Source organism: Mus pahari, chromosome 9, assembly GCF_900095145.1.
Source record: "Mus pahari chromosome 9, PAHARI_EIJ_v1.1, whole genome shotgun sequence".
In the NCBI taxonomy this organism is placed as follows: domain Eukaryota; kingdom Metazoa; phylum Chordata; class Mammalia; order Rodentia; family Muridae; genus Mus; species Mus pahari.
Window position 1 is genome coordinate 27957241 of NC_034598.1, and position 57386 is coordinate 28014626.

The 57386-nt window shown below is 44.6% G+C and overlaps 2 protein-coding genes across 2 annotated transcripts; both read right to left on the minus strand.

The window, feature by feature from the left end:
* Window positions 1-1084: 1084 nt before the first annotated feature.
* Kif1bp (KIF1 binding protein) lies at window positions 1085-23065 on the minus strand. The gene is made up of 7 exons (XM_021204796.1): window positions 22577-23065; window positions 19656-19754; window positions 13294-13373; window positions 12394-12577; window positions 8738-8822; window positions 6207-6322; window positions 1085-2499 (listed from the first exon to the last, which is right to left on the minus strand). Exons 1-7 carry the CDS (start codon window positions 22988-22990, stop codon window positions 1624-1626), a joined length of 1854 nt encoding a protein of 617 aa, XP_021060455.1. The 5' UTR covers window positions 22991-23065; the 3' UTR covers window positions 1085-1623.
* Window positions 23066-24923: 1858 nt separating this feature from the next.
* Window positions 24924-45228, minus strand: Ddx21 (DExD-box helicase 21). The gene is made up of 15 exons (XM_021204665.2): window positions 45062-45228; window positions 42192-42629; window positions 39226-39301; window positions 38254-38432; window positions 37118-37235; window positions 35997-36182; window positions 34719-34864; window positions 33885-34034; window positions 32723-32884; window positions 32108-32227; window positions 31557-31630; window positions 30269-30428; window positions 29181-29315; window positions 27652-27696; window positions 24924-27224 (listed from the first exon to the last, which is right to left on the minus strand). The coding sequence occupies exons 1-15, from the start codon at window positions 45146-45148 to the stop codon at window positions 26967-26969; spliced, it is 2334 nt and encodes a 777-aa protein (XP_021060324.1). The 5' UTR covers window positions 45149-45228; the 3' UTR covers window positions 24924-26966.
* Window positions 45229-57386: the final 12158 nt, after the last annotated feature.

The following is a 57386-nucleotide window of genomic DNA, read 5'->3' on the forward strand; positions in this document are numbered from 1 at the left end:
TATATATATATATATATATATATATATATATATATATATATATATATATATATTGATTGATTGATTGTATATGTACGGGGAGAGGTGTGTGTGGAGGTCACATGGCAACTTGCAGGGTTTGGTCCCAGGACTGAACTCAAGTCCCCAGGTTTTACCCACTGAGCCATCGACAGTCTAACACATTGTTTTTTGTTTTGTTTTAACCAAGAAGTAAAGAGTGAGAGGCTTTGGAAACACCTTGAAAAAAAAAAGATTTATTTATTTTTATGTTATGTGAGTTGGTGTTTTGTCCTTAATGCATATCTGTGTGAGGGTGTCAGATCCCCTGGAACTGGAGTCACAGACAACTGTGAGCTGCCATGTGGGTGCTGGGAATTGAACCCCGGTCCTCTGGAAGAGCAGCCAATGAGGCTCTTAACTGTCGAGCCACCTCTCCAGCCCCAGGAATTATCCTTTTTTTTTTTTTTTTTTTTTTTTTTTTTTTTTTTTACAATCTGGGACTCTGAGATCTCTTCAATGAGCAAAATTTAGGCTACTTTCTGACAAGTCACTTCCACTCATGTGTCAGTGGGAAGAAGTTAGATTTTTATGAGCACCATGTTAAGAAGGAAATGAATGACTGATGTGTAGGAATGGAAGTCTGCGCCTCTTGAGTTACCATAAAGGACAGCAGGTGGCGTCCAGGGACACTGCAGGCACATGATCCACAGGCATACACTTGGTGCACACACACACACAAACACACGTACACAAATAAAATCTGTAATGGGATCTGATCCCCTCTTCTGGTGTCTGAAGACAGCTACAATGTACTTTCATATAATAAATAAATCTTTTTTTTAAAAAAAAGAACCGGGATGGTGAGATGGCTCAGTGGGTAAGAGCACCCGACTGCTCTTCCGAAGGTCCAGAGTTCAAATCCCAGCAACCACATGGTGGTTCACAACCACCTGTAACAAGGCCTGACGTCCTCTTCTGGAGTGTCTGAAGACAGCTACATTGTACTTACATATAATAAATAAATAAATCTTTAAAAAAAAGAAAAAGAACCATTCTTACAAGAGAAAAAGGGGTAATAAAAGCATTTACTAGTTGAAACAAGTAAATTTATTATGTGCAAGTTCTTCAGTCCTATAATTAAGATAAGCCATTTTACAACATTATTAAGTTTTTAGTATTTTCAAAAGGGAAAGATTCATTTTGGAGTTTAAGAAAGTAAGTATTTTACAAAGCATGACATCTGAAGTGGCTTTCTCACAATCAGCACAGTAACAGGCTCTTCTACCGGGTACACTCTCCAGTGTTGCTCCTAGCGTGAAATCTAACAAGGACCGTCAGCAAGGACTTAACATTTAGAACTCAAGGCAGGAGATATTTAAACAGGAAAACTAGCGATCGAAAATGCAAAACACCTGTCGCTTTAGCAAGGCAACTTACATAATTAGGTATAAATTATTAATTTATGATGCTTAAGGTCCTAGCATGGACTCGGGTACCTGCCTGCTTCTGGAGCCCAGAGTGCATCCCTCTGGCCCTGGGGAGGTGACTGTGGAGCTGGGCCTCAATTTGCTATGGGGAGGGGAGTGGCTTCAAGCTGCACGTTTCTCTCCTTTGGACCCAGGCTTAAGTCAGGGCCATCTTGGCTCTGAACCTCTCCATTTTTGTGGGAAGAAGACTGACCATCTCCTTACTAAGTTCTAACTCAACCTCGATTTCCTGGGCAGCCTCGGGGTGAGTCTCACAGTAATCAACAATAAATTTGTAATGTTCCAAAGATGTTGCCAAATTCTCTAGCTCTTTCTTGGGATCTGCAGTGATGATTTTGCCATACAGACGAGCTACCCGGAATTTAGCTAACATGGCCGGGCGGAGGACGTCTTCCCCAATGTGCTCAGGAAAGACTTTGTTTGGGTCTCTCAGGGAGTCTAGGAAGAGCTGGTAGTACTTGAGTGCCGACTTATTCAGGCTATTTATTTTTTTGACAATGTGTGAGTCGGGGTCCCTGAGCTTGTCGGCAATGGCGACCTTCAAGTCCATCATGTCATAGTACGCGTGTGCAATTTCAAACTGAATCTGCCTGCTGACCAACAGGTAGTACTGTGGGTTCAAGTCCACAGTCAGGGGCTCTAGCATGGCTATTCTGCGCTTGTGCATCTTGCACCGTCTCTCCATGTCAGCCTCAAAGAACGAGAGCACCTTGAACAGAGCGCTGTGGTCCTGGACAACTTCAATGTGGTCAGTGACATACCCATCGATCTGGAAGAACTCTTTTGCCTCATACACATAGTGCTGACCCAGCAGGAAAAGTTCCCTGGCTTCTTCAAAATCTAAGGGCCTCAAGTATCTCACTTTCTCCTCCACTGCAGAGATGGCATCGCACAGCTCCCCGGTCCCAAACTGCACAGCCCTTTTCCTGACGTTCTCCTCCTCATCCAGCTCCTTCTTCCTTAGAGCTCTGAGCTCCGACTGCTTGTCCAGGTCAAGCTCTCCTATGTTGTCCTAGATGAAGAGGAGAAACCACAGTGAGGCAGGGCACCAACTCTGGAACACACCTGTAATCCCAGCAGTTAGGAGGCAGAGGCAGGAGGACTGCAGAATGGACTAGCCTGAGCTAAACAGCAGGTTTCAAAGCTGGTTGCAGATACAGAGCAAGGCCCAGTCTCAAAGAACAAAGAGCTGGGGCTTGAGAGATGGCTCTATTGCAGAAGACCCAGGTTCGGTTCCCAGCACCGAGGCTCCCAACTACCTCTAACTTCCAGAGGATCCGATGCCCTCTTTTCACTTGCTTGGACACCAGGCACACATATAGAACACAGACATGCTCATATACTCCTCATATACATAAAATAAAGGAAATCTTAAAATACAACAACAAAAACGCAGGAGGCAGAGGCAGGCAGACCTCTGTGAGTTCAAAGCCAGCCTGGTCTACACTGGAAGTTCCAGACAAATTGTCAACCTACGGATAAGATCTGACAGAAGGTGGCTGGCTCACATCTGTCACTTCAGTTCTCATAGCTAAGCTGTCCCAGGAGGGCTGCAAGGCTGAGGCCTGGGTTACACAGTGAGTTCCAGGCCAGCATATACTACACGGTGGTATCTGCCACCGATCCTGACAACCTGAGATTGTTCCCCAGGACCCTCATGGTAGAAGAAATGAACAGTGTCCTTCAAGTTGTCCTTTGACCTCCCACACATGCACATGCATGTACATGTATGCACACACTAAAGAAATAAATCAACTAAATTAAATATATATACAAATCAAAAAATAATGACAGTGCATCATGGCTGAAGTAGGTTATGATCTTTTCTGAACATGTTAGGTGAGTGTTCCTCTAAGGAGCCACACCACGGGCCCACTGAGATCTGAAAACCTTTTTTCTTCCCAAAGATTTATTTATTTTTACTTGTGTGTGTGTGTGCATGTGTGGTCCAGGGAGCCCCAGGCTGGCTCTAACTCATGGCCTGAGGGCCGGGATCTTACCCACATGCCACCCACCCCGCACCAGACATCTCCTTACTGCACCCACAGCCTCTCAAGTCTCTGGAGGTAAGGGTTCCTGTAGGCTAATCTGGCCTGGAACTTGTTACAAAGCCAAGGATGGCTCTGAATTTCTGATATTTCTGCCTCCCTTTGAGAGCTGGGATTACAGGCCCACACCACCACACCATATGCAGTACTGGGGATTGTACCCACGGCTCTGTCATGCTAAGTCGGTACACTATTATCTGAGCCACATCTTCAGCCCACAGAATGTCCTATCTTAATGTTCTTTTCCCAAAATGATCTTTTCTCAAACTTAAGCTTCTGGGTTTATTATTTTTACAGCTTTATAAGTTCTATATTATTTACAAGTAAAACTATTTTATTTCCATGCACAGAGAAAAAAGAAAAGCACAAAAATAGAAAACTTAAGCCAGGCATGGTGGTACACGCCTTTAATCTTAGCACTCAGGAGGCAGAGGCAGGCCGATTTCTGAGTTCGAGGCCAGTCTGGTCTACAAAGTGAGGTCCAGGACAGCCAGAGTTATACAGAGAAACCCTGCCTAGAAAAAGAAAAAGAAAAAGAAAAAAAAGAAAAAGAAAAAGAAAAAGAAAAAGAAAACTTTATTTTCTATTTTTAAATAGGTAATTTATTTCATTTTGTAATTTATTTTCCTTCTTGGTGGCTAGAAATTAGGGTCCCACGTAGATTAGTAAGAATGATGAAGGAATAGCTAACATTTAATAAGGCCTCAGTGTATTTCAGATGAGTTTATCTGCGTGTGTGTGTGTGCGCGTGTGTGCTTGTGCACCATGGCACACGTGAGGACAGCTTGCAGGAGCTGGCTCTCTCCTTCTACTGTAACGTGGGTCCTGAAGATCAAACTCTGGACCTCAAGACTTGGTAGCTTTATCTGCTAAGCCTTCTCACTAGTCCTGCTTAGGTACTTTCTGAGGCCTTTATATGTTAACTCTCATAACAACAGGGTTAAGCAGGCATTATCATCTGATTTGTTTTTAAGAAAACTTTAGTAAAGAGATACTAAGAAAAGGACCAGAAACAGAGCTTCAAAGATGCTGAGCTGTGCTCCCACCAGAGCTGCGCTCCCACCAGAGCTGCGCTCGCACCAGAGCTGCGCTCCCACCAGAGCTGCGCTCCCACCAGAGCTGCGCTCCCACCAGAGCTGCGCTCCCACCAGAGCTCTGGAGCTATGCTTCACTTAACTGCTGCTGCACTTAACAGCCATGCTTAAGATTTTGAACTTTTAAGATTTTGTCAGTCCAAAAGGCACCACTTCAAAGACATAAAACTGAGTGAGAACTACTCCCTGCCTTCGAGGCCCTGCAGTCTAACACTAATTAGGCCGTGTGTGGTGGTCGTCTCTGTGATCCTAGCACTAGGAGAGCTGAGGTTGGAGGTGGGCTACAGGTCTGAGGCCAGGCTGGACCACCATAGCAGCAGGGCTAAACAGAGAGCCTGTCACCAAGCAGGCTCACAGCACAAGCTCAGGAAAGACTAAAAGACAGGAGCACCACGAGGAGGGTCTCGTGTATTCTCTTAGTCACTTGTTTAGGTCTCATTAAAGGCCTGTGCCACCACACCAAACCCCATCTTCTCTTTCTTCCTTTCTTTTTAAAATTATTTTTTATTGTATGTGCATAGATCTGTGTGCTGGGCTGGTGCCTGGTAACTGTAAAGACCAGAAGACGACGTCAGCTCCCATGGAATGAGATACATTTGGTTGTCTGGCAGGGTAGCAGATGCTTTCAACCCCTAGCATCTCTGAGGCCCTTACTCAGTTTTGTTTGGCTGGCTGGCTTTTGTTTTGCTTTGTCTTTTAGAGACAGGGTTTCTCTGTGTAGCCCTGGCTGTCCTGGAACTCACTCTGTAGATCAGGCTGGCCTCGAACTCACAGAGATCTTCCTGCTTCTGCCTCCTGAGTGCTGGCATGTGCTACTATGCCTGGCTTACAAAATAGAATTTAAGTGATTTAAGACTATGAAGTTCAAGAAACAAGACAGTATCTGTGGAGGATAAAACCCTGCTCATGCAACAATTAAGTTTTAAAAATAACCACTACTTCCTGGGACAGTTATGTAACAACTGGGATTTGATGCTGACCCCGTCCTCCACAGTCCTGACAGCCTAGCTGAAGAAAGTGTTCCAGAACGAGGGGTGTTTTGTATGGTCCTTACCAGCTGTGGTGCACCACCATTATCCCAGCATCTGGAGACTGAAGGAGGAGGATGGAGAGGCTGAGGAAAGGCTGAGGAAGGACTGGCTTAGACTACAGAGAGACTGTTACAATGAAAAACTGTGAGTAGGGCTGGAGAGGGACTTCCGTCAGGAGAGTGCCAGCCATAAGCACAAGGACCCCAGTTGGATCCCCAGGACCTACACAAACATGCTGAGCACGGTTTTATAACCCAGGTGCTGGGAAGCAGGACAAATGCATTGTGGGCTTGCTGGGCTACCCTGCCAGACCTAACCACCTAGCCCCAGGTCCAGGGAGAGACTCTGTCCACAGGCAGACATACACATGCCCCCAAACTGACATATACACACAGGCACCTAAACACTCAAGTGTTCTACACACACACGCACACGCACACGCACACGCACACACACACACACAAAGTAAAACTCAAAACAACAAAACACACAGTTGGCCTGATGAGCCAGCCCCACTGAAGCTGCAGGCCACTTCCACATGCATACCTGCATGGAGAGCTGTGCGTTCTGCATCAGAGTCAGGCAGTACTTGATCCAGCATCTTGCTATTTCCCCTTTCCTTTGATGGTAAAGCTCTGGAACGTCTCCTTCAACTTCAGGAGCTAAAACCACACAGGTAGGTCATGGTCATGTCGTCTGCACTGTGCACTGTCCTCTGCTCTCAGCTTTTCCTGAATACACAGCAGTGGACCCTCGCTAAGCAGTGGCGTACCTAAGCCCTGGCCGTGAGGCACTCATTGTTGGGTTGCAGATGCTCCCTGTTTTCTTATGTCTCATCTGCAGTAAAAACTATGTCATGGGCTGGAGAGATGGCTCAGTGGTCCTGAGTTCAAATCCCAGCAACTAATGGTGGCTCACAACCATCCGTAATGAGATCTTACTCCCTCTTCTGGTGTGTCTAAAGACAGCTACAGTGTACTTATATACAATAAATAAATCTTTGGGCTGGAGTGAGCAGGGCCAGGGAGAGAGAAGAAAAAAAAAAAAAGTTAAACAAAAAAAACAACAAACAACAAAAAACTAGCTGGGCAATGTGGTGGTACACGCCTTTAATCCCAGCACTTAGGAGGCAGGGGCAGGCAGATTTCTGAGTTTGAGGCCAGCCTGGTCTACAAAGTGAGTTCCAGGACAGCCAGGGCTACACTGAGAAACCCTGTCTTGAAAAAAAAAAAAACCAATAACAAAAAACTACCGTCACAATGTATAGTTGAGGCACATAAGATTCATATGTATTCTTCATCAGCTCTTAAGCTGTATTTTTAATACATCACTACACACAATCAAACAGGTGCTCCCTGTCTCAGTCCTTCTTCCCACAGAGGGGTATGCTATCTCCAATCCTTCCTATTATGAACAGTTCTAGGCTACAGATCTCTATATACATCTGTCCAGAATCTGGACCGAGCTCTAGAAATGAAATTTACTAGGTCAAACAGTTTATACGATTTAAAATATTTAAATAAAAGCTGCCTAATTATTTTGACAGATGCCATACCCACAGTACTCTGTGGGACAGAGCATGAGGGGAACCCTGGCCACCGTCATTTCTCCCCTTTGCCCCACACCTCCTGGCCTCTGTGCTGGGATTGGCTTGCCTGCACACACAAGGCCTCACTTCAATCCTTAGCATCACATGCACACAAAGAAGCAACCAAACAAAACCTCTCTAAGAAAGACGGTGTGAGAAGACACCTTATGTAAGCAGTACATAGACCAAAATGTCAATCGTGGCAAAAAGAAACATCACAGAAACCCCAAGTGATAGAGGACGGCTGATGAGACAGAAATGTGCACTGCAGGAAGGACGGCTTGCCATTACATGTCTTGAATCCACGAGAGCGAGAGAGCGAGAGAGCGAGAGAGAGAGAGAGAGAGAGAGAGAGAGAGAGAGAGAGAGAGAGAGAGACCTACTCTATTGTTTAGATTGACCTGATACTTGAAACATAGCCCAGGCCGGCTGACTGGCCTAAGGTTTGTGGCACTCCTCCTGTCTCAGCCTCTGGGGTGCTGAAATTCCAGACATGAGCCATTATGGCTAGCTGAAGATATTCTCATTCTTAGGAAAACATGCATTGAAGTATTACAGTTGTAAAAAGGCCTAATGTTAAAACCTCCACACAACTAGGTCAGAAAGAAAAATAAGTACAGATTCACAAACGTCACCAACAGTGGAATGGGGCAGTAGTGGTGCAAGCCTTTAGTCCCAGCACTTAGAAGGCAGAGGCAGGTGAGTTCGAGGCCAGCCTGGTCTAAAGAATGAGTTCCAGGACAGCCAGGGCTACACAGAGAAACTTTATCTTTAAAAAAACCAAACCAAACCAAGACAAAACAACAGAAAACCCAAACAAAGGAACAAATGAAAAGCAGCAGTGGATTTAGGGGAAGGTGTATGGTAATTGTCTTCTTACAGCTTTCCTAAAGCTTCCATCAGTTTCAGAGTTGAGAGCTGGAGAGACAGCTCGGTGGTGAAGAGCGCTTGCTGCTTTCGTAGAGGACCCTGGTTCTGTCCGCAGCACCCACACCGTGGCTCACAACCATCTTTTTTTTGGGGGGGGGGGCTTTTCAAGACAGGGTTTCTCTGTGTAGCCCTGGCTGTCCTGGAACTCACTCTGTAGACAAGGCTGGCCTCGAACTCAGAAATCTGCCTGCCTCTGCCTCACGAGTACTGGGATTAAAGGCATGCGCCACCATGCCTGGCTCTCACAACCATCTTTAACTCAGTACTGCAGAATGAGAACCCTCTTCTGACCTCTGCAGGCACCATGCACACATATGGCACACACACACATGCAGACAGAACACTCATACACATAAAATAAAAGAAACCAATCTAAAAAAAGTTAAAGTTTCAGAATTCTGGGCAGACCTGTTTTTAACTATGCAGTGACCTGGGTGTGGCGCACACCTGTAACTGGAGCCCTTAGGAAGCTAAGGCAGGAAGATCATGAACTCAAGGCCAACATAGGCAAGATCATCTGAGTGAGAGACCCTCTAATGAAACGTGCATGCAAACTTACTGTCTTCTGTAGCTGGTATTTTTCCAGTTTGACCAAAAATAACATTAGCAGCTGACAGACAATGTCTGGCTTCCATAAAACAGAGCTGTTGGGAAAATAAGCAAGAACAAATGTAACTATGACAAAGCCTTGTTGATAACTAGCGGTATCTATTAATATGAGGAAAGCTATACTATCAGGAAAAGTTCCCACTAAAGGGGTCTTGTAGTGTTGATGGAGAACAGTATTATCTGTTAAAAGAAAACTACCCCGGAGAATAAACTAACAATGTCCCACACTCCAATGGGAAGATAACTGAAGACTGACAGTCCACCCAGTCACAGTACCCTGCACTGCGATAAGCACACAGGGCGTCCTGTGCGGCATCAGCTCACCATGCCGCCCTCAGGTGCAGCCTCAAGAGCCAAAGTCCCACACACAGTCCATCCTTAGACCATTTACACTCTGTTAGAGGACTGCGGGCTTGTGTGAGGGTTAGGGATCCTTTTTCTATTTCTTTTTTCTTTCTTTTTTTTTTTTTTGATTTATTTATTTTATATATATGAGTACACTGCCACTGTCTTCAGACACCCCAGAAGAGGGCATCAGATCTCATTACAGATGGTTGTGAGCCACCATGTGGTTGCTGGGAAGTGAACTCAGGACCTCTGGAAGAGTAGTCAGTGCTCTTAACCACTGAGCTATCTCTCCAGTCTGCCCCCGCCCCCACCCCCCACCCCAAATTCCCCTTTTCTAGGAAGAAAGTCCTATCTTCTTCACTAGTCTATCTTCTTTTTTTTTTCCCCCCTGAGACAGGGTTTCTCTGTGTAGCCCTGGCTGTCCTGGAACTCACTTTATAGACCAGGCCTGCCTCTGCCTCCCAAATGCTGGGATTAAAGGCGTGCAGCACCACACCCGGCATTAGCCTATCTTCTAAAACCTTTGGAGGAGACAAGAGAATGAGGCTACCCACTACATTTTCAAGTTAACAGATTTCTACAGATAAACTTTCTGGAACTACTTTGCCAATGCTTGTAAAGAACTCATGATTCAAATCTGGGCCCAGAAAATGTTTTGGACACTTTAAGAACATCTCTGTGTCAGCCGCGAACACTTGCCATCTGTCATGAACATGCATGATCACCCAGCAGAATGAAGCCTACCTACAGATGGAAGGCGCCCTCGTTAGAGAACGCCTGCTTCCTGGCAGTGAGCTAGGAAGACTCGTTTGGTAGAGCTTGAATAGTGATCGTGTTCCTTCACTATCACACTGAGTTCAGAGCTATCACTGAGACCAGCCGGGTGCCATGAGCTCCAACAGGATGAGCAGCCGCAGGTCGCCTGAAGTAACTTACTTGGTTCTGTAGAGGCGCCTAACCATGGTACCAGATAGCCTTTCTATGAGTAGCCACTGCTAAAGACAGAGGGCCTTGTGCCCCCTGGGTAGTTGGCTAATATGGGACTCGCCAAGCAGCACAACTGAAATAGATGCAGATGGTAACAATATCAACATCACTTTCAAACATGGGTCCAAGCTCTCTTTTTGTAACAGAACTTAGCTAGTTGTGATGTAGAAAAACCCAAAAGGTATGGGGTCCAGGGAAGTTCATGAAAATTACCACATGCTCCACAAAAGAAATGTTTAGCAACTTCAAAGGCACATGGTATCCAGTGCCAGTATCCATACATTTCTGTACTATGAATATCCATGGAGTTTTAGGTGTTAATTAAAGTTGTACTGAACAGGGGCTGGCGAGATGGCTCAGCAGGTAAGAGCACCGACTGTTCTACTGAAGGTCCTGAGTTCAAATCCCAGCAACCACATGGTGGCTCACAACCACCTGTAATGAAATCTGACGCCCTCTTCTGGTGTGTCTGAAGTCAGCTACAGTGTACTTATATAAATAAAATAATAAAAAAAATCTTAAAGAAAAATTATTTAAAAAAAAAAAAAGTTGTACTGAACAAAGACATTTAAAATTGATAAAAGGGGCTGGAGAGGTGGCTCAGCGGTTAAGAGTACTAACTGCTCTTCTGAAGGTCCTGAGTTCAAAACCCAGCAACCACTCACAGCTATCCATAATGAGATCTGACGCCCTCTCCTGGTGCATCTGAAGACAGCTTAGATGTAGTAATAAATCAATCTTTAGGCCGGAGTGAGCAATCTTCATTTCCAGCAACCCCATGATGGCTCACAACTGTCAGTACAGCTACAGTGTACTCATATACATAAAAATTAATAAATACATCTTTTTAAAAATTGATAAAACAAACAAGGGGGCCCCAAAAGCTGGAGGGAGGGGGATAGCAGAGGGGCCTCTCAATGATGACCACGATGAAATGGAGCTATAGGGGCTCGGTGTGACTGAATGCAGAAAGCCTGACTTACAAGCTTGATCTGAGACCAAACTCCTAGAAGCGATTCCGCAGTCACCGCTGCCCTTTCTCTCCTGCTAAAAGTTTTTCTGAGTGACACTCTGCAGGACATAACTTAGGGGCTCATTTGCAGAACCAACTAACAAAGGCTCAGTGGGAAAAGGTTGAGGGGCAGGCGCAGGCCACCAAGAGGTGAGAGAGGGATGCGATGCTGGTGGGCTGAGATTTACCCAGGGTCAGAGCTTTAGGAATCAGAGCTGCACCAATGGGCATGGCGGTGCGTGGTGCTACAGTCACAGCTCTGGGAGGCAGAGGCACACAGACCTCTTGGAGTTCAAAGTCACTCTGGTCTACAGATAACCAGTTTGGCCAGCCAAGGCTACACTGTGACACCCTGCCTCCTCCACTACATACACAAATTTAAAAAAAAAAAAAAATGAAGGATTTTAGTATTAGAGACTAAAGGACTGGCCAGGCAGTGGTGGCACACGCCTTTAATCCCAGCACTCGGGAGGCAGAGGCAGGCGGATTTCTGAGTTCGAGGCCAGCCTGGTCTACAGAGTGAGTTCCAGGACAGCCAGGGCTACACAGAGAAATCCTGTCTCAGACAACCAAAAAAAAAAAAAAAAAAAAAAAAGGATTGGAAAACATGTACTCAAAATACACCATGCTAAGTGATTTGGATAAGCAGCTCTAATGCTCTAATTTGTCTCTGAGGAACAGTTCAGAAATCTGTCATAAAACCTGGAACTCTACAACTCAGCACATATTTTTAACATCAAAACTGATTATTGGAGAGCAGCTAATTCTGAAAAGTAACTGAAACTCATCACATGCTTTTATCAAAGCCCACATTTAACTGTCAACTTCCTCAGACAAATTCTCATAGTTGTAAGATTAGCATTACATGAAGATAAAAAGTTTTATCTGCAGCAAGATAAAAATCTGCAATTGAAGGTAAGACATCCCAGAAGTAAAATGTCTGCGCTGACACAGAACCCGACTGCTGTTAGGTAGCCTGCCCTGAGGAGACAGCGATATGCAGGGCATGACAAAAATCAGCACTCAGAGATTCAAATGGAGGGGGAGGGGAGGCCGTGAGCAGGACACTGCATGAACTGCTCAATGATAAATAAAACCGTTATCTGTTTTAAAGATTCCGAGCATCCACGCGTCCAAGCGTCCCAGTGCTGCTTTGCCGAAGCAACTGGCTGCATTCTCCACCCGGCTTTAAGCCCTGCCCTGCTGGCCCCCGGCCTGACCACTGTCAAGGCTGCTGGGGAGCCGCTGTGGACACGGACCTTATTGATGTAGAACTGTGACAGAGTAGCAGCGTTGATGGCCCACTCCATGGGGTGGTAGGCATTATGTTCAAGCTGGCGTTTTAGTGTGCTGTGGCAATAATGAGCGGCCTTCTCGAACATTTCCATGTGCTGGTAGACTTGAGCCAGGTAATACAGGTTGTGAGTATAAACCTTCTCAAATCTGTGAAGGAAAAAAATTGACATTTGCATAATGGCTTACAATTTATAAGAAAATCTCATACATAATTGTGTTGCGCATGGCCCTTAGATCTGACAAACAAGGAAACTGGGTCTCAGAGTTGAGCAAAGTCATGGAACTTGTGAGCCGCAAATGGAGGTTTTATCCACACTGCCCCCTGGAGGAGCACTGCGAAGCAGCGGACACCAGGTATGCAGTCTTTAAAGTTTATCTTTAAAGTGTTAAATAATTATTTTTATCATCCTGTGTGTTTATATGTGTGACTGCCACATGTTTATAGATGCCAGCAGAAGCCAGTGAGAGTATAATCCCCGGAGACAGAGTTACAGATGGTTGTGAGCCACCATGTGGGTTCTGGGATTGAACCTGTGTCCTCTGCAAGAGCCGCCAGTGCGTTTAACCTCTGAGCCATCTCTCCAGCCCCAAGTGTGTATTCTTTTTTTTTTTTTTAAATATTTATTTATTTATTATATGTAAGTACACTGTAGCTGTCTTCAGACACTCCAGAAGAGGGAGTCAGATTTCGTTATGGATGGTTGTGAGCCACCATGTGGTTGCTGGGATTTGAACTCAGGACCTTTGGAAGAGCAGTCAGCACTCTTGCCGCTGAGCCTTCTCTCCAGCCCCCAAGTGTGTATCCTTGAGCAAGCACTAGTGAGAGACTTTGAGGTATTCCTGTGGTCTCTATGAAGACTAACCTTTTTGATCTCTCTTGTTCAGTAAGTTTCTCTTCTTCAGGAAGAAAATGCTCAGTCGGGTCAAGAGGCGGGCTCCCAATCTGTGGTTAAAGAACATGGCTCTTTATAACTTTAAACACAAACAGCAAGCGCTCTCTCCTGGAGGGACTGCAGAAATGACCTTTGTCTTTGTCTGAGACAGCTTCACCATGTGACTCTGAGACACAGGCTGGCCTCAAATTCATGGTCCTCTTTCCTAGAACTATGGGCAGGCAGATGACTCAGGGGTTAAGAGCACTGCTGTTCTTCCAAAGGATCCAGGTTCAATTCTTAACACTCACAGGGCAGCTCACAACTATCTCTAACTCCAGTTCCAAAGGACCTGGCACCCTCACACAAATGCAGGCAAAACACCCATGCACATAAAAATGAATGAATAAACAAATAAACAAATAAATCAATCTTTAAAACGACAGGGTCTCACTCTCTAGCTTAAGCTAGCCTAGAACTACTCACTATGTAGTCCAGGGTAGCCTCAAATCCCCATCAATACTGCCGTCCCAGTACTCTGAGTGCCAGAATTATGGGTGTGAGCCGTCATGCCTGGCTTTAGTTCAATAATTAAGTATTTTGTATATTACTTTGTCTACTAAAAAGGCTCTACTAAAAACCTATATAAACAGCCAATGGTGGCGCATGATTTTAATCCCAGCACTTGGGAGGCAGATCTCTATGAGTTAGAGACCAGCCTGGTCTATAGCAAGACTACACGCGCGCGCGCACGCGCGCACACACACACACACACACACACACACACACACACCAAACCCTATCTTAAAAACAAATAAACAGGGGTTGGAGAGATGGTTAAGCAGTAAAGAGCACTGACTGCTCTTCTGAAGGTCCTGAGTTCAATTCCCAGCAACCACATGATGGCTTACAACCATCTGTACAGCTACAGTGTACTCATAAACATAAAATAAATAAATAAATCTTAAAAACAAACAAACAAACAAACACACACAAAAAATAAGAAAAAAAACAAAACAAAAAACCCGACATAATTCTGGAAGAAGAAAGGATGTAATTCTAATCTCAAAACAAAACCAAACCAAACCCAGCTAAAATAGGCTCCCAAACACCACCTTATTGCAAGGGCTGACCACCTGGGTTTAATCCCTAGAAAAAGGATGGAAAAAGAACCAACCATGCATGGATATATAATGTGGTGTACACACAAGTAAATGAAATAAAACAGAAAATCTACAAAAGCATAAAAATAGTGATTTATATCTTCTTGGGTAATGGTGCTTGACCTGTCAATACTAATGAAAATCAATTCAGGGAAGCAAGGGTAGTGTTTTGTTTTGTTTTGTTTTTCGAAATGGAGTTTCTCTGTGTAGCCTGGGTGTCCTGGAACTTACTCTGTAGACCAGGCTGGCCTCAAACCCAAGATACATTAAGTTTTAACACTACTTTTTCAATAACTAAGTAAGAACCAGGGGTCACAATGATTACTGTCTCAGGAGCCAACCTCTTATGCTGTTTCCTAATCTATGAAAATGTGTCAATCATAGCACATCCTTCATACAGCTTCACAAATCCATTACAACATGAAGGCTTCTGTGTGGGCACAAATGTTGACCCTTTGTGAGGACAGTCCCAACAAGTCTGTCCTTGCTATAGCTTCTGTGGTGCTTGGGAATGAACCCAAAGGCTAGCGCATGCTATTACAAATAGTCTGTTTCTTGAGCTTCACCACAGCCCCATCCTTGCTTTAACTGAATTCATCAAGTTCCCAAGGACAGTCACACTTTCTATACAGAATCCGATCTTACACTCTGCACTATCAGAATGTAAGGTGTTATTTGTGGGTCTATTTTGGTTGGTTTTGTTTTGTTTTTGAGATTATAATTATATAATTTCTCCCTTCTCTTTCTTCTCTCCAAAGTTACGTAGGCTTTTTTTTTTAATTTTTTTAAAAGATTTATTTATTAATTATACGTTAAGTACACTGCAGCTGTCTTCAGACAGTACAGAAGAGGGCGTCAGATCTCGTTACAGATGGCTGTGAGCCACCATGTGGTTGCTGGGATTTGAACTCAGGACCTTCGGAAGAGCAGTCGGTGCTCTTACCCGCTGAGCCATCTCACCAGCCCTACGTGGGCTTTTTGTTTGTTTGTTTTTGTTTTTTGAGATAGGATTTTAAACATAAGATTTGAATTCTGGCTGTCAGCTGACACAGCATAGTCATTTGAGAGAAGAACTGGATGGATCAGATTGGTCTGTGGGTGACTAGTTGATTACTAATGGATAATAGAGAGTCCAATTTACTGTGGGATAAACCGTTAGTCAATGGCCCTGAACTACGTAAGAACGCCAGCAGAACAAGCTAGCAACAGCACTTTCCCATGGCGCCCAGCTCCTACCTCAATTCCTGCCCTGACTTCCCTCAGTGATGGACCCACGAGTGTTAAGGCCAACAGACCTTTCAAGTTTCTCTTGGCCAGAGTGTTTCATCGAAGCAACTTGACGCAAACACCAACTGAATTGCAATGTAAGAGAGTAAAAACTCGGACTCTGCAGCCATCTGGAAGGTGATTTAATGGCTTCCCTTTTCTAGCTAACAGGAATTAAGTGATCTATCATTTCATGTATATCACTCAGTTAGTCTGCTTTTTTTTTTTTTTTTTAAAAATCATTTTATATACATTGATGTCTACACGCCTCCTTTGAGGCTGGTGCCTAAGGAGACCAGAAGAAGGCGTCAGATCCCATAGAACTTAAAAGCAGATTTAAGAGGGCTGGAAAGATGGCTCAGTGGTTAAGAACACTGACAGCTCTTCCAGAGGTCCTGAGTTCAAATAATAAATGGTGGCTCACAACCATCTGTAATGATATCTGATGCCCTCTTCTGGGGAGTCCGAAAGGAGCTATGATGTACTCACATATAATAAATAAATAGGTGGGATGGGGTGGGGCTGGAAGTACTTCTAACTGCTGAGCCATCTCTGCAGCTCCCTGTTCTGTTTTGTTTTTTGGGTTTTTTGTTTGTTTGTTTGTTGAGTCAGGAACAGGTTCTCATGTAACCCAGGTTGATCCTAATCCTTCTACATGGCTAAGAATGAGGATGACCCAAGCCTGCTGCCTCACAGGTAGGCACTACCATGCAGACTTCACTGCTGAGGGATGCCACACCTCTGTGGTCCTAACTGAAATGGAGACATAACTAAGCACAAAGAGCTGTGCTGTGTGTAATGCTGCCACAGACATAACAGCTCTGAGGAATGATCACAGACTTCTCCCAGTACTTCCTCAGGGGTAACATGCTAAGGCACACAGAGACAGAGGCAGGATCTCTCCGAACTCAAGGCCAGCCTGGTCTATACTGTATATAGACCACGGTATTGGCTAGCAAGAGCTACAGTGAGCCTCTGTCTCATATAAATAAAGTATCTAACTTAGAAATATTTCCAAGAAAAAATGTTCTTAGTGGTGTACGTGTGATAAAGGCCTATAAAACACATCCCACCCAGGAGTTCTGAAAGTCCAGGCTGATGTGATTCTGTCTGTTCCCATCTTTATCCTCAAGGGGAGGGAGCCTAGTGATGGTCCTTTTCACAGCCCACTCCACATGCTGCCCAGGGTGGTGCAGTCTAAACCATATCTAGCAAATAACACTGGCCAAGCAAACAGCAGTGTACAGGGTACGTGTCACACTTAGAACTCATTCTTTTTTCTTTGATACCATCATTTTGGTATAGGAACACACTTTTTGTATTCCAGTCTAAGCATGCCTACTAATGAAGCAATAGAGTATGTCACTTAAAATGTGGGTTCTGGTAGGGGAGCATGGACCAGTCCTGTAAGAGCAGCACTTGGGGTGCTGAGGCAGGAAGCTCAGGAGTTTGAGGTCATTCTCCTTCTTAGTTACAGTGAGTTCAAGACCAGCCTGGGTTACATCAGAACCTGTCTCAAACCCACCACAACAATAACTGAGTATGTCATAGGTTGAATCCCCATACTCTACTCTTTATTCTGGGTGAGTCATTTAATTTCGGGGGATGCTCTATAAATTAGGACAGTAACAATGGTTAAAGGAGTTATTACCTATAAACCACTGATAAAGAGTGTCTGTAGGTACTCTAAATACTGTTTATGAAAGAAAGCACTGTTGACATCTAAGACTGTGTCTCTTAGGCAGAAGTGGCACCTCACTCACTGTTCCTGAGCTGGAGACAGAAGGATCATGAGTTTGAGACCAATTCTGGCTACACAGTGAATCCTGTCTCAAAAAAACAAAAAACAATTAGCATATTATAAATGGGTTTTAAAGCCAGTAACAGCAACAGTGATAATTCATAGAAAAATACTGTACATGATAATTTCTTTCCTAGAGAAGGAGAGGAGAGGCAGATGGTAACTGGCTGGTTTGCCGTCTTGAGGACTGTGACTCCTGAATTGAGAATTTCCATCTAAGTTCTGCAGAGCCTCTGAAACTGGTCAGCCCTTTTTGAACTGCACTCCGTGGGGAGATTGGAAGCTGCAGTGGGTCTAGCCCAGCCCACTATGGGCTTCTTATACAGAGATGCATATGCTGCATTTCAGACATGGGTGAACATCATCAGGAAAAACAGGGCCCCGAATAGGCTCCCTCATACAGGGCTCTCAGAGCACAGTAATCAGCAGCATAAACATGACCTTGTAAAAAAGCAAACTCTCAGGCCCAGCCCAGAACTGCTGCAGAAAACCCTGAAGCCAGGTCTGCTATGATTTTGGGCTTGGTTTACGACAGTCTTGGTGATGGCATAGCTGGTCTTGAACTCAAGCTCCTCCCCCAAGTTGCTGGCATTACAGGAGCCTCCATGGCCTATTGAGGCTTAACAAATCTTTTGAGTGCTTCTGATATCACACCACAGCCACAAAGATTTCATATGTGTTGCGCAGGTAGTTTGTTTCCCTCAAAGCACTGCTGTCTTTAGTGAAAACAAAATCAATTCTGTAGTCTAAATACAAAGATGAGCTGGAGACGGCTCAGTGGTTACGAGTACTGGCCACTCTTGCAGAGGATCTGGCTGGGTTTAGTTCCCAGCACCCAAACAGTGGATTCAAAACTATCTGTAGGGCTGGTGAGATGGCTCAGTGGGTAAGAGCACCCGACTGCTCTTTCAAAGGTCCTGAGTTCAAATCCCAGCAATCACATGGTGGCTCACAACCATCCTTAACAAGATCTGACTCCCTCTTCTGGAGTGTCTGAAGACAGCTACAGTGTACTTACTTATAATAAATAAATAAATCTTTAAAAAAAAAAAACTATCTGTAACCAGTTCCAAGAAATCTGATGCCCTCTTCTGACCTACAAGGGCACCAGGCATGCATGTAGTGAACAGATATACACACAGCAAACACTCATACACATAAAATGAATACATTTAAAATAAATTAATACTTAAAGTATTCAAATGGCATATTTGGGTAATATTAGAATATTCCCTTTATGATTATATTAAGACTATCTTTGCAATTATACTGTACAGGAGGATTAGTTTTTTTTTTTTGTTTTTTTTTTTTAAGGGAATGTATTTTTTTAAATTTTGTTTTGATTATTTATTTATTTATGATATGTAAGTACACTGTAGCTGTCTTCAGACACTCCAGAAGAGAGCATCAGATCTCGTTACGGATGGTTGTGAGCCACCATGTGGTTGCTGGGATTTGAACTCAGGACCTTCAGAAGAGCAGTCAGGTACTCTTACCCGCTGAGCCATCTCACCAGCCCGAGGATTAGTTTTAAGAAGCTATCTTCAAGCCAGGCGTGGTGGCACACGCCTTTAATCCCAGCACTCAGGAGGCAGAGGCAGGCGGATTTCTGAGTTTGAGGTCAGCGTCAGCCTGGTCTACAAAGTGAGTTCCAGGACAGCCAGGGCTACACAGAGAAACCCTGTCTCGAAAAAACAAAAAAAAGAAGAAGCAGTCTTCAATATGCAGTACTAAATTCAGACACCTCTAAAGAGAAATTTCTGGATATATTGATAAATCCCATTAATACCATAAAAAGGAAATTCCTGTGTGTGCACGCATGTGTGCTTGTGCTTGTGTTCCTCAGGAACCAACACCTTGTTTTATGTGCCAGGGTCTCTCACTGGCTCGGGACTTGCTGAGTTGCCTAGGCTGGCGGGCCCCGAGCTCCACTGTCACCTGTCTCTGAACGCAGCACCGGCATTCCAAGCACCTCATCCAGCTCCTTGCTATGGCTCCTGGGGGTCAAATTCAGGTCTTTATGCTCTCAAGGCAAGCATGTCATAAAGGGAGCCACCTCCACAGCCCACCAATTCTTGACTAGTTTTAACCCAAATTTACATTTTTATCTGCATGTAACACACCTCTTTCATGTACTGATTGTACAGTGCTTCCGATGACTCCAGGTAGGTCCGGGCGGTTTCAATCTCTTCCCTTTCAGACCACAAGATGCCCAGGTTATTCTGGAAATCAAAGAAAGGAAACACGGTAGCCGGATGCATCCAGTGAGGGTGAGTCATAGTGTCAGTCAGCGTTTCCTGATGAAATGGCAGTGGGCTTTTGTTAACGTGGCCCTCTGTTTTCACCATGTCGCTTCCTGCCCGTGAGCTGTCCCGCTGTCATGTTACTACAGCCACAGTCCATGTGGCCAAGGCAACCTGGACTAAACCTGAAACAGACCATTCCTCCCTTTCAGTACTTTCAAAACTATTGTAACTAGCTATGACATGTACAGGAACATTACTGATATACCTTATGAGGTAGGGTGTGTGTGTGTGTGTGTGTGTGTGTGTGTGTGTGTGTGTGTGTGTACGTGCATCTTTTAGGTTTGTTGATTCAAGCAGGGTTTTACTACATAGCCCTGCCTGTTCTGAATCTTCCTGTGTAGACCAGGCTAGCCTGGAACTCCCGGGTTCCGTGATTAAAGGAGTGTGCCACTTGCCTGGCTCTATGCATCTTAAGTATAACATTTACCTTATACTTACTTTCCTTGTTTGTTGAACTGAGCTCTTAGGTATATCATTACTACATATGCAAACAATGCTACTTAGTTATTTTTAAGTTTTAGTTATTATGTTAGTGTATGGGTATTTTGCCTACATGTATGCAGTATCTGTGGAGGCCAAACAGAGTGTGGGATCTGCTGGAGTTACAGATGGCTGTGAGCCTTCATATGGGGGCTGGAATCCAACCCTTAACCTCTGGAAGAGTAGCAAGGGCTCTGAACCACTGAGCCATCTCTCCAGAACACCATGAGATACTCTTACTTTAGATGCACCAAGATGTCAAGCATGCATCTGTAATCAATAAAATACAGTATACACTGCAGATACCCAAAAAGCTGTACGTTAATATCCATCCATCTTGTGTGTACATACATATGTGTGTTTATACTGAGGTGTGTATATGGAGGGTTACATATGGGAGACCTTTCTCTCCTTTTAACATGCAGGTCCTGGAAATGAAACTCAAGTTGCCAGCCAGGGCTAGCAAAGACTGCTTGTACCCCAAGCCACCTCTCCAAGACCTCAAAAGGCTTTAAATTTCTTAAAAAAAAAAAAGCCAAAAAAAAACAACAACAAAAACCCTTGATTATTCTGTTGCTGTGTCAAAATACCCTGACAGAGACAACTTTTAAGGTAAGGACTTCCTTGATTTCAGTTTGGGAGATTGTTGTGCCGGGGAAGGGGCAGTGTGGCCGGTGTCACTGAATCCACACTCAGTAGAGGGAGATGTCGGCACTTGCTGCCATTATCCAAGGGATGTGGCCACTCACGGTCAGAGTTTAATCTCTTTGGAAACCCCCTCCCAGACATGGCAAGGGGCATCTCTTGGTTGATTCCAAATCCAGTCAACACAGGGTTAAAGCTTATTTTAGCAATCGATGAAGTGGATTACTTTATTTTTTTTTTTCCTTTTGGTTTTTTGAAACAAGGTTTTTCCCTGTGTAGCCCTAGCTGTCCTGAAACTCACTGTGGAGACCATTCTGGCCTCAGAAGCACAGAGATCCATCTGCCTCTGTGTCCCAAGTGCTGGGATTAAAGGTGTGTGCCACCATCAGGCTGAAGTGTTGCTTGAACTGAACCTCTTACTAACGTCTTTAGCTCACAAACAAACACGTAAAATATCCCTGTCTGTGCCACCTACTGGAGCTGTGAGCAAAAGGGACAGGCAGTGCTTGTTATTATTTGGCTTTTAATTTTATTGAGCCATCATAAAAGAACATGGCATACCATTTTTCTTCTTAGTTTTTTGAGACTTTCCTGAAAGGCCTACCTACCCAAAAATCAATCTTAGTAAATATTCCCTGGTTCACATATCTGGACTGCAGGATGAAACCATCTATATCCCTAAGAAAGTAACCTGGCACAAGGGAGTCCGACATTACTTGTCTTTTTTCCCCATAGTATGGAGATGAAACCTGGAATGCTAGGTAAATGCTGCACCACTGAGCTATACCCAAGGGCCTGGAAAACTCTACCCACTATTTGAATTTTGAAATGTTATGTTCTCTAAAGAAGAAAGTCACACTTGCTGCTTATAAAAATGTGAAGGATGGAAGGAGAGAGCAGTTTGGATCAGATAGAGTTAGTCCAAACAAGAGTTAGTCATGGTGGCCTATTCGTATAACTTCAGCGGGGAGGCTGAAGTGGGGAGGGATTATGGGTTATAAAGTAAGCCTGGGCTACAAGACTCTGTCTGAAAAGAAAAGGGGGAGGGGGTCCTTGCACTCAGGAGGTGAAGACAGTCGAAGTTAAGCACTGCAGACATGAATGCATGTCTAAACACAAAAAATAAAAAGCTATTAAAAGGTTATTGAGACAGTTTAAGGTATATTTTAAGATTTTGGCCATTAAAAAAAAATTTTTTTAAGATAGGATTACGCTTGCGATCCCTTGTCGTGTTCATTCCATTCGAATCACGTTGGATTATTTCTTCACAGAATGAAACTAAGCTTGTCATAGGGTTGGGAAGCGCAGATTCGGACGCTTATTTTTCCTGCCCAGGACTAAGGAAAGTAGCAAGTGAGGCTGGAGTAGGCGGCGAGAATTCAGAGGGAGTTGGCAAGCAGATGGAGGGTAGGTGTAATGACAAATTAAAAGGGACTAAACTTCGCTATGAAGCCCAGGCTAGCCAAGAACCCAAAGCAATCCTCCTGCCGCATCCCCCCGAGTAGTGGGATTTCAGGCCGGGTGTTGTGCGATGCTGGGGACTGAACCAACTGAGAGACGCGCGCAGCCAGGACGAGCGTTTCGGATGCAGGACTCCCGCCTGAGCCTCTCACCTGCGCCTGGATGTAGAGAGACACACAGCCGAGCGACAGGCGGTAAGGGCGCAGCAGCGACAGGCACCTGACCAGATGCTCCTCGCCGGCAGACAGTTCCTCCGTGTCGATGTGGTTCACGCCGAGGTGGAACTCGATCACCGCGAGGCGCAGCGCCCGCTGCGCTCCGGGGCCCTCGGCCTCCCGGGGCTCGCCCGCGCCCAAGGCCTGGTCCCCCGGCCCATCGTCAGCGGCCCGCTCGTCCTCGTCCTCGGGCGCCGGGCCCAGCAGCGCGCGCACCTCCTCCAACAGCGCGCGCGCGCCGTACTTGGACTTGTACGGCTCCTTCTCCGGGTTCTTGTGCAGCTCCACCCGCGACAGGGCCAGCGCTGCCTGGAACTTCTCGCGGATCTCTGGCCCCGGAGCGTTCGCCATCGCAGCCTGAGCTGACGGCCACCTTCCCCGCCCGTGGACCGTCAGCCACTGGAGGCCTCCGCGTTGCGACTCTTCACTTACGACGCGTCGTGACGGTGGGGCGCCGACCAATGAAGTCGGTAGAGGGGAGCGCTAGACGCTTGGCAGCAGCCAATGGGAGGGCGTTCTGGTCGCCACAACAGCGGTCGTCAGGGAAACGAAGCTGTCAGGGAGTACAGCGCTTTCCGCTGCCACCCGTGAGCAGTATGGCTTCTCCCGCTTCATCCCAAAATGTAGTTTATACAAAAGTGTTCAGAATCAGAATGATTCTTAGGGGTAAGGTACTTGCCTATCGTAGACTCAATCCCCAGCTTAAATGAAATTCAGGATATTGTTAACACTAACATCTTTCCATAATTGCTCAGTTGATAGGCAGGAATCTTTCACTATTAATGTATTAGGCTATCACAGTTAAAAATTATAGTCGTAGGAAACCTGTACCACGGTCTCAGGGATCAAATTCAGATCCTCAGGCTCAGCCTCCACAGCCTTTACTCACTAGAGCCATGTCACACCACCACCGCCCAGCCCCTGAAAATTTTATAAAGGCTCCGAGCTAGGCATGGTGCCAATGATCTGCAGGCTTATATACAGGGGCCAGTGTTGATATGTATCATAATGCTAAATTCTGTAGCCTACGATTGAATTCTCATGTTTACCAGCTTTTGTTGTGCAAACTTTATTCCTTAATTTAAAACTATTGGTTAAATAAAAATGGCTACAGCCAATAACTGCAGGCATCTGAGGTAGGTGGGTTTCGTTGTTGAGCATTGGAGAGGGGTAGAACAAGAAGAGCCAGGAGAGATGGACCATGAGTACACCGCCAGGACAAACGACCAATTACTTGGGGGAACACTGCTGGGAAAGAAGCCAGGCCAGCAGTTGGAAAAGTAGATTAGAGATTATCCCACAGTAATTGTCAAAGCCACATAAATAACCATAGTCTGAGTCTCATTTATCTGTAAGCTGGTCAGGGATAAGCTTGGTTGAACTACAAGTCGACATAGCTCCAAGACAGCCAGAGCTACACAGTGAGATGTCTTGAAAACAGTTTATTAAATGTAAAAAAAAAAATTTTCTTTAAGATTTATTATATGTAAGTACACTGTAGCTGTCTTCAGACACTCCAGAAGAGGGCGTCAGATCTTGTTATGGATGGTTATGAGCCACTATGTGGTTGCTGGTATTTGAACTGAGCCATCTCACCAGCCCAAATGTAAAAATTTTTAAGTCTTTTTTTGTTGTTTTTTGAGACAGGGTTTCTCTGTGTAGCCCTGGATGTCCTGGAACTCACTCTGAAGACCAGGCTGGCCTCGAACTCAGAAATCCGCCTGCCACTGCCTCCCAAGTGCTGGGATTAAAGGCGCGCACCGCCACTGCCCGGCTGAAGTCTTAAAATGTATATATGTACATATAGAAAGGTGAACATAGAATGTTGGGAGAAGAGAGCAATTCACAAAACATGAATGGATTCCAGAAATGAACTTGTATAAAATTGCCCACTGAAGGGCTGGAGAGATGGCTCAGTGGCTAAGAGCACTGACTGCTCTTCCAGAGGTCCTGAGTTCAATCCCCAGCAACCACATGGTGGCTCACAACCATTTGTAATGGAATCTGATGCCCTCTTCTAGTGTGTCTGAACTATGATTTTTTTAACTGTGATAGCCTAATGTTAACATAGGATTCCTTCTATTTTTATGACAATTTAGCCAAGGCTAACTTAACTTCCCTTCTAACCCGATCTCCCTGCTTTAATGCAACATACACAGAAGGCAAGCCTCTACACCAAGCTACAGCCCTAGCCCCGGATTTTTACTAGATTTGCATACCTAGCAGTCACTGTTTTAAAAATGTAAAGCTATTTTTGTTTTAGAAAATAAAAGCCACCAAGATCTAAATATAAAGCATTGGTATCTTTATTATGGCATAATGCAGTACTTTATACAGTAATTCATTTTAATGTAAAAACATTTTATGTACAGTTTCAGGAAAACAACTACATAGACAGCTGGAACATAAAAATCAGGCTGTAATTTCAAAGTCCAGAGTTATTTTGATAAAGTGGAAAATATTTTCTCTGTAGAAAATAGTAAAAATGATAACATTTCCCAATAAGTTCATTGAAACCAAATAATAGTTGAATTATACATATAAATAGTTTAGTTTCTGCAATCCAAAAGAAACCTCATTTGTTTGAAAAGTCATGTTTTATTTAAATTGTGTCAATTGAAGTTCTTCCCTCCCCCCCCCTTCACTGTTTGGTTTATGGCAGATCATTTTTCTATAAGGTAACCCATTAATTCGAAATTCAAAATGTTCTTTAGCCTTTCCTCCTGCAGGTAGAGCCAGCATGTCCTTTCACCTTCTTGAAATGGCAAACTCTTATCCCAACAGTGAAATGCTTCACTAAACCATGCCCACATTTATTACAAGCTACAGTTATCAACAAAGAAAATAAAATCCCCACGAATCCTGAGCACAGAGGATGAGCCATCTGGTCAGAGGTCAGGGGGAAAACTGAATCTAAACAGAACAAAGGGTACTGCTTCAACTACCAGGAGCTGATTGGTTGTCAGAGCCCTTTAAAGCCAGGTGTTTGGTAAGGCCAGTTAGGAGGTAAGGACCATACTAAAATAAAGGTCTTAGTTGATCCAAACAATTAAGAAAAATAAAAAAACAAAACAAAACGACAGTGTGTGGTTCTGACTTTCCTTCCAAGCCTGTTCTAAGGTCCCTAGGTGGGGACGCCGAGTAGGGGCTATGCTTCAGTTCCCTCAAAGCAGGAGCTTAAAATGGCACAGCTTGTCGTAGGACTCTCTGAGCTGTGATAATTTTTCAAAGGAGAAGCAGCTTAACAGAAATAGATTTTACATTGTGGTTTAAGATCCAAGCCACTGAAAACAAGCCTGTCCCACTGTGCCCTTTAACAGCCCCAGACTGCGCACTAGCAGACACAGCCCTTGAAGGAGCCACAACTCAGGATGTGCTCACCACTCAAAGCACACTTCTCCACCTCCTCACCTGTCACAATCAAAGACACCTTTGTGGCTTTTATTGAGACATTTTTCAGCAACACCAACTGAGCCCCATGCTCCATTATTTCTTCTTGATAAATCGATCTGCCAAAAGTGGGGTACAAGCACTTACATACCATTTATCCAGTCTCATTACTGACGAAAAAAAATCTAGACATGTTAGGCATTTGGGCCTGAACTTTACAGACACTGGGTCCTATTAAAATGTACTTCTATATACACTTGTCTGGAGAATTCACTGGAACACAAATCACCTAATGAGTATGTGAAGACACTATAGAGTGAATCTATGCCGTCTTCTTTCCACCCTCAACAGCCAGAGCCTTGCACAAACTATTCAAATCAGCGAAGTCTGAAGCAGCTCTTGAAAAGCACTGCTCAGCATCAAACCTCAGCAGACACATATAAACACAGCAATTGTTTGTGGAGTGCAGGATGCCCAAGAATGCAAACACATTCCGCCCTGACTCTTGCAGTCCTCCAGAGACTGAGGTACCTCCTAGGGACTCGCTTTGAAGGATGAATAGGACACGTGTATAGGGATTAGAGATGCGGTTTAGTTGTAGGGCGTGTGCATGCTATGCTTGTGTGAGGTTCTGAGCTTAGGCCCCAGTGAGCACACACACACAAAGATGAAATTACAAGATCAACACACCAAGATAGGCAGATCCATGGTTGGTTTTACTTTGTAAATCTAAAAGTATGTTGGAAAATGATGCAATGAATTCTTATCCCTTTTCAAAATGAAGAGTTTGTGATAGTTAGTTAGTTGGACAGTTCAGAAGCCTCTCTGCAAGGAAGGGGGGGACTGAGAAGTGGTAAAAAAGGAACAAAGCACTGGGGCTTTGTCCTCAGGATAGACCATGGGGTCCACAGTGGGAACAGTTCCTTCCGGCCTCTACTCACTGACCAAACGCTTTACTAAAACTCCGCTTCTGGCCTTTGTTGCCACCTCCTGGTCGCTGTCCTCGGAAGTTTCTATTTCCTCCTCCATGTCCCTGTCCCCGGAAGTTCCTGCTTCCACCCCGCTGTCCTCTGAAAGCACCACGGCTGCCATCACGCTGACCCCTGCCACCTCGATATCCTTCTGGAGGTCCTTCCAGCTCTGGCTGCTCGGTGGCCACGGTGAGCTGCCAGCGCCTTGAATCATGCCACTTCTCCTGTGAATAGAAGGTTTGTTCCATGATTTTATTAAATTTGGTAAAGCCATAAGAAAAACGAATTGTCATGTCTGTAAGGAACAAGCTGTTAAGTGCTTTAAAAAGCTGCTAGTACCAAAGCTATGTGACTAGTATGGGGACAAACCCTCCGAAGGCCAGTTCTCATTCTACGTTTTGAGTTTGCTGCAGCTGTCTGAGGTACACACTTGGCACAGTGCTAGAAAACAACAGTAGCGGCAGGTGTGCAGGGAGCGCTCTGCAGAGAGCAGCACTGCAGATGCTGGGCCCAGGTCCTGGGAGCAGCAAGGCAGGCCAAGCAGCAAGGTCACAACAGCACAGGGGGACAGATCTCTGCAGCCCACATTGTCATTCTGCTTTCAGAAGGAATACTGAGGGTCTACAAACATTAAAAGCAAAAAGAAAATACCTGTATTTCTGTGACTGCTTCAGTGCGGACATCAAAACAAACCCCCTAAAACCCAAAGGAGGAAGAGTTAGTCCAACCAACACAGATACACCAAAATACAAAGAAAGTAGCAGGCTGAGGTCACGGACCCTAGAGCACAGCTAACCTGAGCTCCTGAGAACAGCAGCAGGAGGGGAAAGGTCTGCAGCTGCTTGACTAGGCATTCCTGACTAGTGCACTGTGCTAAGCCGGAGTCAGAATGACAATGAAAAGCAGAAAATTAAACTGTCTTAGTTTTTCATAGTTCAGTTTTCTGTGAGAACACTGGAAAAGGGATCTACCTAGTCTACATCGTCAGATCTTTGGTAAGCACTTTCCTTATCCGTCGGGGAGGGTGCCATCAGTACCAAATGACTCCTGTAATGGCAGTCAGGTGCTGAAGGACCCTGGCATTTGTGGGCTTCTCCAGAACACTGGGCATTCAGGTATCCAGAGAGGTTTTGTCCTTGAGTAGGTCACAGGCTTGAGGCCATCCATTGTAAGTAATCAGAACAGGAGAAAATATTCTGCCCCAAGAACTCTGCCATACAGGTAAGGACTGGGAAGCTGCACGGAGTCTGAGCTCAGTGAAGGACATGCTGGAATGGAAGACGGTGTAAGTGACAGTGGTGGTTTGAACATGCTTGGCCCTTGGGAAGTGGCACTATTAGGAGGGGTGGCCTTGTTGGAGAAAAGTGTCACTGTGTAGGCAGGCTTTGAGGTCTCCCAGTGCTCAAGCTCCTTCCAGTGCAGAAGACTCTCCTGACTGCTACCGAAGTTACCTTCCCCCAGCTACCTTTGGATCAACATTTAGACCTCTTGGTTCCTCCAGCACAAGGTCTGCCTATACACGGCACAGTCCCCACCATGATGCTAAGGGACTGTACACCAGCCCCAATTAAATGTCTGCCTTTATATAAGAGCTGCCTTGGTCACAGTGTCTTTGCAGGGCAATGAAACCCCAAGATAGTGACCAAGGTCAGCTCCCACTGGGAATAAGGTGGTGTGCTGTATCCTGCAGTGCTAGGTGCTAGGGGTGGCAATGGGGAGCTGGACAAGTTTATCTTCAGCTTCTGAAGATGGCTCATGGTTTCTCTGATCAGGCATTACCCACCTCACAAACATCTTTTCCTAATACTGGGCTCTGGGTTTTCCATGTGCATCCATGTGCACACGTGAGTCTGTTTGACCACAGAGGGATCCCATAGTCAGTTTCTCCAATAATACTTATCTGCCCTTTTTATTCTCATTTCCCGTAAGGTAGCAAAAGCTTAAAAGTTTGGGTGCTAAGACTCGAAGTTTCAAACTTGAACTCAAAATACCAAAGTAAGCTACTCTATGATGACGGCAGGGAAGCAGCGGGTGTCGGTGTCTGGCACTGTCTATAGCTTAGCTGAGGACAGCTGTGGAGAGTGAGGAGATCAGCAAGCACCCCATCAGGCAGGGAGAGGACACACCCTGGTGCCCAGGCTAATCCCAGGTGAGCTGAGGTCCCGGAGGCCGGCACTCACCAGTTTTCCTTTGAGGAAGACCATCCCCTTCACTTTGGCATCGACGCTCTCACCCAGCTGCTCCTTAAGTTCTTTCCAAGCGTAACTGATGTTGGGCATCTCAATGGAGCACCGCAGGATCATGGTCACAAAGCCCTTGGGGGAGAAAGGCACACAAACTTGAAAACCAATCGGCGGGCTGGAGAGATGGCTCAGTGATTAAAAGCACCGACTGCTCTTCCAAAGGTCCTGAGTTCAAATCCCAGCGACCACATAGTGGCTCAAAACCATCTGTAATGAGATCGGATGCCCTCTTCTGGTGCATCTGAAGACAGCTACAGTGTACTTAGATATAATAATAAATAAATCTTTAAAAAAAGCCAATTGGCATAAGCTCTTGCTCTGAGGAGGGAAGGATGTCTAGGGAAGCTCTCCATGACAGCGCGCCCCGCCCCGGCCACCCAATGGATGCCAGTGGACTGGGGCAGTCCTAGGAAGGCTGTTGGGAGCACCAATATCAGTACCCAGTCCTTAGCTTTCTAAAAGATCTGCACTGAAGGGGACTGGTGGAGCATGGGGAAGTGATCCATCAGTGAACTTCTTATGCCACATGGGGCTACAATTAATAAACACATGGATTTCAAAGTGTCAAAGGAATTCACCACTGCAACTGTCAAGTTAGTGCACTTTAATTCCGTTATAGCATTTGTCTTTGGCATATTTTAACTCTCATTTGTCTGTGAGCTCGTGTAGAAGCCAGGGATCAGGTCAGAAACCTGTTCTCCCCTCCACTATACAGATCCCGGAGATGGTATTTAGGTGGTTGTAAGGCTTGTGGCAGGCTGTTACCTGCCCAGTCTCACTGACCCTTCATTTAAAAGAAAACTGAAGTAAACCATTACCCATAGCAGTCAGCACCTTGTTTATCCTTCCAACCCACCCCTGGGAAACACCCATCTCTTCTGCCCCTACTGATTCTGTTTTTAATTAGGAAAATGCCAAAACACAGCCAGTGCCTTCATGCCTCTAGAAGGGGGAGGCCAATGAGGAGGTTCAAATGAACCCTTCTAGTTTTGCTTAAGCCCTTTAATAAAGTACCAAAACCTTACTGCTTGTGAGTTGATCAGGGAGCGCTGATCGACTGATGTGGCCCCTGAGATGTGTGCCAGCGCAGCTGCCAGGGCCTCCACAGCTCCCTTCTCCTCAATCAGCCTCTCAGCTGACTGCTTGAAATGGCTAATGGCAGTGGGAGGCACGGAATCCAAGAGCCTGTGTGTAAGAGAATAAGACAAAGAACACTTCAGCAACAAAATAAACGAGCTTTCGAATGGGCATAGGCACGCAAGGGGTGTGGCTAAGCTGGCATGAAGAAGTCCTGGGTTCAATCCCTAGCACTTTATCAACTGGAGGTGCTGCCACATTGCCAGCACTGAGGATGCAGAGGCAGGATGATCTGAAATTCAAGGTCATCTTCTACTACAGTGAGTTCCAGGCACTCTTGGGATACAAGACAAGACTCTGCCTAAGTATAAAACACAATGGGGCTCCAATAGTGCATTTGCCTTTATTGTGCCCTTTGGACAGGACTTTATTTTATCTGCCTGAAAACCTGCTGTGCAGAGCAGACTGGCCTGACACTCATGGTTATCCTCCTGCTGGAATTCCAGACATGTTTCACCACGCCCAGTCCCCATACTGCCTTTAAATGAGAGATTATAAAGTATTTAACTCAAAACAAAACTCTGATTACAAGCAAGCATGTGATGCTACTTTTAAAAGAAGAAAAACCTATCGTCAGTTACACTCTACACTTTCACAAGTGCTCTACAGCAGATCTCAATACCACATGTGTGCAGGCTGGCTTTGTCTTGGCCATAACAAATCAGCACATCGGTATGCTAAGTAGGGTGAGCTGCACTGGCAAAGGGCTGATATCCCAAAGATCATTTCTTACCACTACTAGAATCTGCCTCTTCTTCCTGGTCACCAAGTCCCTATTTCCTGAACTAGTTAGTATCCCATGGCACCACAGGTCCTTAAGGAAAACATGCTACCATAAAATCCATTTAAAACTGCGGCTCAGGGAAGACTCCCAAGCTCTCCTAATACTTCCTGTGCCTGTGGACTCCCTTGCCTACTTACTACCCATTCAAACATTCAAACGGTTCAGTAGAAACAAACTTCCAACTAAATCCTGGGTCATCATGGTTATCAGCCACCATGTGGTTGCTGGGAATTGAACTCAAGACCCGCTGGAAGAGCAGGAGCCAGTGGTCTGAGCCACTGAGCCATCTCTCTCCAGTCCCGTATTACTTCTCATATACACTTAAAAAAAAAAAAAATTAAAGGTCCAAGAAGCAGCATCAAAACAGACCTTGGTGGTGGTATAGACTGTACCTGATGGCATCTTTGCTGGAGGCTTTTATTATTTCCGTTGCAGAAGGAACACCTATCCGTTTAAATTTAATTCCCTACAGAAAAACAAAAAAACCACAATTTCATGGTTTTCAACGATTATTGTTTCTACTGAGGTTAAGTAATTTATTTCTTAAATCTATCAAATAAACCTCTTTACTCTGTTCTATTTCCCAGATTAATAGTTCTAAGGAGTTATATTCTAGGTTGTGGGTGAGCCACAATGCAACACTGTCTCATGCTTTTCTCATCCGTAGACTGAGGCTATGGGATTAGGGACAGAATTAATTCCACAGGTGAACACCCATCTCTTTCCCTCTCTGTGGGTGATGGACTCTGCACCCATCTGATTCCCTCCTCCCACCTCTCTACTCTGTGCAGCAGCCATTAAGGGAAGCTGTCCAGTGCAAGTTAGTCAGCAGTCCTTCTACCATGACCAACAAAGAAAACACAGCTTGCTGCCATGATTCCAAGGACTGACTTTGCCTTCAGAGCTTAGCATGTGTTGAATACAAGTTTGGAAATCACTTTACCGCTTTCTGCTCCACTTGTGCTAACTGGTACTCTTCTTTGTTCTGGTAAAAGCAGATGCAAACCCCCGTCCTTCCAGCTCTTCCTGTCCGCCCTGAACGATGAATGTAAGACTCCACATCCTGTGAAAACCAAGCATATGAGTGACATGACAAAGATCAGGCAGCCTGTGCAGAGCTCGGTGACAAAACTGCTCAAAGAATGGTCCCTGTCCTGTGTGCAAAGATCCCAATGTTCTGTGTATTTCCAAGATTCAAGTGGCTGCAGGAGAAGCATTCAAGCTTATTTTAGTAATATGCCTTATTTACTCTGTACACTCACAAGTTAGAATGTTTCTATTCACAACAGGACATGGAACCTGTCCACATGTTCAAAAGATGAATGGATAAGAAAATGTACACAGTACAAACAGTGAGATGATGAGACCTTTGGGAAGATGGAGGTGACACAGAAGACTGAGTGCACAGCCTAACTGTAATCTCCCTTTCTCTCCATCCATCCAACCATCTAAACTGTCTGTACCGAAGATCAGAAAGGGCCTGAAAACTGCATAAAAGTCAGTGAAAGGACTTTTGTATTGTTATTAAAAGACAAAGAAAGCCCAAGACAAAGCATACCTTTGGCGGACAGCTCTGAACCACCAAGTCAACCTCAGGGATGTCTAAGCCACGGGCAGCAACATTGGTTGCCACCAAAACTCCAAAACTTCCATTTCGGAAACCTTTCAGGGTGATTTCCCTTTGCTTCTGTGGAATGTCGCCATGTAAGGACTGGGCATCCTGCCAAAGAAATCAACTGACCTCAGAATTCAGAATTCCAGACGCAACAAGACACTTTCCACCAGCAACAAGAGCTCAGCTTGGGCAGGGAGTGCCACAAAGTAAAAAACAGATGCCTGCCGGCCTGCCCGCCCGCCCACTCTCGCTCTCTCCCAAATTTATTTATTTTATACTTGAGTGCTGTCTGCAGGTACACCTGCAGGCCAGAAGAGGGCATCAGCGACCACATGGTTGCAGGGAACTCAAGACCCCTGGAAAAGCAAACACTGAGCCATCTCTCCAAACCTTTCCTTTTTTAAGCCTTATTAGCCGGGCGTAGTGGCGCAAGCCTTTAATCCCTGCACTTGGGAGGCAGAGGCAGTGGATCTCTGAGTTCGAGGCCAGCCTGGTCTACAGAGTGAGTTCCAGGACAGCCAGGGCTACACAGAGAAACCCTGTCTTGAAAAAGAAAAAGATTTATTTATGAAGAGATGTCTTCTTGTACCTGCTTCTTACATAGAAAAATCTTTAAACTGTTTGCAGCTCTCAGCCGTTACACCAACTGTTTTGTTTTTCTTTTTTTAAAGGTTTATTTTATTTATATGAGCACTTTGTAGCTGTCTTCAGACACATCAGAAGGGGGCACTCGATCTCATTACAGTGGTTGTGAGCCACCATGTGGTTGGTGGGAATTGAACTCAGGACCTCTGGAAGAACAGTCAGTGCTTTTAACTGCTGAGCCATCTCCCCAGCCCACATCAACTGTTTCTAACTACACTTTCCAAGGCTGAGAATACCACCCAAAGGCGACTATGCCTACTCTGTAAGCGTAGCTTTACCAGTGAACCACCACCACCACCTATGAGGCAGGATTGGTGGATTACATAAACCCCGACCATCAGAGACACTTCCCTAATCTAACACAACCTGGAAGTCGCTGGATAATTGAAAATCAGAATGAAAGCAGAGTCCAAGATAAGACTCACTGAAGACCCAGACTTCAGGTGTGAGAAGGACCAACCTGCTTTATGCACGTGTTCTGAGACAGCTCCTGAGCATCCTTCTTGGTTTCACAGAAGATGATTGTGCGCCCTTGATGACCACTGTACACTCGGATCACATCCCCAATCACCGCTGCCCTTTCTGTCCAGTGACACTTAATGGCCAGGTGCTGAAGACAAGAAGCAACATTTAGTAAAGCCTAGATGGACATTGCAGCTCCCTTCTCAACTCTTACAGCTAACACTTGGTACAGGAAGTAAATGCAGACCTTACAGAGCTGCTGCCACCACTGCTTAGAGGGAAAAAAGAAATCTAAATAAACCCAAGTCAGGAGCAGCATGGTCTATCCCCAGGCTTCTCGCCTTTTTCCAAAGAGCATCTGGTTTCATTGCATTCTAATGTAATCAGGAAACACTTTCCCAGATGCCTGCAGGAAACCAAATAACAGACAAGAAAGGCCTGTGCACACTATGTCCCTTCATCCACTTAAAATACAATCTGCAATAACTACTGTACAGGCCCGCTCTTGGGTGAAATGAATTCATCTAGGTACCGGAGCCTAAGATGAAACAGATTCAAGATGATGCACCAGATTGCTCTGCTGCCCACTAGTAGCTGAACTCTGAACATAACCACTTTGTTTATCTAATTCAAACACAAGGTTTCAAAGACTGAAATCAGGCTGCTAAATGGTGCAATCCAGAAAGCACAGACACCATACATAAAAGAATGTTAATTGGCTCTGCATAGGGACTGAATATCTGGAAAAGGAACTTGGATTTGCTACTGTTAAAACTATTAGACAGGAAACAGAATGACTTAACTAATTCCGGCAACTAAATGAATCATTTACCTCCACAGTTATGGCTGCTTTCTGAGTCTTTTTACCAATCAGGTCCACCTGTTCGTATGTAGATTTCATGTATTTCTTAGCAACATTAAATACCCAATGAGGGCAAGTTGCAGAGAAAAGCAATGTTTGGGGGTTGTCTTCAGAATCTTGGGGGAAAAAGAAGTCAGTGTGAATAATCCAACCAAGCCTGCACACACAGCACTCCACCTCACCTGGCACCTCTACACCGCAGTACCATTACCACGGACCGCTGGCAGCCAGCCATGTATCGAAGACACAAGAATAAAAAGATGCCGAACACTCCCACCACACAAAAACTGAAATGATCTGTCATCATAATGGATCCCCAAATGATAAAAGCATGTGCAATCAGATTTGTTTCCAGCCTCTGTCACTCACACAGGAAATCCATCCCAGGAGGAGGCCCGCCAACTAACTGGATGACCAATTCCGGAAGCCCAGGAACAACCAGCATAGACCGCTAACTAAGCAGCCCACAACCAAACGAGTCCCACAGCAGTTTAGTAGTTTAAGAGTCTAGAACCAGGGCTAGGGGTGCAATTCAGTGACAAAGACTTCAGCTCAATCCTCAGCACCCCCAAACGACAAAAGACCCTCAAAGTATGAGCTCATCTGGATTTAGGGACACTATTGTTCTCAGAAGCCCCAGGGACACAAGCTGACAGAGCAGGTCCAGTGCACTTTACAGCTGCTCACCAGTAGCTCTACTTATGAAGGTCTGTGTTATAGAACCAACTCCAGGTACTGTAGAACTCCAACTGTGACCAGAACCCTCTGATATGAGTGACGGTTATAAAACATGTAGGTGGTTGAATAAACCACTTGACAAAATTTTAGTATCAGTTGATTTATACTTAGTACCTATACACCAGGAATACACTGAGAACTATTAGGAACAGTGATCAAGCTGGCAGAATATGAAATTTTTCTTTTATTCTCCCAAGCTTTCGCTAATTATATAACCTTTTTTTTATCCTTCAATTTCCAAGTTAAGAAAAAAAATTTTTTTAATCCCAAACTTTAGCCAGGTAGTAGTGGCACACGCCTTTAATCCTAGCGCTCAGGAAGCAGAGGCAGGAGAATCTGAGTTCAAGGCCAGCCTTGAGCAGATTGAATACCAGGATAATCAGGGCTACACAGAGAAACCCTGTATCAAAAACCAAGTTTTCCTGAGTGTCCTTATTATCTCCTAGACGACAATTTCACCATGAACCTTCCTTAGGTCCCCTCCATCAGTCCCTTAAATTTGGGGCTTACCTTTCTTGTATGCCACACATAAAATTTCTTCCACTTGATCAGCAAAACCCATATCCAACATCTGGTCGACTTCATCCAGGACAACATGTTTAAGTTTGGTGAGATCTAGCTTGCCATTCTGCAAGTTTTCTTTATTAAGACCTGGGGTCCCAACCAGGATATCGATCCCACTCCGCATTCGTTCAACTGTAAAGAAAACCAAAAAAAAGAGATGCCTTGTTTTCAAACTCCTTTTATCAAGCATTAAATACATTTTATTCTAAACTATTACTACACAGCTACAAAGTAATGACAGCCACAACCCCAGGGGTGCATCCACCCCTGAGAGAAGGGCTGGGCCATTCCTAACACAATAGGAAAATGATCCACCAGCAAACAGTGGCACAAGAACGACTTCCTGTTTGGCTGACAGAAAATGTCAAGACTTCACAGACCATAAGTGATAATCTTAGAGAAAAATAGAAACAGTATTATTTTGGTTTGTTTTGAGACAGGGCATCAATATGTAGTTCTTGAACGCAGTGAGAGGGCACAGAAGGGCAACTACTCTATGGAAACACCGGGACCACGGTGCTCACCCTCTGTGCCTCTGACATGGAGGCAATCCGGAGGCTGTTCTGACTGTGCTGCCGCTGTAGTCTACAGACTACACTAGGCATCCTACCTTATTCAATACAACCTTCACAAAGGAAAACTAAGCAATTTGGACACCTAATTAGTATGGGATCAGTCAAGATTCAATCAAACCCAGGCCTTCCAAAGCCAGGGAGGATGGCTTTGTGCCATCCTCATTGTGTGCCAATGTTTGATCTTCCTTTCCAAGAGAGAGCATGGTTCTAATTAGGAAACAATAGAATGGGAAGAAGGGACTGCACCCTTAGCTGATGCTTGTGAAAAAAAGAGCCACCTGCAGCAAGAAACGCACATGTAAAAGGAGCGAGCGAGACTGTCACCGTGTCTGTCCTCTTAGTCAGAGCACTCAACACCCAAACCAAGGTTACCTAGGACCCCACTCTTCACCATCTTTAAAAAGCAGGCAAGAGAGAAACCCCGAAAATGTGACACACTTCAAGTTGATGAGGCACCCACAACAGCTTCCCCCAGCTTTTGAATGTACTTACTCTGACCACCGTAGGGAGTTCCACCATAAAAACAAGCTACAGACAGCTTTTTGGTGATGTCGCTGAAGTCTTTGCTCACTTGATTTGCTAATTCTCTGGTGGGTGCAAGGACTAGCACCTGAAAGAGAGAAACCCAGGATTCCTAAGTGCTGTTCAGTGTGTCTCTCTGCCTCTCCAGAATCAGCTCATCCTCCCCACCCTGCTATACACGGAAACCAGTCACCATGTGCCCGGAGAGAAATCCCACATACTACATGGACAGGAGCTAATACCATCCCCAAGCAGTGTTCTAAGAGCCTGTGGTCATACCAATCAGAAGTAAGTGTGTACACACTGCTGCTCCAGAAAACTAGCGGAGAACTACAGAGTTGCAGTAAAACAGCCTCGAGGAGCTACACCCACAACATTAGTGGATACTCCAGTTTTCCCTGCTGCCTTAGGCGCTGAGAAGTACTTTCTACTTATTATTCCAAATTAATTCTCAACAACTTTTGGGGCAGACATTAAAGAGTAAATAATGAGTCCAAAGGCCAGATGGAGACTAAGCTTGAACTCAAACTGCAGCAGGCAGGGCTCAACCCTTGCAGACAAGTCCTTTATACTCACTCGGCTCACTCTGGGCAATAGCGGAAACACTGATCCAGAAGCCAGTCGTGCCTTATATATACCAGCATGAGAGGCAGAGACAAGTGGATCTCTGTGGGCTAGGTAGGCATCAGCCAAGTCTATAGAGACTGTGTCAAAAATAAATACCCAGGACCAAAACTATGAGACCCAAGAACATCCAACATTTTTTTTTTTTTTTGGTTTTTCGAGACAGGGTTTCTCTGTATAGCCCTGGCTGTCCTGGAACTCATTTTGTAGACCAGGCTGGCCTTAAACTCAGAAATTCGCCTGCCTCTGCCTCCCGAGTGCCACCATGCCCGACTCAACATTCAACATTTTAAATGAAATATGAACATTAGTAAACATGGATGATCACAAGCACAGAGCACGTTATAGCGACACACAGAGCTGATGGCCAACGGTCTGAAAGATTCACCCCTGCCCATCTCAGATACACTGAGTGAGTGAGACAAGGACCTCACAGGTTCTGAGAGCTATCCCTGAGCCTGGGATGCACTTAGGATAGTTACCTGAGGGGCTCGGCCTCTCTTCCTCTCTTGTAGCCCACCTTGAAGTTTCTCAATCAAAGGGATAGCAAAAGAGAATGTCTTCCCAGTTCCTGTTCGTGCCTGGGCAATTAAGTCTTTCCCACTGTACACATGGTGGAAGGTCTTGGCTTGTATAGGAAACAGGAAGTTCACCCCACGAGCTGTAAACAAATCAATTGTCACCTTTGTTTTATTTCCAGTATCAGGGAGCAAACCCCGAGGCTTTGCTAAAATACCAACCCAACTTTAGTACAGTCATACTCATGGTCCCACAGAATTAAGGAATTCTACCCTTCCTTTCCTTCCTTCCTTCCCTCCCTCCCATCCATCCCTCTATCTATCTATCTATCTATCTATCTATCTATCTATCTATCTATCTATCTACTTATTTTATGTATATGAGTACACTGTAGCTGTTTCCAGACACAACAGCAGAGAGCACTAGATCCCATTACAGATGGTTGTGAGCCACCATGTGGTTGCTGGGAATCAAACTCAGGATCTCTGGAAGAGCAGTTAGCGCTCTTAACCACTGAGCCATCTCTCCCTGATTCTACCTTTTCATGAACATTTACAAAGTCAGGGTCAATATATTCCTAGTATATTCCAAGTGGAACCCACTAGACTGAAAATTATTTTTAATAACTTCTAATTGTAATTTAAAGTGTGATTGTTACTTCTGATCAAATCTCACCCACAAGCTCCTTTAAACTTTAAAAAAGGAGGGTCTATGACTCCTTTACCCCTTAAGACTGTGCTGTGCCAGGGGAAGCACCTGACCTGTTCGGCTGGAACAGACCTCAGGTGGGAGAGGATGACAGATCACACTTCTGAATGTGGACTACGTTTAGTAACTGACCCCACGTGTAATGCAGTCTCCTCCACTGTAGCCTGCAGGATGAATGGTCTCCACTCACCACAGCAGGAGCTAAGTTAGGATGCTCTGGACCTCACCTTTGAGAAGCTTGACAGTCTCTTCAGAGATGGGAAAATTAGAGAAGGCTCCTTCTTTCTGCTCCACGGGTATTTCCTATCAAAGCAAAAGATCACTGAAATCAGTAATTCACACCCAAGTGAATGCAGAAAGCCTTTGGAGAAAGAGAAGCCATCCTCTCACAGCTCTGGAGCAGAGCAGAGGAACTTGCTGTGTAAACCCTGAGGAACTGAGTGTGATCAGCAGAACCCACAGGGCAGACAGAGAACTGATTCCACAAGTTGTTCAACCTCCACACACACGCCATGGTACGTGAACCAGCCCTTCACAAAAACTAAATGTTTTTTAAAAAGAGGAAAAAAGCTCACCCAAACACACCAGTTTACAAACCAATCAAAGAGGGGCTGGTGAGATGGCTTGGTGCATAAAAGCCCTGGCTAACCTGACAAGACAACTGAGTTCAACCTACAGACCCCATGATAGGGAAAAAAAAAAAAAAAAAAAAAAAAAAGATTTGGGCTGGAGAGATGGCTCAGCGGTTAAGAGCACTGACTGCTCTTCCAAAGGTGCTGAGTTCAAATCCCAGAAACCACATGATGTTCTCTTCTGGTGTGTCTGAAGACAGTTACATCATACTTCGATATAATAATAAATAAATCTTTGGATTTGCTCCAGAGCAAGCAGGGCTGGAGCGAGCAGGGCTGAAGTGGGGCAGACTGGAGGGAGCAGAGGTCCTGAATTCAATTCCCAGCAACCACATGATGGCTCACACCAACTGTTTAATTACAGTGTACTCACATACATAAGAAAGAAAGAAAGAAAGAAAGAAAGAAAGAAAGAAAGAAAGAAAGAAAGAAAGAAAGAAAGAAAGAAAGAAAGAAAAAATCCCTCAAAGTTCCCTGCAACTTCTAGGCACACACCTGCATGTTCCCTTGTGCTGCACAGCGAGTTCAAGGCCAGTCTGGAAATGTATCAGCAAGACCCAGTCTCAACCCACCTTGTACCTAATAAAGAGGCCTGGGTGTGCCTTTATTCTTAGTATTTGAGAGGCAGATCTCAAAATAAAAATAAAAAAAANAAAAAAAAAAAAAAAAGGCAGATCTCTATGAGGTCTAGGCTATCCAGGAATATGAAGTGAAACCTTATCATTAGAACAAACAAACAAACAAACCTATAAGCTGGATAGTGGTGGCACACTGCTTTAATCTAGCACTTGGACAAATCTCTGAGATCAAGGCCAGCCTGGTCTACAGAGTGAGTTCCAGAACAGCCAAGGCTATACAGAGAAACCCTGTCACAAGGAAAGGGAAAAAAAGGGGTATTAAAAAAGTGGGGACCTGAGAGATCAATCACTGATTAAGAATATACTTACAGCTAAGTGTGGTGGTACATACTTTTAATCTCAACACCCCAACACCGGGGGAGATATCTCTCTCTCTCTCTCTCTCTCTCTCTCTCTCTCTCTCGGTGAGTTCTAGGCAGCCTGCTCTACATAATGAACTCTAAAACAACCAGGGCTATGTGGAGTGACCCTGTCTCAAAAAACCAAACCAAACCAAAACAGAGGACCCATGTTCAATTCCATATATAACTGCAGAGGCTGCTGACTCAAATGGGCAACAGTACACATATGTGGTATACACACATAGAGGCAAGCAAACAGTATACACAAGACACACACATCCAGCAGAGGTCCAGGTTTGAGTCCCAGCATGCACATGGAGGTTCACAGCCATCCATAACTCTGGTTCCAGGGGATCCAAAGGGCACTAGGCACTAACAAGGCTCACAGATACATATCCAAGCAAAACACCCATACGCATAAAAATAATAAAATAAACCTGGAATATTATTAAAGCAAATACTTAGTAGAAAAGAAATGAGGAAGTTGATTTCTAAACATTACATGCATTATATACCTATTAAATATACTCAGCATGTTGTATATGTACAATAAATACATTGTAAGGAAGCATCAAAACTGCCAACTGGCTACCTTTCCACCTCCAGAGGAGGGAAGCTAAAATTCTACAAAGCTTCTTTCCTTCAGATTAAATTTTCTTATTTTCTTAATACTTTTCAGTGAGGAAAAACCTGTCAACACTGAGGGTCTCACCGAGGAGCCCCCTGGTCTGGACCTCTACATCCTCCTGCCTTGGCCTCCATGGTGCTATGGTTACAGGCATGAGCCAGCACACCCAGCCTGGGCTGTTCTTCCCCAGGTTGCTGGACAATCACAAAATCCATACCACAGTGGACATGGACACTTAACCTTGTTCAATACAAGTAACTCAATGGCCGGGGTGGGGGGAGGGGGGAACACACCAAGCACACCTCATCTTGGTTTGTTTATTGGGATCAAAATTCAGTGACAGGGAACCTAGGAGTTACACAGTTGTGACTTTCCAGCTGCTTTCAGACTTAGCAAGTGGAGCAAGGCTTTCCCTGAACTTCAACACACCTCATTTGTGAACAGTGTCTCGACACAACAGGTAACAGCTTCTGTGTACTTACTTATGGATGGGTATGAGTGTTTATCTGCAGGTCTGTGCACTACATACATGCTGGTGCATATGGAGGCCAGAGCCCCTCTGCAGCTTGTTACATACCCCAAAGAGATGCTGACATAACAAATTTTCTTCTACTATTAACACAGCATGCATGTTCAAGACCCCAGGTTCGGCCTCCACTACCCAAACACTTTTAAAACGATTGCAATTATGCTTAGCCACTACCTATTTTTCTCTAAGAACGAAACAGCCTAGTACAACTTTGCCAGCAGGTGGGACAACAGCAGGGAAAACATTTATCCCCAAGCCTGACAACCCAAGTTCCACCCCCAGGACCCACACACTGGAGGGAGCATGAAGTCCTGCAAGTGTTGCCTGCACACACACACGCACGCGCGCGCGCGCACACACACACACACACACACACACACACGCACACACACACACACACACGCCCAGCACAGGCACACACTCACCTTTTCTGTCTCACTACTACTTTCTTCACCAGGAGCATCACTGGAGTTGGACTGTGGCTCAGACTGGGAGAGTCCATTCTTCAGCTTGGGGCTTTTCTCCCCCATGTCTCCGTTTGCTTCCTTCCCTTTCTTCATCTTCTTGGGCTTAGGAATGTCTGCCTCTTCTTCGGAAGGCTCCTCTGTTTTTATCTCTTTGGTTTTAGAGGCTGCTTTCTTCTCAAGGGGCTCCTTTTTCTTCTTGGAGGTTTTGCTTTTAGAAGCAGTGTCATCTTGAGGCTCCTCCTCCTCCTTCTTGGCCTTCTTGGATTTAGGGGGATCTACATCATCTTCAGAAGGCTCTTTCTTTTTAACTGTTTTCTTTGCTTTGGAGGAAGTGGCCTCTTCCATTCCTTCTGTTGCTTCTTCTGTCTTTGATTTTGTCCTCTCTTTTCTAGTTTTCTAAAAATTTATGACACAGCAAAAACTTCAATAAACAATAAAGCTGCTATACTTGCGTTTTACAACTATTTATAGTTGTGAAAAACACAGCTTTAGGCATTTCAACATTGTATAAGTTAAAAAAATCAACCCCGAAATTATACCCATACAGCTAATGTGAACTGAGCTGCTGATGTGGGCGCGTGTGTGCAAACACTTTAAAAGGAGACCATGAATTTGAAATGAGCAAGGTGGGAATTCCATGAAAGGGGCTGGAGGGAGGAGAGGGGAAGAGTAATGTAATTATAATTCTGGCTATCATGGGAATGAACCCTGCAACACCAGGCTGGTATTGAACTCACAAGAGATCTGACTGCCTATGCTTCCTAGGGTTAAAGTCATGTGCTACTACACCTGGCTTAATGTAATTTTAATTATAAAAGGTCCCACAGTATGCTTTTTAATACCACTTCTTAGCTAAAATGGAAAGAAGTATATTGCAATAGTCACTAACACGGGGGAAACCAAAGAGCTCTTCAAACTAAGTCTTCAGGTCATATTGGCCAACCATTATAAAACTAATTATTTTTCTTTGAGACAGGGTTGCCCTGTGTAGCCCTGGCTGTCCTGGAACTCACTCTGTAGACCAACCTGGCCTCAAACTCAGAAATCCACCTGTCTCTACCTCCCAAGTGGGATTAAAGGTGTGTGCCACACAAAACTAATTTAAGAGACTCCCAAGACTCTAAACTACATACTCCAAAAAAAATGGTTCAGGGGGCAAAATGCTTACTCTGCCAGCATGAGGGATTGACAGTTAACTCTAGCACCCACTGAATAATGGGTGTGGTGGCACATGCCTGTCACCCTAGCTGGTGAGGCTGGAGTGGGCAACTAGCCAGCTGCGGTGTCCCCAAAGGTGTGTACCACTACAAGCCAGGGAAGGGGCGATGCACACCTTTAATCCCATCACTCAGGAGTTAGAGGGAGGTGGCTCTCTAAGTTCATGGCCAGCCTGGTCTACAGAGCAAGTTCTAGAATAGCCAGGGCTATAGAGAAACTGTCTGTGGGTGGAGGGTGGGGTGAGAGTGGGGAACATAAGTGATACAGGCACCCACCCAAGATTGACCTCAAATTCTGTACACGCAGGGGCAAGCATATCCACCCCACGGAGGAACACACAGTGTCAGTGAGCAAGCACTGTCCAAAAGGTAACTATGAAAGAAAGAAAACTTTGGGTGTCCTCAGACATAACAGGTTTCTTTTCCCTCCAAAACACTCAAGAAATTTGTACTTCAACGTGGATTCTCATAGACAGCATACGAAACAAACAAAACTACCCCAAAAAATTCCCCTATCATTTGCATATGCAAAACTTTCTTTGCACTTTATTTAAATGTGCAACTTTTCATATCATGGAAAATTTGTAGCGATTATTAGCCACCTACTAGATAAGACTCTAGTAGTGTCCCAGGCAGTAAGCACAGGACTAAATCACAATGGACTAAATTCTCAAGTCATGGCCTAAGGCAGTGATTCTCAACTTTCCAAATAGTTCATGTTATAGTGACCCCCAGCCATAAAATTATCCCGTTGCTACTTTAATTTTTGCTACCGTTATGAATCATAATGTAAACATCTAACTAATATGCAGAGTATCTGTCAGGCTGAGAACCGCTGGGCTAAGGGCTAGAGCTACAACTCTGAGGGACAGCACCTGCCAGCACGTGAGCGGCCCAAGGTTTGGTCCCTGGTACCACAAAAACCATCTTAAAAATATTAGATTATGGACAATTTCTCCGACCCATGAACATGTTATCTGTTACATACATGAAAAACAGGAAGTCGGGTTCGGAATATAAACGCGTAGCCAGGTCCCTCCCTCCAGACTTCAGCATCAGGCAGCTGAACACGCGGATGCGAACCGGGAACCCGGAACGCTGTGCTCCGTGGTTTCCACCTAATCCAAACACTACTGCTGCTTCTTTAAAAGGCCCCTACCTTCAAAGTCCCCGGAGACAGCAAAAACCTCAATTAAGTCGTACAACATAGGAGTTCCGGGATAATTTCCGAACCCTCCTACTTTGATCACTAGATTGTCACAAGTTAAATAAATATTTTCATGTAAGGAATTAAGAAGAGACAAGGCGATTTAACAGTGTTCACACAGATCCTTCTATATAACAGGGAGATCACTTAGCCAACCCCGTTTTCTGTTTTGGGTTTTTTTTCTTTTCCTTTTCTTTTTTAAAGGGGGGAACTGTGTCTGTGTCACTGCAGATGCCGACCATGTGCGCAAGTTTCTGACTTTGCCGTCTGCGGCTCCGGTGCGCACTGTGACGCGATCGGCAATCCCTTCCGCACTCCCAAGCCTGGCCAGCCGGCACGGCGTGTCAGAGGGCCGGCCACGAGCTCCCGGCCCGGCTCAGTTCGGGGGATCCCCCGAGGCTCACCTTCTCGCTCGGCTTCGGCTGCGTCTCCATGTTCTCCTCGGCCCCGTCTGAGCCCGCCTTGGACGCACTGCGGAGTTTTCCCGGCATTTTTCAGCAGCAGCAGCTTCTCAGGCCTACCGGCTTCCTCAACCGCGTGCGAAGGAGAGAGAGCGACGGAGAAAGCGGACCTCCTCTCAACCGGGACGATTCGTCACTTCCGCTGGGGAAGCGCATCCGGCGGAAGTAGCGTGACCGGCACGGCTGCGGTTCGGCCCGGTGTGTGCGGCGTGGAGGTCTCTGCGTGGTCTAACTACAGCGGGATCGCCAACGCTAGACTTGGAGAACGACACTGCTGCCTCCGCTTCCCGAGTCTGGGGTTACCAAGCCGGCAACATTTTCCCAGGAAAAGCCGTGCGATGTGTAGGCTACCTGTGGAAAACTCTTGGGAGGTGACAGCTAAACTCAGGTGCCTTGGTGAGCACCGGACCTCAGTCCTGTGACCTGAATTTGTGATCCCTGGAAAACAGAACCAACTGCGCAGTTTTATCGCTCACGCGCGCAGTGGCACCCAGATGCGTGCCGCACAACACAATGAGCAATGTAGAAGAACCAGAATTGGCAGGGAGTATGGGGTGCACGCCGCTAATTTCAGCACCCAGGAGCAAGAGGTAGACGAATCTCTATCGACTCCTGCGTGGTGCACATAGTTCAAGGCCAGCCAGACACATGATGAGATAGATTGTCTCAACAGCTCTCTTCCCTCATGCCAAGTAACAACAAAAAATACCCACAGTTCACAAAAGTCTGGCCCTTTATTCATGTGTGCACTTTATAAACTTCCTGGTTATTCTTGTAGTGACAGACAGGATTCTAATAACATCCAAGCCCTGCTTGTCCTCAAACACTACAGACCGAAGTTTCTCAATCCGTGGGTCGATACTCAGTTGGGGTTCAACGACCCTCTTACCAGGGGTCACATCAAATATTTACATTAATATTCAATAGCAAAATTAGTTTTGAAGTAGCAGTAATTTTTTTCAGAGGTGAGGACTGAACCCAGAGCCTTGTGCTTGCTAGGCAAGCGCTCTAAAGCTGAGCTAAATCCTCAACAACTAAAATTAATTTTATGGTTGGAGATCACCACAACGTAAGGGGCATTAAAGGGTTGCAGCATTAGGAAGATTGAGAACCACTGTTATAGACTAATGTAAGAGATGGACAGTTATCACTGGGTTTGAGGGCAGACTCAGCCCCGTATCAGGGCCTTGAGACTAGGAATGGATTCCCAAAGATGCCTAAACTGGACACTTTACTACTACCATTGTGTAAGGGAAAGTGGCCAATTCAATGATCGGTGACAATGCTGGTTTTGAGTCAGGCTCTCACTGTACATCCCTGACTGCCTTTGAACTCAGAGATCTGCCTATGCTGGATTAAATATTTACATAACCACACTGGCAATGAGTTTTAGAGCTTCAGAAGAAGCAGTGATTCGGGGACTTAGGAGACAGTTTATCATAGTAGTTTGAAAAATGAGAGTGAAACCGATTCTCTTTTTTATGTGAGTTCTGGGTATCGAACTCAATTCTTCAAGCTTGTATCAAGAGGTAGCAAGCACCATATGGACTGAACCATCTCACAGGCCCTAAGATATTTCTAAATGGATCCATTGTAATGTAGGCTAAGTTTGAGGAGACAGCAGAGTGTGTGGAAGAAACTCTGGATTCAAATCTTGAGCACTGCACTGCTTTGGACTTTGGGTCTGAGGTGAGCCTCAGAAGGCTGAAATGCAAAATACTCAAGGAAAAAAGAAAATAAAGGTGTGTGTCACCCCTGTCCAGAAAAGATTTTTTTTTCTTTTAAGATAGAAGCTATTATTTAATTTTGTTAGAACCCCTACTGAAAGAAAAGGTAACCTTTAGCAGGTAGATCATTGAAATGCACCTTGCCAACATTTAGCTACATGCTTATCATCACTCTGTTTGTTACATGAAGCCTTTCAATAGCTAATGAAAACAAAGCCCAGGGGGGCTAGAGAGATGTCTCAGCAGTTAAGAGCACTGGCTGCTCTTCCAGAGGTCCTGAGTTCAATTCCCAGCAACCACATGGTGGCTCACAACCATCTGTAATGGGATTCAATGACCTCTTCTGGTGTGTCTGAAGACAGTCACAATGTACTCATATAAATAAAATAAATACATCTTGAAAAAAACAAAAACAAGCTGGCCGTGGTGGTGCACGCCTTTAATCCCAGCACTTGGGAGGCAGAGGCAGGCGGATTTCTGAGTTCGAGGCCAGCCTGGTCTATAAAGTGAGTTCCAGGACAGCCAGGGCTATACAGAGAAACCCTGTCTCAAAAACAAACAAACAAACAAACAAAAAACAAAACAAACAGAACTCAATGCCCAGAAAGCCCTTGTGTTCACTCACCACTGTTTTCTCCAGGGAAAAACTACAGCAATAAGCTATGAATCATAATACTTAGACAATGTTAATTTCTTTAGCTATTCTGTGCTTTTGCCTAAATGACTATTCCCAGCCCTTTTGTTGGTTTTATGTGTATGTTTATGGGTCTATGTGATTTTGCACATGCCTTCTGTAGCCCTTGGAGACATTGGATGCCTTGGGGCTGGGTCTTAAGCTAAGCCATCTCTTCAGTCCCTGCCAAGTGAAGCTCTAGTATGTCTATTGCTCTCTGAATTTGCTAGTCACTGCACTGCCATGAATTTGGACTTATATATCCTACTATTTCACCAGATTCTGAGTTCTGGAAGGCAGAAAACAGGCACTGCTCATTCACCCAAAACTGCCCAGGACACTGTGGACACACCATGATGTGACATGACGTGTACTAGTACTTAGGCAGTGTGGTAGAGACTTGGGTATAAAGTTAGAGTTCACCATCACAAAGGTGCAGACCCATTAACCCTCAGCCACAACAATCAGCAACCTTCCTCACGGAGAAATTTGAGAGACTGCATAATACTTTACTATGAAGTAGGGACAGCAGCTGCTGAAAGGCATTGAATTATGGGGAGAAAACCTACCGGATTGAATCAGCCTGTGTACTACAAAGATGTTTTGACATCAGGATGCAGACAAGGGAAGGTGTTATTGATGGAACCAAGGAAAGTTAACAAGCAGTGGAACCTGCCCAAAAGAAGTATGCTGCTGCTGAATGCCAGATATGCCAGAATTGAGATCTGATGTGCACTTTGGCATCAGATATGGAGACACAGAGTTTGGAGTTTGACCAGCTGGTTTCCTGTCTTACGTTGGTCCAGTATTTTTCCTATGACATTTGGAATACTATATATCCTGTGATATTGGAGGTACATGATCTGTTTTCTGATTTTGAATTTATACAGTTGAGTGATTGGATGAATCTCAGAAGAGACTAAATTTTTAACATTGAGACTGTAATAGACTTTTGAAATTGGACTAAATCTATTTCTCATTATGCTATGGCTACATATGGTGCCCAGACTCATGTATTTGAACAAGCCTATGGGGGGCAGGGAGTGAAATGTGTTGGTTTGTGTATGCTTGACCCAGGGGGTGCCACTATTGGGTGTGACCTTGTTGGAAGAAGTGTGTTACTGCAGGGATGGGCTTTGAGATCCTGTCTTATCTGCCTGGGAGACAGTCTACTGGTGGCCTTCAGATCAAGATGTAGAACTCTCAGCTCCTCCTGTACCATACCTACCTGAATTCTGCCATGATTCCTGCCATGATAATGGACTGAACCTCAGAACCTGCAAGCTATTTGCCAATTAAATGTCCTTTACAAGAGTTGCCTTGGTCAGGGTGTCTCTGAGAAGCAATAAAACCCAAGCTAAACCAGCTTATATTCCTAGTCCTCCAAGTAAGTTGGGGAAATTGGTGGTTAGTGACTCTTCTTGGCTGGCTACCTTGTCCTTATGACCAAGGGCCTGCTAACCCTATGGAGGAGATTATGAATTCTACTGTGGGAGTGCAAGCAACTCCTATTTGTATGGGTCTCAATGTCTACATACAAATTTTCAAGGTTGGTTATCAATAATCATACTGCCCAGGATTTTTGTAGTATGTTTTTAAGCTTCGTGAATTTGGTCTTAGGGGACAGAGATTAATGCTACTAGTGCCATCTTGTAAACTGCCATCTTATAAGTGGTGGGTTCCTAACCAGGACTTACTCTAGTAGTACATGTCTCGCGTCCTTGGGTGAGCTGAAATCTGGCTCTAGCAGAAGAATTCGCCCAGCTTTTTCATACTCGTGCTGTTCCTTCACAGTCCATGTGCCCTCCTGTCAAACCCATTTCCACACACTATCCTTCACTTTCACACGAAAGCCCTTGTAAACTGAACATAACTGGTGTTATATGTTATAAACCTCCTCTTCCAGTAACTTCTCAAACCTACCCTTCACTGACATTTTGGAAGCGGGTCAAATCTTCCAGTCTTGTCTTTTCCTCATGCTAGCTATCACTGTCCACAAACATGTGGCAGTTACTTCACAGTCCTTCAAACTCAATTAAGCATGTTTGTTACCAACTGGTCTACATACCAGAGTTCTCTAACTGTTCCACCTTTAGACATGGTCTCATAGTACTATATTACCTTGGCTGGCCTGGGATTTACTATATATATATCAGCCTAGCTTCAAACTCAGAGACTCAACAGCCTCTTCCTTTTTTTTTTTTTTTTAAAAAAGATTTTATTTATTTAATGTATGTAAGTGCATTGTAGCTGTCTTCAGACACACCAGATCTCATTACAGATGGTTGTGAGCCACCATGTGGGTGCTGGGAATTGAACTCAGGACCTCTGGTAGAGTAGTCAGTGCTCTTAACAGCTGAGCCATCTCTCCAGCCCCCAACAGCCTCTTCCTTATTCGTGCATTAAAGGCATGCAAGAATATGCCTGGCCTACTCATACTTTTAAAAAAAAAATTAATCCATATTCTTTTAAAACCATTACGTGCATGTGTACATGTGTGCATACATGCATGTATGTGCATGCAGGAGTTAAGAGGAGTATCAGATCACCTGAAACTACAGTTAACAGGCAGTTGTGAGCTGCTTGGTATGGGTGCTGGGACTGGAACTTGGGTCCTCTGCAAGAACACTGTTTTTTGGGTTTTTTTTTTTTTTTTAAACATTAATTTATGCATGTGAATGTATATGAATCAACTGTTGCTGTCTTCAGACACACCAGAAGAGGGCATTGGACCCCATTACAGATGGTTGTCAGCCACCATGTAGTTGCTGGGAACTCAGGACCTGTTAAGATTAGTGCTCTTAACTGCTGGGCCATCTCTCCAGCCCCAAAACACTGTGCTCTTAAATACTGAGCCATCTCAGTTCCTTCCCTTACTCTCCCTTCCCCAGCCCCACAGGAACAGCTAGGTTTATTATTAATGTACCACTGACAGACATAAAACCCAACTGTCCCCTGCCCCAAGAAGGAAGTTGAAAAAACATTAACAAAAAGAGCCTATGATGCTAGGGAGTCAGAAATCCTGTGACATGCCATGTCTGCTTTGGTACCCAGAAGAGAGTGAGACTCTTCAAAGCTTCCAAAGCTTAGGGGAGTTCAGGGTCATTTCGGGAGGCCTCCTCAGGGTTCTGCTTGTCAGAACCTACGGGTATGGAGTACCTTTCCCAATCCTTGTGCCAGAGGTACATTAAACTCTCTCTTAGGCCAAAGTCTGATCGATAGCTTCCAACAAGGTGAGACCCAGAGGTATGCTCCCCCCTTGACTGTAACTCAGGTGTGTGGGTCTCAGACAACTGCTGGGCCTCCATCTCATGCCTCCCATAAAGGAATCAAATCCTAATGTCTCCTTTTGTCAGTTTGAATGTGTCAGCCAAGGCCTCCAGAATCTCCTCGCTGGGATTGGGGTCTTGATTTTTTGCTCACAGATGAACCCAGAGTTGCTATCCAAACTCGGGAGTTGTCTCTGTCTCAGTTACTTCTATCTTGGCTGCAGCTCACTTGAATCCCATTCTTCAGTTTGAGACTCTCCTCTAGGATTTTAGCTTAAATCCCACTTCCATGCTGGGCCCACCTGGTTAGGCTGCTCCTATCTGCAGCTCCTCCCATTTTTCCTTCCCTACTCTTTACACCTCAGCTCTCTCCAGCTCTCACAGGCCTTCAGTTCTCTGCCCCACTACACTGTATTCCTTCTCTCCTCAGCCTACATGCCACAGACATTAATCATGCTGCCAAAGCTGTTCAGTGTGTGTGGTCAGTCAATCTTCTCACTGCTCAGAGAGGAACCCAATGCTCAGCCACCTAAGTCCATCTCCGCTCCCACACAGAATGAGAATGCTCTGGCTGAGGGAACTCATCACTTTATTCTCCACATTGCAACCAATGCAAATTTAACCTCAGCCTTTCTTTAATTTCTCAAGACAGGGTTTCTCTGTGTAGCCCTGGCTGTCCTGAAACTCGCTATGCAGACCAGGCTGGCCTCGGACTCAGAGATGCACCTGCCTCTGTCTCTCGGGTACCACCACTGCCCAGCTAACCTCTACTTTTTACCTCAACAACCATACTCAAATACATCAGGTTTTTTTGTTTGTTTTGTTTTTCTGACAAAATACAGTAAGGCACTGCTCCCACCTAGCTAAAGCTAAACTCTCTAGTTTTGTGCTTCATCTCACACTTGTTTTGATAGCTCAATTTATACTTTCCACAGTACCCTCCTTTCTGCTCTATTATTTCAACATGTTTGGGTTACCCCTTTTGCATCATCCTCATGTACAAAAGTTGTAACCACCACCTCATCTTCTATTCATAACTTTAGTTTCTTCTCCCTTATCCATAGCCAAATCTCTAAAAAGAGCTATTCATGTTTGCTACATGTGTAACTCGAGTCTTATGATGTAACCCAGGTTGGGCTCAAACTCCCCATCCAGCTTCTTTAACTCTAGAATTACACATGCTGGATAAAGGTATATGCCACCATGCCCACTATTCCTTAGTCTACTATTCCTGCTTAGTACTAAATGGCTTCTATTCTAAATAAGCCACTGGTTGTTCTTTACATTCAGAAAATCTCCTGTCGAATCTAGTGACAAGCTCAGACTTGTTTCCTTTTTTTTTTTTTTTTTGGTTTTTCGAGACAGGGTTTCTCTGTTTAACCCTGGCTGTCCTGGAACTCACTCTATAGACCAGGCTGGCCTCGAACTCAGAAATCCACCTGCCTCTGCCTCCCAAGTGCTGGGATTAAAGGCATGCTCCACCACGCCCGGCTTCAGACTTGTTTCCTTATTCCCTATGAAAGGTTGCCATTCCTAGCTTTCTGTTCTCAATGTTTCTGTCAATGGGATGTCCTTCACTTTATGTATAATATATATCTCAATTCTTTTTTAAAGATTATTTATTTATTATATGTAAGTACACTGTAGTTATCTTCAGACACTCCAGAAGGAGTCAGATCTCGTTATGGATGGTTCTGAGCCACCATGTGGTTGCTGGGATTTGAACTCAGGACCTTCGGAAGAGCAGTCAGAGCTCTTAACCGCTGAGCCATCTCTCCAGCCCCTATATCTCAATTCTTTTTTTTTTTTTTTTTAAGATTTATTTATTTATTATATGTAAGTACACTGTAGCTGTCTTCAGACACACCAGAAGAGGGCATCAGATCTTATTATGGATGGTTATGAGCCACCATGTGGTTGCTGGGATTTGAACTCCGGACCTTCAGAAGAGCAGTCGGGTGCTCTTACCCACTGAGCCATCTCACCAGCCCCTATATCTCAATTCTTAAAATGCTCTCCTTGTATAACTATATTTATGTTGAATACAATTTTATTTATTTTTTAGAGTAAAATGACTTTTATTTGCATATAAAATCCAATTTTAGGTTTCTTTAGCATACTTCCATTTTATTAAAAGCAAAGGATTCCCAAATGTGTATCTCTGCAAGAAATCTCAGGTTTCAGATCTATACTCCCAACTGCCCACTGCTTATCTCTTCTTAGGCTCTTATGGGGTTTGTTCAATATTAAAATATACCCAACACTCAGGTGTAATGGTACACCTTTAATCCCAGCACTGGGAGGCAGAGGCAGACAGATCTCTAGAGTTCAGTGCCAATCTGGTCTGCATAGTGAGGACACCCAAAGCTATGTAGAGACAATGATTAAAAAAGAAAACACAAACACAAATATACACACGTACAGATATAACCCGGAATTAATCATGTCCCTTCTTCCTAGAAAACTTTACCTCCTTGTCTCAGTATCCCTTTTGTTGCTGTTTGTCTAGTTTTCCAGATAGGATTTCAGTGAGTAACCCAGGCTATTCTCAAACCCATAGATCACCTACCTCTGCCTCAGAGTGTCAGTATCCTACTGACAAAATCTTGGCATCCTCCAGCCTTCCATCATCCAGTCCTACTAATTCTATCTCCTAAACCCCTCTGTAATATACGATGTTCCTCGTTTCTTGGTTTTTTTGTTTTGTTTTGTTTTTCGAGACAGGGACCCTTGGCTATCCTGGAACTCACTCTGTAGACCAGGCTGGCCTCGAACTCAGATATCTGCCTGCCTCTGCCTCCCAAGTGCTGGGATTAAAGGCGTGCGCCACCACGCCTGGCTCCTTGTTTCTTGAGACAGAGTCTTACTATGTAGTTTTGACTAGCTTGGAACTCACTATGCAGATCTGGCAGACTTCAAACTTAGAGAAATCCACTTGTCTCTGCTTCCTGAGTGCCAGGATTAAAACCATAGACCACCATGCCAGCTTACCCATATTTCTAATATCCACCAACTGCAATTTTGTGTTGTAGTTAAGAAACTAGGCTTCCGTGGGCTTAAATCTCCACTCCACTATATATCAAGCTCTGATTCTAGATCTCTCACAGTGTATTGGATCTCATCACATAAAATATGACTAATCAGTTTGGCTCACCAGCTTCTCTATACATTGAGTTGTTTCTACAACTAGTTTTTTTCTTTCAGTGTTAAGAATTAAGTCCTTTCCTTTATAAGCTAAGCAAACACTCTATCACTCAGCTATATGCCCTCCTGCACCCTCTTCAGATGTCTCCTGACCTTCAGTCTAGCCCTCCTCCAACATAAGAAGTCAGCAATCTTTTTGAAATACAAACCTAATCACGTTACTTCTCAGGGCTGGAGAGCTGGCTCAGCAGGTAAGAGCACTGGCTGCTCTTTCAGAGGACCTATACAACAGCTCCAAAAACACCTATAATTCTAGTTGCAGGGGACCCAACACCTTTAATAGTACCAGGCATAAACATAGTACACAGACATACAGACAGACAAAACACACATACATACATTTTAAAAAGGCCCTAATCGTATGATTTCTGACCTGTACATAATGTTCCCATTGTCCTCAGTAAAAATGGAACTCCATGAATACCACTCCCCCTCCGTCCCTTCCACCCTTCCGCCTGGCCCTTGCTGCTGGGGCAGACCCTAGTTGGTCTGCTCCTGTGAAGACTCCATGTCCTGATCCACCCTAGAGGACCTGCTGCACTCAGAGCACTTGGGAAATTGAGGACCCTCTGCACTCACAGCAGTTGAGGATCGGCTGTACTCAGGACACTTGGACAACAGCTTTACAGCTCCAGTGTAGACACAGCAGTCTGAAGACCTCCCAGGAGATCTACAGCAGCCAGGGCATGAGATCAGCAGTGTCTCTGCCCCTGTGAAGAACCCCAAGTTGGAAGGCCCCACAGGTGGTCTGATACAGCCAGGGCCGCAGGCCTACCCAGAGACCTGAAGCAACCCAGGGACAGAAGAGGCAGACTCCACAGTCACCCAGATCAACAAACACCAGGGATATCCAGATGGCGAAAGGCAAGAACAAGACCATAAGCAACGGAAGCCAAAATACAAGGCAATCATCAGAACCCAGTTCTCCCTCCACAGCAAGTCCTGAATACACCCACACACCTGAAAATCTGGAATCTGTCCTAAAATCCTATCTCATAAAGATAATAGAGTCCTTTAAGGAGGATATCAATAACTCACTGAAAGAAATACAGGAAAACACAGGCAAACAGGTAAAGGAATTGAGTAAAGCAATTCAAGACCTAAAAGTGGAATTACAAACAACAAAGAAAACACAAATGGAGGCAAACCTGAAAATGGAAAACCTAGGAAAGAGGTCAAGAATTACAGATGTAAGTATTACCAACAGAATACAAGAGATAGAAGAGAGGGCTGGTGAGATGGCTCAGCGGGTAAGACTGCTCTTCCGAAGGTCCTCAGTTCAAATCCCAGCAACTAATGGTGGCTCACAACCATCTTGTAATGAAATCTGACTCCCTCTTCTGGAGTGTCTGAAGACAGCTACGGTGTACTTATATGTAATAAATAAATAAATCTAAAAAAAAAAAAAAGTTAAAAAAAGAGATAGAAGAGAGAATCTCAGCTGTAGAAGATACATTAGAAGATATTGACACAACTGTCAAAGAAAATTCAAAACATAAAAACCTCCTAACCCAAAGCATCCAGGAAATTCTGGACACAATGAGAAGACCAAATCTAAGAATAATCAGAATAGAAGAGAACAAAGATTCCCAGCTGCAAGGACTTACTTGAAAATGTCTTCAACAAAATTATAGAAGAAAACTTTCCCAACCTAAAGAAAGAGATGGCCATAAAGGAACAAGAAGCCTATAGAACAGCAAGTAAGTGGGACCAGAAAAGAAAATCTTCTCATCACATAATTATCAAAACACTAAATGCACAGAGCAAAGAAAGATGATAAAAGCTGCAAGGGAAAAAGGCCTAGTAACATACAAAGGTAGACCTATCAGATTTATAGCAGACTTCTCAACAGAGACTATGAAAGCCAGGAGAGCCTGGTCAGAGGTCATGCAAACTCTAAGAGAACACAAATGCCACCCCAGGCTACTATTCCCAGAAAAGCTCTCAATCAACATAGTTGGAGAAAACAAAATATTCCAGGACAAAACCAAATTCAAACAGTATCTATCTAACAACCCAGCCCTACAGACGCACAGGGGATCCCGGAAGGAAAACTCCAACAGAAGGAAGATACCTGCACCAATGAAAGGACAAAATATTAAGCATCTCACAACAAAGTCAAAAGCAGAGCCACACACACATAAAACCACCTAGAAGAACAAACATCAGGAACCAAGTCATCTCTCTTTAATATCTCTCATTAATGGACTTGACTCACCTATAAAAAGACTAACAGATTAGATATTAAACAAGGTCCAGCATTTTGCTGCATATAAGAAACAAACCTCAACACCAAAGACAGGCACTATCACAGAGTAAAATGATGGAAAAAGGTCTTCCAAGCAAATGGTCCCAGGAAACAAGCAGGAGTTGCCATCCTAATATCCAATAAAATACTTTCAACCAAAATCCATTATGTTAAAAGTATTGGAGAGATCAGGATTCAAGGCTCATAACTAAATATAATAAAAGCAATTTACTGCGAACCAATAGCCAATATCAAATTAATGGAGATATACATGAAGCAATCCCACTGAAACCGGGGACAGGACAAGAATGCCCACTCTCCGCTTATCTATTCAATACAATACTGGAAGTGTTAGCTAGATCAATAAGACAACAAATAGAGATTAAGGTGATACAAATTGGTAAAGAAGAAATAAAGGTATCACTATTTGCAGATGACATGATAGTATACGTAAGCGACACCAAAAATTCTACCAGAGAACTTCTCCAGCTGATAAACAACTTCAGCAAAATAGCCGGATATAAAATTAACTCAAATAAATCAGTAGTAACCTTCCTTTTACAAAGGTTAACAGGCTGAGAAAGAAATTAGGGAAAAAACTCCCTTCACAATAGCCACAGGTAATATAAAGTATCTTAGGGTAACTCTAACCAAACAAGTGAAAGGCCTGTATGACAATAACTTCAAGTCTCTCAAGAAAGAAATTGAAGATCTCAGAAAATGAAGAGATCTCCCTTGCTCATGGACTGGCAGAATTAACATAGTAAAAATAGCCACGCTGGCTGGGCAGTTGGTGGTCCCCTCCTTTAATCCCAGCACTTGGGAGGCAGAGGCAGCTGGATTTCAGAATTCGAGGCCAGTCTGGTCTACAAAGCAGATATTTGCCCCCAACCAATGGAGAGAAGCAGCTGACCCCTGTTGTTGAATTAGGGAATGCTGAAAGAAGCAGAGGAGTGGGGTGATCCTGTAGGACCAGCAGTCTCAATCTGGACCCCTGAGATCTCTCAAACACTGGACCAGCAAACAGACAGCATACACCAGCTGATATGAGGCCCCCAACACACATACAGTAGAGGACTGCTGGGTCTGTGTTCATTTAGAGATGATGCATCTAACCCTCAAGAGACTGGAGGCCCCAGGGAATTTA

Excerpts from the sequence above, each read along its gene's own strand:
- Kif1bp (XM_021204796.1), bottom strand. The coding sequence starts at position 22,990 with ATGGCGAACGCTCCGGGGCCAGAGATCCGCGAGAAGTTCCAGGCAGCG. Across the intron at positions 13,374-19,655 it reads ACAATCAGTACATGAAAGAG|ATTGGGAGCCCGCCTCTTGA; the intron begins GTGTGTTACATG and ends CTTTAACCACAG. Across the intron at positions 6,323-8,737 it reads AATACCAGCTACAGAAGACA|CTCCTGAAGTTGAAGGAGAC; the intron begins GTAAGTTTGCAT and ends GTGTGGTTTTAG.
- Ddx21 (XM_021204665.2), bottom strand. The coding sequence starts at position 45,148 with ATGCCGGGAAAACTCCGCAGTGCGTCCAAGGCGGGCTCAGACGGGGCC. Across the intron at positions 29,316-30,268 it reads CCCTGATCAACTCACAAGCA|GGCTTTGTGACCATGATCCT; the intron begins GTAAGGTTTTGG and ends TTCTCCCCCAAG. Across the intron at positions 27,225-27,651 it reads AAGCAGTCACAGAAATACAG|GAGAAGTGGCATGATTCAAG; the intron begins GTATTTTCTTTT and ends TTCTATTCACAG.